This window comes from Bison bison, unplaced genomic scaffold (assembly GCF_000754665.1).
Source record: "Bison bison bison isolate TAMUID 2011002044 unplaced genomic scaffold, Bison_UMD1.0 scf7180017864376, whole genome shotgun sequence".
Taxonomy (NCBI): domain Eukaryota; kingdom Metazoa; phylum Chordata; class Mammalia; order Artiodactyla; family Bovidae; genus Bison; species Bison bison.
The window spans coordinates 15,257,292-15,329,380 of record NW_011494948.1 but is presented as its reverse complement, the minus strand read 5'-3'; the positions used below and the strand labels follow the sequence as shown (position 1 = coordinate 15,329,380).

At 40.8% G+C, this 72,089-nt stretch overlaps 3 protein-coding genes and 1 pseudogene across 3 annotated transcripts; all 4 read left to right on the top strand.

Annotated features, from left to right (window-relative positions):
• Positions 1-3,707: 3,707 nt before the first annotated feature.
• LOC105000963 (interferon beta-2-like) lies at positions 3,708-4,382 on the top strand. The gene has a single exon (XM_010857087.1). It carries the CDS (start codon positions 3,708-3,710, stop codon positions 4,266-4,268), a length of 561 nt encoding a protein of 186 aa, XP_010855389.1. The 3' UTR covers positions 4,269-4,382.
• Positions 4,383-17,061: 12,679 nt separating this feature from the next.
• On the top strand, positions 17,062-22,950 carry LOC105000984 (annotated as a pseudogene).
• A 7,160-nt stretch (positions 22,951-30,110) lies between these two features.
• LOC105000962 (interferon beta-2) lies at positions 30,111-32,208 on the top strand. Its single transcript, XM_010857086.1, has one exon. The coding sequence runs from the start codon at positions 30,369-30,371 to the stop codon at positions 30,927-30,929; it is 561 nt and encodes a 186-aa protein (XP_010855388.1). The 5' UTR covers positions 30,111-30,368; the 3' UTR covers positions 30,930-32,208.
• A 21,102-nt stretch (positions 32,209-53,310) lies between these two features.
• On the top strand, positions 53,311-53,871 carry IFNB1 (interferon, beta 1, fibroblast). The gene has a single exon (XM_010857085.1). The coding sequence runs from the start codon at positions 53,311-53,313 to the stop codon at positions 53,869-53,871; it is 561 nt and encodes a 186-aa protein (XP_010855387.1).
• Positions 53,872-72,089: the final 18,218 nt, after the last annotated feature.

Below are 72,089 nucleotides of genomic sequence, written 5' to 3'. Positions count from 1 at the left end.
GAGAGGCCTTCAGCCAAGTACCTAGTTCCAGCTGCATTCTGAAGTGAGCTAGAAAAAAAGTGCACAATGAGTCTATCCAAGGCCTGTGACAAGATGTCCAGGGTGTGAGAAAAGGGAAGAAAGAAGACTGCAACCAGGGGCACTTAGATCTCTCTGCATATTGTCCCTCTCCACACCAGGTGGGAGGCCTGAGGAGCGGCTCTGGGCCCATCAGCTATTGGCTGTGAGCACAGGGCAACCCCAGCCTGGGCAGAGTCAGCCTCAGGTGCTGAGAGAGGGCGAGAGCGAGGCCGCAGCTGGAAGGTGGGAAGACACGCTCTTCCCTCAAGCTGGAGACAGACTCTCCATTGTGGTCCTGAAGCTTCACAGGAGCTCTCTAGGTTGCCAAGCAAAATGTCTCCAGTTAGGTTGGCCCATTTTTTAAATTTGTATACACTTATACAAATGGTTGGTTTTCTTTTGAGTTGAGTTTCTCTTACTCACTACTATGTTTGTGCATTTATTGTGCTTCTTACATCTTGTTATTAACAACCCTATTATAAGCCTAGACAACAACTTATTTGTTTACGCCATTTTAAGGGATTTTACGTCATTTCGTGTTTGGTACTGTTATCAATAATGCTGGTATAAGTATTCTTTACTTATATCCTGATGCATATGCACTTGATTTTTTTCCCAGGCTGATTGCTGCAGTTACTAGATCATAGGCTATGCATATTTCAACTATGCTACAAAATGTTTTTAATTTACAATTTAGACACCAAGTAGCAGTTGCTCTATATGAACATCACCCTTGACGTTTTCAATCCTTTAAAATTTTTATTTGCAGACAATATACATTTATTTAAAAATTTGAAAATCCAACCAAATACTTTTAGATATGGCATTTGTAAAGTTAGCCAGATTAAAAACCAAAATTATTTTGTTATGTGTTTGTGTGTGAAAATGCAAGGAAAACCCAGTCCATTAAAAAGTAGAAAATGTAATGAAAAAACTGTTTCTTTCATTCTTGCAACAACAGTAAATAATAAATATGTTGGGGAAAAAACTCAAAAAGAATGTGAAGAATATATAATCAAGCCAGTAGCAAAAGTTTATTGAGAGACATTGTAAAAATAGTTCAATAAATTGGCAGCATTTGCTTCTTTGGTTTATGAAGTAGTTCGGAACATTTGATAAATATTTGTCACTAAATGACAGTGTCAGTCTCAGTAGGAGGTGGCCTTGGCAGTCTCCTATTGTAGACTCTGTATTCCCTTCTCACTGATGCTGACCACCTCATCACATGCTTACATGTCTTTTGCTTTCTCAGAAGAAGAATTAGTTGGGCAAATTGCTTAATCCTTATGGATGATCAAGATGAAAAAAAGAGATAAGCTGAATGTAACAGAGAAAGCTTCTATTCTTCATTAGTTTCTGGCCATCTAGTTTGGATCAAATTTCAATTATAGACTTGTCCTTAGAGGCCAAAAGTGAAGGTAATTTGCCTGTCAATGCTACATTCAAAAGGATTAAAGTCTGGGACTTCCCTGGTGGGCCAGTGGTTAAGAATCCACCTGCCAATGCAGGGGACATGGGTTCCATCCCCGGCCAGGGAGGATTACCTGTGCTGTGAGGCAACTAAGCCTGTGCACCCCAACTACTGAGCCCGTGCCCTAGAGTCTGTGCTCTGCAGCAAGAGAAAGCTCCACAGTGAGAAGCCTGAGCACCTCAACTAGAGATCAGCCCACGCTTGCTCCAACTAGAGAAAGCCCACCTGCTGCAACAAAGAGCCAGTCCAGTCATAAATTAATTAATTAAAAATTACCTAGTCTACACTTTATTAAGAACTCCTTAATGCCTCTCCCCCATCCCCTACCCCCTCACACACACTCTGGTTGGAGCAACTTTTTATTTATTTTCTTATTTTTGGTTCTGAGATTTGTGGGATCTTAGTTCTCTGACCAGGGATTGAACTCGGGCCTCCTGCCCTGAAAGCATAGAGTCCCAACCACTAGATCTCCCGGGAATTCCCAGATCTCCTTCGTTTTTTTGCCTAATGTTCTTTTTCTGTTCTGGGATGTCATTTAGGATACCCCATTACCTTTAATTGCCACGTCTTCTTAGGCATCTCTGGCTATGACAGTTTCTCAGTAGTAGACATTTTATGTTATTGTCAATGGTATCATTTTTAAATGTCATTTTCCAACTTTAAGCTCATATAAAACGAAGTGGTTGATTTTTAATATTGATCTTGTTTTCCTACTGCTCCCTCCATCTTGAGCTGTGTTGGTCACCATGGAGCCGACAACCCCATGTGGCCAACTGAGCGCTTGCCTAGTCCAGCCTGAGCTGTACTGTGACTAACAGCATGCACTGTATTTTGAAGGCACTATGAAAAAGAAGAATGTAACTATCTCATTGCTAGTTTTGTATTGTTTTATGTTGAAATGATAACATTTAGATATATTGTTAAAGAAAATATACTGTTCAAATTAACTTTTTTCTTTTTACTCTCTTGATGTGGCCTCCAGAAAAATTTAAATTGCACCTTCATATAAAAAGAAGTAGTTTTTTAATTTCCTAGCTGCAGTCACCATCTGCACTGGTTTTGGAGCCCTAGCAAATAAAGTCTGTCACTGTTTCCATTGTTTCCCCATCTATTTACCATGAAGTGATAATGAGTTTGAACAAACTCCGGGAGGTACTGAAGGACAGGGAAGCCTGGTATTCTGCCTTCCATGGGGTCGCAAAAAGTCGGACCCGACCTAGCGACTGAAAAACAACAACAAGGTTGATAAAGTTATGTGATGTCTTGCTCCTTATGGCTAAGGCCTCCAAAAAAATTCAGGACAACTTAGTTTAACATCATTCTGTTTTGTTTTTTATATACATTATTTTTTCTTTTATGTAAATATATTTATTTTTAATTGAGTGATAATTGCTTTACAATATTGTGTTGGTTTCTGCCATATATCAACATGAATCAGCCACAGGTATACATACATCCCCTGCCTGTGGAACCTTCCTGCCCCTTCCCACCCCTCTAGGAACGTCACTCTATTTTAGATTGAAAAAAATAGGTGCCTTTTTAAAAATTATAAACTGCATATTTTTATTTTAAATCATACATATATCATGTATTTATTGTTCATCAACTTAGTTTAACATTATTCTCTTATAGATGTAAAAAATAGGTATCTTTTTTAAAATCATAAACTGCAAGTATTATTGTTTGGTAATAGCATATTTGAGAATTAAACCTAATTCTTATGAAAAAGAAACTCTTCCAAACAAGGCCCCCTGTCCACAAATCTCATAATATGAAAACAGAAAAAGAAAAATCTTTTCGAAATGAAAGAATCCTGTAATAATCTAGTTCAAAAGATTTGGCTTATATTTTTCTTTAACATTCAGCAATTCATTGAAACTTTAAAAAACATTAGAGATTCTCAGTTTCTATATCTTTTTTCCATGTGGTATATGTAAATTAAAATAGCAAGGAGCTTAAAGAAAAAGAGTTTTGGAGGCAACTAATAATTTAAATGACACAGGAAAACTGAAAGGGAGAACTGAAAGTGGGAAATTCCTCTCAAATAGAAAGAATGGAGGGCCATCCTGTATAAGTAGCCCACACTCAAGGATGAAGGACATTCACTTTGCAAACCCTTGAAGACTCAGCTTCAGCACCTAATAGCAGAACAGGTAGCCCTGTGCCTGATTTCACCATGACCCACCGGTGCCTCCTCCAGATGGTTCTCCTGCTGTGTTTCTCCACCACAGCTCTTTCCAGGAGCTACAGCTTGCTTCGATTCCAACAAAGGCAGAGCCTTGCCGTGTGTCAGAAACTCCTGTGGCAGTTACCTTCAACTCCTCAACATTGCCTCGAGGCCAGGATGGACTTCCAGATGCCTGAGGAGATGAAGCAAGCACAGCAGTTCCGGAAGGAAGATGCCATACTGGTCATGTATGAGATGCTCCAGCACATCTTCGGCATTCTCACCAGAGACTTCTCCAGCACTGGCTGGTCTGAGACCATCATTGAGGACCTCCTTGTGGAACTCTATGGGCAGATGAATCGTCTGGAGCCAGTCCAAAAGGAAATAATGCAGAAGCAAAATTTCACTATGGGAGACACGACTGTTCTTCACCTGAGGAAATGTTATTTCAACCTCGTGCAGTACCTGAAGTCCAAGGAGTACAACAGGTGTGCCTGGACAGTCGTGCGAGTGCAAATACTCATGAACTTTTCTTTCCTGATGAGACTAACAGATTACCTCCGTGACTGAACATCTCCCACCTGTGGCTCTGGGAAGGGACAATGTGACTTTGAGGTGAGACTCTTCAGCCAGCAGAGGCTCTTGAAGTAACTGACAATGCAATGCACTGGATTTCAATGGACAGTTAAAGACTAAGCTATTTTTAAATTAATTTGTGCATTATTTATTTATTTAAACTTTTGTATGAGAAATAAATTATTTATGAAACAAAAGTCAACGTGGCAGTTTCAATGTCAACTTGATTTATGTGACAACACATATTAAAAATTGCAGAGCACCTTGGAGACATTCATTGCGAAACAAGCCTGCAGAGTAGTAGAGTTTTTGGCCCCTGCCTTTGAGGCATTTAAAATACAAGGAAACCATGTGGAATGTCTAAGTTATATGCATGCTCTCCATGTATCCATACTGTTTACCTACTCTTGTCTTTTCACTTCTTTAAATGTACCAGACTGCTCATTTTGTAGGGCTTCTTGATATGATGTGGATTTTTTTTCTTATTATTAATTAGGGAGAAATGTACATCACCTTACATTTGAGAGTCTTACAAAGGAAGCCTTCTTGATGCCAATAAAATCAGGGAAATTCCATTTAGTTTACAAAATTCTTACTAAAGTAAATGAAAAATTCTGACCTTCTAAATGGCCTTAGTTGCTTGTGTACTCCAACCTTTATTTCCAACAATGTTGTCCTCAGAAAGAGATTTCAAGAATATGAGTTAAAAATTACTTAAAACTACCATCGGGTCACTAGAAATTGTCAAACATGGTAATTCTCTCAATTAAAAGTAAGTGAAAAGTAATCATGAAATTATTAACAAGTTTACATCCACTAAAAACAGAAATGTAAAAGTATATTAAAGACTTGTTTTAATACAAAGAAAATTTAGTTTAAATAATGTTTATTAAAATGCTATTGTTAAAATTATACTTTAAATACCTTATATATATTTATTATAAAACTGGAAACTTGAAATATTTCATTTAAAATAAGTATATTAATTAAATAGAAAATTAATTTAAAAATAAATTGCTGTGTTTTTAAAATATTCCTACTTTTTAGCTACTGAATACTTAACACCCCCAATTCACGGCTGAATCCTTGAAAGACACTCTGAAAGTTCCAGAGCATTCCAGGAGCTCACTCTTTCCTGGTCACTTGCCCAGGTGGTGGCCGCAGTCTGTCTCAGCCCTAGGAAGTCCCCTCAAACCGTCCCATGGTTATTTGTCCCCTGGCCACCGCTGAGTTCTCCTCTGTCTGCAACGCACTGCCAGGGTCCCATAGCCAGTCTCATCGCCTTGGCTGTTTCTCACGTTGTCCAAAATAGCTCTAAGCCTATAGTCTCACAGACTCCACCTGGCCTCTCTTTGTGCTCAAGGCCTTCCCATCGTCCCATCTCCCATAGTCTCACCCCCACCGCCGGGTTTAACTTTGTCCACACCGCGGTTCTATCGTCCCATCGCAATATTTTCACCGCCTCCGTTGTTTTACACGTGTCCGCGATGCCCTCTGACTTCCCAGGGCAAACATTGACAGTCTCATCGCCACCGCAGGTTCTCCTGTGCACGCATCGCCTTCGCGTGGTCCCATTCCCTATAGGCTCATCACCGCCGCCGGGTTTCATTTTTTTTCAATGCAGTCCCAGTCTTCCCACCGCCCAAGGTCTCATCCCACCGCCGTGTTTCACTTTCTGCACAATGCCTTCCCATTGCGCCTTAGCGAAGAGTCTCCTCGCCAGCGCCAGGTTCCCCTTTGTGCGCAACGCCCTTGCATCGTCCAGTAGCCAATTGTCTCATCGCTGCCACAGTTTCACACTGTGCGAAACACCCTCTCAGCGTCCCATAGACAAATGTCTCATCGCCGTGGCTGGCTTTCACTTTGTCCGCATCGCCATCCACGCTTCTCAAAGCCAAAAGTCTCAAAGCCACCGCCGATTACCCCTTGGTGTCCAGCTCCCGCCCACGGTCTCATCACCTATAGGCTCACGGCCGCCGCCGGTTTCCCCTTTGTGCACAACAACACTGTCCTGTCTTCCCATCGCCAATAATCCCATCTCCACCGTGGTGTTTCACTTTTCTTCAAAGCTGTCCCATACTCCCATCGCCCAAGGTCTCATCTCCACAGCCTGGTTTAACTTTGACCTCTACTCTGTCCCATTGTCCCATAGCAAATAGTCTCATCGCCACCGCAGGTCCTCCTGTGCCCGCATCCCCTCCGGTCGTCCCATAACCAATGGTCTCCTCGCTGATCCCCAGCCTCACTTTGTCCTCAACGCTGTCATAAGGTCACATCGGCTGTACTCCCATCGCCACTGCCGGGTATCGCCCTCCCATCGCCCGGTAGCAGATAGTATCATCGCGGCCACCATGTTCCATTTTGTGCTCAACGCCCTCCCACAGTCCCACAGCGAATAGTCTCATAGCAGCCACTGTGTTACACTTTGTTCTCCAAAAGCTCTCCCATCATCCCACAGCAAATCGTCTCCTAGCCACCGCGAGATTTGACCTGTGAGCAACACTCCAGCAGGGTGCCACAGTGAATAGTCTCTTAGCTGCTGCGCTCCATCTGCGCAACGCCCACCCCCCGCCCCCACCCCTCCCCATGGCAGCAGAGCCAGTAGTGTCATCACTGCCACTGTGTTTCTCTTGGTACACAACGCCCTCCCATTGTTCCACAGCCAATAGTCTCCTCACCACCACGGGACTCCACCGTGATTGCAACGCAAGCCGCCACCACCCCCCACCCCAAATCATTAGGGACAGCCAATATCTCATCGCCGCACAGCCAATAATCTCATGGCGGCTACATTGTTTCACTTTGTCAGCAACGCCCCCTACATAGCCCTGTAACCAATTGTCTTATGCCCACCCTGTAGAATGCAAAAGTAGGAAGTCAAGAGATAACTGGAATAACAGGCAAATTTAGACTTAAGTACAAAATGAAGCAGGGCAAAGGCTAACAGTTTTGCCAAGAGAATGCACTGGTCATACAAACACCCTTTGCCAACAACACAAGAGAAGACTCTACACATGGACATAACCAGATGGTCAATACTGAAATCAGTTTGATTATATTCTTTGTAGTCAAAGATGGAGAAGCTCTACACAGTCAGCAAAAATAAGACCAGGAGCAGACTGTGGCTCAGATCATGAACTCCTTATTGCCAAAGTGAAGTAAAGTGAAGTGAGGTCACCCAGTCCTTCCTGTTCGACTCTTTATGACCCGATATACTGTAGCCTACCAGGCTCCTCCATCCGTGGAATTTTCCAGGCAGGAGTACTGGAGTGGGTTGCCATTTCTTTCTCCAGGGGATCTTCCTGATCCAGGGATTGAACTCAGTCTCCCACATTGCAGGCAGACACTTTACCATCTGAGCCACCTGGGAAGCCCAAATTCACCCTTAAAATGAAGAAAGTAGGGAAAAACACTAGATCATTCTGTTATGACCTAAATCAAATCCCTTGTGATTACACAGTGGAAGTGACAAATAGATTCAAGGGATTAAATCTGATAGACAGAGTGCCTGAAGAACTATGGATGGAAGTTCATGACATTGTACAGGAGGCAGGGATCAAGACCATCCCCAAGAAAAAGAAATGCAAAAAGGCAAAATGGTTGTCTGAGGAGGCCTTACAAATAGCTGAGAAAAGAAGAGAAATGAAAGGCAAAGGAGAAAAGGAAAGATATACCCATTGAAATGCAGCATTCCAAAGGATAGCAAGGACAGAAAAGAAAGCCTTCCTCAGCGATCAATGCAAAGAAACAGAGGAAAACAGTAGAATGGGAAAGATTAGAGATCTCTTCAAGAATCTTTGTATCTTAGAGATACCAAGAGAATATTTAATGCAAAGACAGGCAACAAAAAATGGACAGAAATGGTATGGACCATTTTTCTAACAGAAACACAAGATATTAAGAAGAGATGGCAAGAATACACAGAAGAACTGTACAAAAAAGATCTTCACGACCCAGATAATCACGATGGTGTGATCACTCACCTAGAGCCAGACATTCTGAAATGCAAAGTCAAGTGGGCCTTAGGCAGCATCACTACGAACAAAGCTAGTGGAGGTGATGGAATTCCAGTTGAGCTATTTCAAATCCTAAAAGATGATGCTCTGAAAGTGCTGCATTCAATATGCCAGCATATTTGGAAAACTCAGCAGTGGCCACAGGACTGGAAAAGGTCAGTTTTCACTCCAGTCCCTAAGAAAGGCAATGCCAAAGAATGCTCAAAATACCGCACAATTGCACTCATCTCACACGCTAGTAAAGTAATGCTCAAAATTCTCCAAGTCAGGCTTCAGCAACACGTGAACCGTGAACTTCCAGATGTTCAAGCTGGTTTTAGAAAAGGCAGAGGAACCAGAGATCAAATGGCCAATATCTGTTGGATCATAGAAAAGCAAGAGAATTCCAGAAAAACATGTATTTCTGCTTTATTGATTAAGCCAAAGCCTTTGACTGTGAAGATCACAACAAACTGTGGAATATTCTTGAAGGGTTGGGAATATCAGACCACCTGACCTGTCTCCTGAGAAACCTGTATACAGGTCAAGAAGAAACAGTTAGAACCGGACATGGAACAACGGGCTGGCTCCAAACTGGGAAAAGAAGTATAGCAAGGCTGTATATTGTCACCCTGCTTATTTAACTTATATGCAGAGTACATCATGCAAAATGCTAGGCTGTATGAAGCACAAGCTGGAATCAAGAATGCCAGGAGAAATATCAATAACCTTAGATATGCAGGTGATACCACCCTTATGCAGAAAGTGAAGAAGAACTAAAGAGCCTCTTGATGAAAGTGAAAGAAGAGAGTGAAAAAGCTGGCTTAAAACTCAACATTCAAAAACTAAGATCATGGCATCTCGTTCTACCACTTCATGGAAAATAGATAGCGAACAATGGAAACAGTGACAGACTTTATTATCTTGGGCTCCAAAATCACTGCAGATGGTGAGTGCAGCCATGAAATTAAAAGACACTTTCTCCTTGGAAGAAATGCTATGACCAACCTAGACAGCATATTAAAAAGCAAAGACATTACTTTGCCAACAAAGGTCTGTCTAGTCAAAGCAATGGTTTTTTTAGTAGTCATGTGTGGATGTGAGATTTGGACTATAAAGAAAGCTGAGTGCCGAAGAATTGATGCTTTTGAACTGTGGTGTTGGAGACGAACTTTGCGAGCCCCTTGGACTGCACCAAGATCAAACCAGTCCATCCTAGAGGAAATCAGTCCTGAATATTAATTGGAAGGACTGATGCTGAAGCTGAAAAGCCAGTAATTTGGCCACCCGATGTGAAGAACTGACTCACTGGTAAAGACCCTGATGCTGGGAAAGATTGAAGGCAGGAGGAGAAGGGGTGACAGAAGATGAGATGGTTGTATGGCATCACTGACTCGATGGACATGAGTTTGAGCAAGCTGTGGGAGTTGGTGATGGACCAAGGGAAGCCAGGGGTGCTGCAGTCCATGGGGTTGCAAAAAGTCGGACATGACTGACCAACTGAAATGAATGAATGATTCGGGGACACAGGTACCTTTTGTTCAGTGGCTTTTTCCATCATCAGCTCATGTGACTCCAAATTGAATGTGGTACTTGAATTACTACACTCGCCAGTAAAGGGATGAAGTCTGGTGGTTCACAGGGGATGTTTCCAAACACCAGGACTACACAGGGCAAGAGCACTTCCTCTCACATTCCATGGCCTGGATTTATCCTCATGTGAATCTCACTGCAATCAAGTTGTGAAATTATTGGGTGAGGAATGCATGAAAAAATAAGTTCAGGGTGCTGACTTTCAAAAATGCACAACATGAAAGTTGAAAGTTTTTGAGGGGGCAAAAAGAGGACTGTAGCCCAGGAGACAGCACATCAGATAGCTCTGAGAAGCTGTTCCAAAAAGGCACAGAGGGATATATGTGATTTTGGTGAAGGGAGAGTACATGTAATCATGTGCCTATTTTTTGTAGAAGTTTTCCGCCAGTGCCGTGAAGGTTTCTTGGAGTCACAAGAAGCAGTCATCACCATGAAGGATGTTCCTGCTTTCTAGATATGAGGAGATAGAAGAATCAGGTTCATAAAATGGGCTCCTGAAAACATCTAACCTTCTGAAGACTTGTTCTGCCAGTTTTCCCTGCTCACAGCATGCCTCACTTCTGCTTTCCACCCTGAATTCCTTTCCAGGGGTGTTAAAAATCAGCAGCTGCAAGAGCACATGATTAAATCCTTGTAGGTAGATGGCAAGTGCCGATGGCACGTGCTAGTTTGTACTTGACAGGGCATGAGACCACGTTCACGTTTGCACTATTTGTCCAAATGAAGTTCTGGGTAGGGGTCGAGGGGAACAAGTAATGTTCTTGCTTGCACACACTTTGTTAAAATACAATCTGACCCAAATGCTTTTTCTCCAAGTTCAGCTTTGGGGAGAACGACAAGAATGCCAGTCATAGTTCACAGTATAATCGACTGTTTGAAAGAAACGTCCAAGCTGATCCCCAAAGGCACTGCCTACAGGAAAATATCCACAGTGTAGACAGGTTACTTGCTGTTTCCTTACTACCCAAAGGAGACAAGAAAAGAAGAATCAGGCAATTCCTTGCAAGTACTTGAGGATGACTGAAGAAAAACTGATGAGTGAGTCCTCCATTTGGGTCCACAATCGCGAGTCTCATTCTGATCTAAATATAGGAAATGGAAAGTTGAACTCAGTCTTCCTGAAAATGATCTTCAAAAAATATCACACACGTGCTGTGGGCAAGGACCAAAGAAGACTAAAACAAAATTTTTGTAGCAATGAAGAGTTAACCGTTAAAACTAATTGCAACTTGTGAAACACTATATAAAATATTTGACAGATTATTACGCTTAGTCTATTAATTACCACTGCTGCTGCTGCTGCTAAGTCGCTTCAGTCGTGTCCGACTCTGTGCGACCCCATAGACAGCAGCCCATCAGGCTCCCCCGTCCCTGAGATTCTCCAGACGAGAACACTGGAGTGGGTTGCCATTTCTGTCTCCAATGCATGAAAGTGAAAAGTGAAAGTGAAGTCCCTCAGTCGTGTCCGACTCTTAGCGACCCCATGAACTGCAGCCCAGTAGGCTCCTCCGTCCATGGGATTTTCCAGGCAAGAGTACTGGAGTGGGGTGCCATTGCCTTCTCTGATTAATTACCACTAACAGTCATTTGCCTGGAGAATCCCAGGGATCGGGGAGCCTGGTGGGCTGCCGTCTATGGGTTGCACTTCAGTCGGAAACGACTGAAGTGACTTAGCAGCAGCAACAGCCACTTAATTAGTTTTCCTGTTACCCTGCTGATGAGATAGCATTTATGTTGCAGGAAGGTAAATAATACAGGATAAGATAACAATTCAAGTAAACATCTGTTTTCCACCCTTTTATGTTAAAGTGGCAACACACATGTGTATACTTATTTAATATAAATTGTATATGTGTGTGTATATATATACACACATATTGTTCAGTTGCTAAGTTGTATCCAAGTCTTTGTGACACCATGAACTGCAGTAAGCCAGGCTTCCCTGTCCTTCACCATCTACTGGAGCTTGCTCAAACTCATGTCCATTGAGTCAGTGATGCCAAGCAACCATCTCATCCTCTGTTACCCCCTTCTCCTTCTGCCCTCAGTCTTTCCCAGCAACAGGGTCTTTTTCAATGAGTTGTTTTCTTCTCAGCAGGTGGCCAAAGTATTAAAGCTTCAGCACCAGTCCTTCCGATGATTATTCAGGGTTGATTTCCTTTAGGATTGACTGAATTAATCTCCTTGCTGTCCAAGAGACTCTCAAGAGTGTTCTCCAGCACCACAGTTCGAAAGCACCAATTCTTCAGCACTCACCTTCTTTTTTTTTTTTTTTTTATCATTTACCTCCCCTTTCTTTTTCTTTTTTAAATTTTATTTTATTTTTAAACTTTATAATATTGTATTGGTTTTGCCAAATATCGAAATGAATCCGCCACAGGTATACATGTGTTCCCCATCCTGAACCCTCCTCCCTCCTGCCTCCCCATACCATCCCTCTGGGTCGTCCCAGTGCACCAGCCCCAAGCATCCAGTATTGTGCATCGAACCTGGACTGGCGACTCGTTCCATATGTGATATTATACGTATTTCAATGCCATTCTCCCAAATCATCCCACCCTCTCCCTCTCCCACAGAGTCCAAAAGACTGTTTTATACATCAGTGTCTCTTTTGCTGTCTTGTATACAGCGTTATTGTTACCATCTTTCTAAATTCCATATATATGCATTAGTATACTGTATTGGTGCTTTTCTTTCTGGCTTACTTCACTCTGTATAATAGGCCTTCTTTCTGGTCCAACTCTCACATCCCTACAACTACTGGAAAAACCATAGCTTTGACTACATGGACCTTATGGCAAAGTGATGTCTCTGCTTAACACGCTGTCTAGGTTAGTCATAGCTTTTCTTTCCAGGAGCAAGCATCTTTTGATCTGTGGCTGCAGTCACCCTCTGTAGTGATTTTGGACTCCAAGATAATGAAATCTGACAGTTTCCACTTTTTCCTCATCTATTTTCCATAAAGTAATGGGACTGGATGCCATGATCTTCAATTTTTGAATGTTGATACACCTATACACGAATAGGTAGATAGATAGATATGGGGGGGGGGTCTGTTTTAGCTATGCCTCATATTGGTTCTCTAAAAAGGTGGTTACTTCAGAGCAGGGAAAAAAAAATAGATCTTATATGTCATTTACTTGATGGCTGAAGATTTCAAATTTGAATTTTGAAATTAATATTATAATGGAAAATGTGTTCATTGAGATTGGCATATTCATTCCAAAAATCCTTCTCTCTGTTTTGTTTTCCATGCAAACAATCTAAATTATGATAACACAGAATGAAATATTCTAAATGCAAAAGAGATGTTTCAAAGATTAGAACATTTAAAAAGAATTTGAAACTACAACATTTCCATGTTTAATCCTGATGCTTCTCTATGTTAAAACTAATTAAACTCTATTTGAACTTACAATATAACAGATGAGGTGGCACTACTGGTACAGAATATGCCTGTAAATGCAGAAGATACAAGAGATGTGGGTTCCATCCCTGGCTTGGGAAGATCCTCTGGAGAAGGAAATGACAACCACTTCAGTATTCTTGCCTGAACTATCCTTTGGACAGAGGAGCCTGGCATACTACAGTCTATGGGGTCACAAAGAGTCAGACATGACATAGCGACTAAACAACAATAATCATGCAGAAAGCTATACAACCAGAGAAACAAAAAAGGAAAGTTTGTGTTTGATTTTAGATGTGATTATGTTTCACATAAGAAAACAATTCACGTCTTGGAGTTCACAGATATCACTGGAAGTCCCAATGCTGGAATGGTTCTATATTTAGTTAAAATCTGAGGACAAAAGGTCTTATTTGTGTAATAAAATTTAAAAAACTTATAACCCTGATAGGAAACCATGTCAGATCTGAAATACTATCAAGAACATAAGAAAAGTACTTTACCTTATTTTTTAAATTACATACCATTTGTAGCTCATCATGAACAAATATATCAGCGTCAAGTATGTTTCATCAAGAAAAATAGTAAAACAATAGAAAAATAATTAATTCACTTTATGGAAGTGAAAAAATAGATAGGTTTAATGTATGAAATTGATACACTGGAAAACATGATATTGACACGAAAATGTCCATGGCTAAGAGTATAAAAATAGAGGAAAAATGGCAAATGCATGTAATAATGAAAATCCATTTTTTTCCTTTATTGAAAAAGATGAATATGTGTATCTAAAAGACATATATTTCACATTATAGAATCACTACGGTGAATGATCATTTATTTTACTTCACTTCTGTATTTGTTACTTTGTGTTTAAATTGGTAGGACAGCAAAATGTTCTTTGATTTCCAATTTTCTGTCTTCTTTCCAGCTGGAGTTCAGAGACCAATATAGCCAGTCTCTAAGCCAGTGTTTGATGGCAGCGTAACTCCAGTTCATGTATCATTTGTTTCGACTGCATCATTCACTAGTCAAGAAAGACTCCAAAGCTGAGGACCTGGAACACAGAAAAGGAAGGCTGCCTCAGATCTTCATTCTCTCAGTGCTTTAGCTTGCTCCTTGCTCCAGTCCAACGCTGGATAACAGATCCCTGAAGAAAGATCATGAGGGACTTCCAGGAACACATGGAGAGCCTGGTGTGATGAAGTAACCCCTGCTGCTTAAATTCTCCTCTCAGACCTAACCTGGGTCAGCTGCTTTCTTGGTTAAAGCTCCTGGGGTAGCCAACAAAGTGGAAGAATCCATGTGACACTCAACACAGATTTTCCCGTTGTTTCCTTAGTTGTATATGTACCTAGATATAGTTTCAACATGTCTTGAAAAATAGGTCAGGAGACATGATGTCTAATGATGGCAACAGCATCATCATCATTCAAAAAGATTTTGACCCCCAGGATGAGAACTGTCTTCAGAACAAGTTTACAAGCTAGATAAGAATACGAAACTCATTGCTATATCCTCATATGCTTCACCTTAAAATGAGAATTGTTTAATTCAAGTTGATTAGGGCCTTATTGACCACAAGACTCCAAAAATTTTCCAGTTATCACATTTGGAATACATGGCACTCATTTTGCAAGCTGCATCCAACTTACCATCATTCTCAGTGCATTCAAAATTAACATTTTTATTTTCTTGAATAAGGAGTCAATTTATTTTCATTTAACTTTTGGATATTCCCCTCTGTTTATACCTGAACAGAACTTCACAAGCATTTCTATTGGTATCATATGTCTTGTGAACCTTTACTATGTTGACTAAAAGCAAAAGTCCTAGTAAGAACTAGAAGTGAATAGTCACATCAGTGGAAGTTACTTTGTAAAGTTTATTATTATTTTTGGCTGTGACAGCCACATGGCTTATGAGACCTTTGTTCCCTGACGGGATTGAACCCAGACCCACGGCAGTGAAAGTACTGAATCCTAACCACTGAATGGCCAAGGAAGTCTCAAATCAAATTTCGCAGTTTTAGTTTTTCAGTTTTTCACTCAAGTATCCAGAGAAACTGAGAGAGTCAGTTCCTAGGCAGGTTGATAGGGAGTCTAGGGGTCCCCAAGGAGAGAGGGGTCTGGAATTCTCCAGGAGGAAGAAAGGACAAACTTTTTTTCTTTCTCTGCATTCCTTAGGATTATATAATAATAATGTATCCTGCCTGAGGACAGTCTTTGGATTAAACCTTCTGGCTAATTCTGTTATCTTAAAATGTAAATTATGGGAGTGGGTCTGATGAGGTCTTTACAACCTCCAGACATTCTTCGGATTATATAACCTCATTGTTAACACTAGCAAGCGGGTACTCTTTCTGCCCCCTTCTGATGCCTATGTCAGAAGCTTTCTCTATCTCCTTTATACTTTAATAGAACTTTATTACACAAAAGCTCTGAGCGATCAAGCCTCATCTCTGGCCCTGGATTGAATTCTTCTCCTACGGGGGCCAAGAATCCTGGTGTCTTCGCGTGATTCAACAACAACCTTTCAAAACTCTAAATTGCTTTAACATTATATATTTACTAAAATAAATGACTGTTGGAGAACTGAAGGGAATATGATAAGGGTCACGAAACATGTAAATGTCACGTTAAAAGTAACGCATCAATCCAATACGTTTGAGACCCAAACTGATAAAGGTTAAAATAATAAATATTAATAGAATCCACTTAAACTGTTGATTTATTTAAAACACAAACTCCACTTTAACTTGCAAGAGGAAAAAAACCTAAAGTCAAATAATACCAAATACTTAATACCAAAACAAGGACAACACAGAGGCAGGCCAAAACAGAGCAAGAAAATATAATGAAGGAAATAATTAGAGGTAGCAATTTAATATAAACGAGATCTTTTTCATTAATATAATATTGATATCCTTGAGAGTTAAAATACGTTAAATTTGAGAAAGTAGGTCAATATATATAAGAAACAAATGGAATTTACAATTAAATATAAAAACGCTTGAGCTAAATTTCAAATAGTATAAACACTGAGTAAAGAAGGTAACGTTATGTAGTAACGTGAACAGAAACTCGGTGGCACTGAAGTTTTACCTCAATGCTGTGCTTGAGCTGAGTCGCTTCAGTCGTGCCTGACTCTCTGTGAGTCTGTGGACCACAGGCTGCCAGGCTCTTCTGTCCACGGGATTCTCCAGGCAAGAATACTGGAGTGGGTTGCCATGCCCTCCTCCAGGGGATCTTCCTGACCCAGGGATCAAACTGGTGTCTGCTCTGTCTCCTGAATTGGCAGGCAGGTTCTCTACCATTAGTTCCACCTGGGAAGCCCAGCACAATGCTATTAGTCTGTAAAAAACCATATAGAAAAGTAATAAAGAGAAGATTTCAAAATATGATTTAGAAGAGGAAATTAGTGATCAACATGCTTGAGCCCTTAACCTAGAATAGGAAATATAATTTGTTACAAATATTTATAAATCATTCATGAAAATTATCATACATTAGACTTACACTGAAAATATCCATAAAGATGGAAGGCTAACTCCTCAAAATAACCATTTTGTCCTGACCTGGATGTCAGATTCTTTTATGGATCAGAGACTGGGGGGAGGTGAGGAAACAAAGTAAAGTGAGAGTGAAGTCGCTCAGTCGTGTCCGACTCTGTGACCCGTGGACTGTTGTCCACAAAGCTCCTCCGTCCATGGGATTCTCCAGGCAAGAATACTGGAGTGGGTTGCCATTTCCTTCTCCAAAGGACCTTTTAATTCCTGTAAATATCTCCCAGAATGTCTAGTAAGCCTCAGGTAGGGGCATGTGTTAATTGCACTTCCTTACAATCATTTCATGGGTGCTGTGAAATGGAATATCTCATGTCACGTCAACAAACCAAGATGTCACATCTATCTGTGATTCTGGCCTTCCCAAATGTGAATTTCTGTTCCACCTGGTAAGTAGCCAAGTAGGGCATCTGTGCCATTGCCACACAAAGAATCACAGTCCTTCACAGGTAGGTGGGGTCAGGTTATCCCCTGAGGCAGGCCATTATGGTTGTTTCAGTTTAGTTCAGTTCAGTTGCTCAGTCGTGTCTGTCTCTTTGCGACCACATGGACCGCAGCACGCCAGGCCTCCCTGTCTATCACCAACTCCTGGAGCTTACTCAAACTCATGTGCATTGAGTTGGTGATGCCATCCAACCATCTCATCCTCTGTCATCCCCTTCTCCTCCTGCCCTCAGTCTTTCCCAGCATCAGGGTCTTTTCAAATGAGTCAGTTCTTTGTATCAGGTGTCCAAAGTATTGGAGTTTCAGCTTCAACATAAGTCATTCCAATGAACACTTAGGACTGATCTCCTTTTAGGGTGGACTGGTTGGATCTCCTTGCAGTCCAAGGGACTCTCAAGGGTCTTCTCCAATAACACAAAGAGTTAAAGTCATAGAAGCAGATCCAGTGGAAATTCAAAATTAACCCTTCCCGGTTACAAGCTCAGACTACACCAGGTGATTCATTTCACTTCAGTTCAGTTCAGTTACTCAGTCATGTCCAACTCTCTGCAACCCCATGGACTGCAGCACCCCAGGCCGCCCTGTTCATCACCAACTCCAGGAGTTTATTCAAACTCATGTCCATTGAGTCAGTGATGCCATCCAGCCATTTCATCCTCTGTCACCCCCTTCTCCTCCCACTTTCAATCTTTCCCAGCATCAGGGTCTTTTCCAATGACTCAGTTCTTTGCATCAGGTGTCCAAAGTATTGGAGTTTCAGCTTAGGCATCAGTCCTTTCAATGAATATTCAGGACTGATTTCCTTTAGGACGGATTGGTTGGATCTCCTTGCTGTCCAAGGGACTTTCAGGAGTCTTCTCCAACACCACAGTTCAAAAGCATCAATTCTTTGGTGCTCAGCTTTCTTTATAGTCCAAATCTCACATCCATACATTAATATTGGGAAAAGCATAGCTTTGACTAGATGGACCTGTGTTGGCAAAGTAATGTCTCTGCTTTTTAATAAGCTGTCTAGGTTGGTCATAACTTTTCTTCCAAGGAGCAAGCATCTTTTAATTTCATGGCTGCAGTGACCATCTGCAGTGATTTTGGAGCCTCTAAAAATAAAGTCTGTCACTGTTTCCCCATCACTTTTCCATGAAGTGATGGGACCAGATGCCATGATCTTAGTTTTCTGAATGTTGAGTTTTAAGCCAATGTTTTCACTCTCCTCTTTCAGATGATTGATCCTCCAAAATTCACTTTCAAGAAAATAAAGTGTAACCACTGCTCCCTCCAAGTGTTCAGGTGTTTAGAATGTGTCTTTGCTGCTTTTCAGCAGTGTAAGGCGAGTGCAGAGAAAAAGAAAGTGAGTTGGGCAGTCAGGCAAGAAAAGGGAAATTTACTAGAGGGAAAAGAGAGGGTGACTGGCCCTTAAGGAGAACCAGCTTCCTCCCTTTCTGACAGGGTCCTACTTATACCCCACCAGTGAAAAATTTTCTGAAGGGTTGGTTAATTTTTAGCCTGTAGTTGAGTCCTGTGGTCACATAGCTGGAGGTCTAGAATCTGGTGGTCTTGTAGCTTTGAGAAGATAGGCACCAGTGAGAAAGCAGAATGCCATTTGGGCAATTTGGTCAGTCTCATAGATCACTATAATTTTATTCTCTGTTTGCAAGGTCGACATAATGAGTCATAGTATCAGTGAGACCCCGTGTGGGTCCTATCAGGCAGCCTCTCTGTATTAGTCCAGGTAATTGTCCTTGCTATGTCTAAGCAACCCAGTTTTCTTTCCTACTTTTGTATAATTTTCATATTGTTACCTCTTCTTTGTTATTTGTATTTCACTTGGTAAAAGCTGTCCTGATGCTTCTGCAGTCTTTTCTATTTCAATTTTGAGGTTTGTTGCAAAAATAAAGGAAGGGAAAATGTAAGTGAAAAGAAGAGGAAATGTATTTCTTATGTGATTTTTCAAGATATCAAAATTTTCCACTCTCATTGAACATTCCTAGAAAGTAAAAGTGAGCAGTGAATGAAAAAGTGACACACAAAGGTAAAGAGAAACAATGTAATTGAAAAAAAAAAAACTACAGTGACATTTTCTCTGTTCAAATGACAAAATGTCACTTAACTACACAAATGGGGATGAAGAGCTCTACAGAGTGACAGATTTCAGACCACCCCATGTGAGACTGTTTAGCTGCAGACAGAGCTGGAGGAGGGTAGCAGGCTCTTAGGCGGAGTGTTACCTAAGAGGCAAGTTGTCAGCTTTGCTAACTCCCAGTATCTATTTACTTATTTTTATTTGTCTGTTTACATTACTCACTCTTCATGGACGTTATCTGATTCTGAGGATATAGACCTATTAACTCACCATGAAAGAGACTGGGTCACAGATTGGACAGCCATTTTATTCACGTCTGAGAGGTCAGCTGTTACCTGGAAGCTACTAGGTATAAGTGATTTGGACAGGACGTCATGTTCACATAAGAGATGAGACTAGATGTAATAATGTTGACCACTGAGCTGAGGATTAAAGGAAGGGAAGCAGGTCATCTCAGGGAAATTCGATACAGTTCCCATAGTTAGATGTGTGAATTTTCCCCCTCGTGGGAATGGCTAGTATATACTGAATGCTTCTATGTCTTGTCCAGGCATGGTCGGAAGCATGCTATGTCATTCAATCTTCCCAACAATCCAGGGAAACAAATATGATTATCATTTCCATACAAGAGGAAAACCAGGGTGCTGAAGGTCACATAGCCAGTATAGGATGGAGCTGGGACATCAACCTAGGCAAACTTGCCCCCATGTCCAGTGTCTCAAGCACTGGACTGAGCTATCTCCTCTGACAAAGTGCTTCCTATTTCAGAGGAACTTAGTAAGTTCTTCCTCTCCAATTCCTATTCTTCTTTGTCACAAATGTGTCATTTGTTCATTCCAGGAACATTACAATCATTACATTACAATTAAAGAGGATACAGTTCCCATTGCCCTTGCTAACTTCCAGTCCTATATTTCAAGTGGTGTTTTGTTGATATCTACAGAGTAGCCTGGCAGACTATGGGCCATAGTTTCAAAAAGAGTTGGACACAGCTGAAACAACTTAGCAACAACTGAACTTTGAGAGTCCCTGTTTACATCTGAGAAAATATTTTGAGAAATTATCCAGAAAGTTTAAAAATCCATTTAAATTTACTCTTACTATCTTTGTTTTCAGAAGATTATAATTTTCTGAAACAGTCTTCAAATACTAGGTTTGAGTAGTCAAACTTTGGTGTGTATAGTTCTCTTAGAACTGGCTCTAAAAAAAAAAAAAAAAAAGACCTGGCTCTGTGGCCCACTCACTGGAAAAGACCGTGATGCTGGGAAAGACTGAGGGCAGGATGAGAAGGGGACAACAGAGGATGAGATGACGGGATCGCATCACCAACTCAATGGATATGAACTTGAGCAAATCTGACCAATAGAGAAGGACAGGGAAGCCTGGTGTGCTGTAGTCCATGGGGTAAAAGAGAGTGGACATGCCTTAGTGACCAACAACAATGGGACAGAGACCCCTCTGTGCACTTCCTCTGGGACAGACACCTTCCTGAATTCCCCACATGTGCCATTACTGCCTTTAGGGATTTTACAATCTATCAGGGCAGTCAAATGTTACATAATTAGATGGATTACTTAATTACAACTGCATGTAGTGCAGCTAAAGGAGAATGCTTAAGGTTAATGAGGAATAACATGGAGGCAGAATAGTTTAGTGGTCAAGTACCACTTATGCAGTTAATCCTGACTAATCTCTCTGAGTTTTCAGTTTCCTTATTTGCAAACATGTCAATAATTATAGTAATTATCTCATAAGGAAGCTGTGAAGATTACTGTCATGTTCATTAAAAACACTTTGCTGAGAGGCTGCATGTAAAAATTTCTGTCATTAATATAATTACAAATTATCTGTACCTTACAGAATTGGTAAAGACATGCCATTACAAGGGTTGAATGTAATTGCAACCTCAGTATCCCTGAGTGTATGGTAGATTATCACCATAGTGGCAACGGCGCCCCACTCCAGTACTCTTGCCTGGAAAATCCCATGGACAGAGGAGCCTGGTAGGCTGAAGTCCATGGGGTCGTTAAGTTGGACAGGACTGAGTAACTTCACTTTCACTTTTCACTTTCATGCATTGGAGAAGGAAATGGCAACCTACTCCAGTGTTCTTGCTTGGAGAATCCCAGGGACGGGGGAGCCTGGGGGGCTGCAGTCCATGGGGTCGCACAGAGTTGGACACGACTGGAGCGACTTAGCAGTAGCAGCAGCAGAGGTATAAAGAGAAATAAACACAGGCAAAATTGAATTTTTTAGGACAACTAGCCGGAGAAGGCAATGGCAACCCACTCCAGTACTCTTGCCTGGAGAATCCCAGGGACAGAGAAGCCTGGTGGGCTGCTGTCTATGGGGTCACACAGAGTTGGACACGACTGGAGCATTTTAGCAGCAGCAGCAGCAGGACAACTAGCACCTAAAAAAGTGCCTTGTGGATTACAGTTGCAACATAATTCATTTTTAACAAATGATATCAGTGATATTGTTCCCTATCATGTCTCCAGTGAGCTTAAGGCCTACTCAGATATTGTAAAGGTACACACACAACTGAATTTTTTGAAGAAGGGAAAAAGGGTAAATAAGGAAAAAATGAGAAAAATCAAAAGCTTCTCTTATAAGCTCTTTTTATATTGAATATTTCTTGGTGACCTGGAAAAGTCACCATTTTGCATGAATTTTTCTCCCTTCTCTGACTTTGATCAGACTCTTCTCCCCAGGAACAACTAAGGAGGTGTGAGAAGCATGCTATACAGCTGTGTAGCTATGAACCACAGTGGCATGCATGATTTGATGTCCCCCACATAGGAACTCATTGCAAAAATTAGCACTTGTATAGATTTCATTACAAAGAGTAGAAAAAGAAAGGAAAGGGCAAACTGGAAAAACCCAGAAAATGAAAGTTTCTCTACTCACTCTTTAAGAGCCACCCATCACCCCAAGCCCTCAGAATTTGCCTACACCTCCCCTGCATGCAGTCCTGCGAGCCCCCAGTGTCCCAGTGGCTCTCCCCGTCACTGTGCTGCTGGCCCTTGGTGATGCTCTGCTCTAGCCCCACGTGCTCCCTGGGCTGTGAGCTGCCTGCGAGCCACGGCAATCTGGAAAGCTTCACATGTTGGAGTCAGATGGAGAGACTGCCCATTGTGTCCTGTCTGAGGGACAGGACTGACTTCAGATTTCCTCAGACCCTGGTGCACGGGACCAGGCTTGAGAAGACACAAGCCACAGCTGTTGTGCACGAGTTGCTCCAGCAGACCTTCCAGCTCTTCAGCACCACGGGCTCTTCTGCAGGTCGGGACGAGAGCCTCCTGGACAGATTCCTCATGGGACTTGATCAGCAGTTGGAGGACCTGGACACGTGTCTGAGGGAGGGAAGGACACGGGAACAATCACCTCTAGGGAATGAGAACTCCAGATTGGCTGTGAAGCGTTACTTCCAGTGAATCAGTGTGTATCTCAAAGAGAAAGAATACAGCCGCTGTGCCTGGGAGGTTGTTAGCGTGGAAATCAGAAGGTGCTTGGTCTTTGCCAGCAAGCTCATCAGAAAACTCAGGAAATAAAAAAGACATTGAATGTGAAAACAGTTCATCTGGTCAACTAAATGGCTATTTTCTAAGATTCAAAGTGCAACCTTTAACTCTAGTTTTGTGTCAGATGACATATAAGTAATAGCTAATATATGGGATTATTCAAATGTATGTTAAATGTTTTGTTACCATAACTGTTTAAAACAGATTTAAGAATCCATTTTCCATATCTTAAAAACCTATAATATTTATTTATTTATTAAAATTATCAGAAATATTTAGGCTATTTATAGCATTTAAATATTTATTATTCATAAGATAGTTGTTTTGTATTATATTTTGTAGAAGACTACTATTTGTATTTAAGTAGTGGAAAGAAAAGTAGTTTTAAAAAAGCAAGCTGGCTTGCACACACCTTTGAACAAAATCTAACCCAAAGCCTGATCCTACAAGATAAACCTATACTGAAGTCACCTGAAGAAAGAGGGAACGGGGTTATCCACCCTGAGTCATAGAAGGAACAAGGGACAATATGAGGAGGGAATGAATGGGATTCTTGAGACATAGATTAGAGGTGGGAGGGAGATAAGTGAAGAAAAGCCCAGATCATGCACACAGTTGCCTGCTTGGGGCCTGTAAGAACTGGAGCGCCTTCAAGGATTAGTGGAGAACCACATACATCGTGGGAGGTCAATCGCATATATGGGATCTAGGATCCTGGAGTAGGATGAATAAGGGAGAGCAAGTTTCCTACACTTGGCCACTCCTGAGAAAAGAGTCTTCCTAAATTGTTCAAATGGAGGCAAGAAGAACAAGGCGGGCTGGGGATTGCAGAGACAGCAAAGAGATGTGAGAATCAGTAGCTGCCATGATAAATGTGACTCTAAAGAAGTAAAGAGGGTTTCTTAAGCTTATTTATATATATTAAACACACATGTCATTGCTAAACTTTTAAATAACTCATACAAAGGAATGCCTACCCTTGACCTCTAGGAGGATATACCCTAATCCTATACTGTTAACAATTTAATGGGTATCCTTCTAGACATTTTCATATGTAGTTAATAAATCTATACATAGGGACATATTAATGTATATCACATAAATATCCATTTTTCATATAATTTAGTTTCTCATTTATTTATATTTCCTTGCAAATAGATGTTTGAGATATTTCTTCATTAGTACATAAAAAAGGATTGCCTAGTTATAAATTGCTGCATTATGTCTTAACTGCAAAATTAAGATAATCATAAAAGCTTACCTTGAAAGTGTGGCAAGATTAATTGCCTTAATTTATAGCACATGCTCAGAATGGTACCAGACACTTCCCAAGTGCTCCTTACGTTAAGTCTTCTATTTGAATCTGTTTAGCAGATTATTTCCTCATGTTCTGGGTCTGTGGTCAGGAAGATGAGGCAGTTCCCAGAGTGCTGTTCAGAGACAGATTCCTGCAGCTCACCCACTGCACAGCAAGAGGAGAAATAGCCATTCACTGGGATGACATTCAGAGAAGGCGATGGCACCCCACTCCAGTATTCTTGCCTGGAAAATCCCATGGACGGAGGAGCCTGGTAGGCTGCAGTCCATGGGGTCGAGAAGAGTCAGACACGACTGAGTGAGTTCACTTTCACTTTCCACTTTAATGCATTGGAGAAGGAAATGGCAACCCACTCCTTTGTTCTTGCTTGGAGAATCCCAGGGACGGGGGAGCCTGATGGGCTGCCGTCCATGGAGTCGCACAGAGTCGGACACGACTGAAGCGACTTAGCAGCAGCAGCAGGGATGACATTGCCAAGCCTATTGCAACAATTACTCAGAGTTCTAGACAGAAACAGGAAACATTCCTATGTGGCACAGAGGCCAGCTGTCTACAAGACACACCCCCACCCTCACTGGATTCTTTGTTTTCCCTGGACTTTAGGAGCCCAGAGTTTCAGCCAGGAAGCCACAGGCGTCTGGCAGGCAGTCAGGAGGATCCTCTGCTCTGTGCACTCAACTCAGCCAGGAGGCCAGGCCAGAGGGGATTCCCAGGCTGGATCCTGAAATTCCTTTTGGCAGCTTGTATTTAGTTTCCTTTTCACTTGTTGCATCAACTTCATTGCCATTTTTGCCTTCTGGGGTTCATTACGCAATCTCTGATGATGTAACAAAATTCAAGTCACTTGTCGGTTTTGAGTATGTAGACGGCTTTGCTTTGGGCTGTTTCACTTTAAAGATTCAGAAACTGCCTCAGAGACAGGAAACTCACCCAGAACCTACACAGTGCGACCTGCCCTCATGTCAGCAGGGTGGGGCAAGGGGGCCCCCGGAGGCTTGTTCAGCAGCTGCAGCCAATGTGTTGTCCTTTTAACCCTCTTCTCAACCTTAGGTTGGCCCGACTCAATGCAGCCCTGATAGTTATTCTGAGAATTCAGAGTCCAGCTCAGAGAACAACCTGGGATCTGAAGGGAAAAGTAAATACAGGCTTGATGCAGACGGGCATGTTCTGAAAGGACCAGTCTGAGTGTCCAGCAGCAGTGGGTCCTGGCAGCAAACAGTGAAAACAAAGCCTGGGCTGCTCCTGCCTGTTCCTGGGCCATCGACCCTCTGATGGGAGAATTCTGAGAGTGACAGGGATGAAGAGTGTAGGATCCTCTGGTTGGGTACATTCTGGAGGAGTTAGGAGAGTTAGCCAAGGCCCTGACCAGAATACCGAGTCCCAGCTGCATCTGAAGTGAGCAGGAGAAACACGGCAATGATTATTGTCCATGGCCTGTGAATGATGTCCTTAGTGTGAGTAAAGGGAAGAGAGAAGAGGCTGCAACCAGAGGCACTTAGATCTCTCTGCATATTGTCCCTTTTCACACCAGGGGGGAGGCCTGAGGAGGGGGTCTGGGCCCCCTGGCTGTGAGCACAGGGCAACCCCAGCCTGGGCAGAGTCAGCCTCAGGTGCTGAGAGAGGGCGAGAGCGAGGCCGCAGCTGGAAGGTGGGAAGACACGCTCTTCTCTCACGCTGGAGACGGACTTTCCATCGTGGTCCTGAAGTTTACAGGAACTCTCTTTGTCACCAAGCAAAATGTCTCCAGTCTACTCTGGCCTATTTTTAAATTTATATAATAGTATACATTTTCTTCTGAGGTGAGTGTCTTTCAATGACTGCCATATTTGTGCCTTTAGTTGTGGTTCTTTTTATTGTTATTAATAACCCTATTATCAGGATAGATAAAGTATTTATGCAATTTTAATGGGTATTTGGGCTGTTTCTAGTTTGGGACTCTTATGAATATTGCTGATCTGAATATTCTTTACTTCTATACTGATGCATATTTACATGATTCTCTCCCAGGGTAATTGCTAAGAGTGGACTTACTGGGTCATGTTGTTGTTCAGTCGCTCAGTCATGTCAGATTCTTTGTGACCCCAATGGACTGCAACAAGACTTCCCAGTCCTTCACCGTCTCCCAGAGCTTGCTCAAACTCATATCCATTGAATCAGAGATGTCATCCAACCATCGTGTCCTCTGTCATCCCACTCTCCTGCCTTCAGTCTTTCCCAGCATCAGGGACTTTTCTAATGAGTCAGCTCATTAAAGGATTGCAGTTTCAGTTTCAGCATCAGTCCTTCTAACGAAGTTCAGGATTGATTTCCTTTAGGATTGACTGGTTTAATCTCCCTGCAGTTCAAGGGACTCTCAAGAGTCTTCTCCAATACCACAGTTCAAAAGCATCAATTCGTTAGTGTTCAGCCTTCATTATGGTCCAGCTCTTACATCCACATATTACTGGGTCATAGACCACAGGCTATGCATATTTTCAGCTTTGCTAGATAATGTTTTTGAAAGTAGTTGTACAAATATACACAACAAACATTAGTTGCTCCATATGGTCATCACATTTGCTATTTTCAGATCTTAATTTTTTATTTGCAGGCAATGTATTTATCTAAAAACTTGAAAAATCAACCAAACTTTTATATAGTGTTTGTAAAGCTTATCAGAGAAAAATAACAAAATTAGTTATTGTCATAAGCATATATATATGAAAATTCAAGGAAAACTTAGTTCATTAAAAATTAGCAAATGTCATGAAAAAATTTCATTCATACTTGCAACAATAAGAAAGCATAAATATATTGGAATGAACCTCAGAAAGAATGTGCAAGACACATAATCAAGCCAGCAGCAAAAATTTATTGAGAGATAGTTTTAAAATAGTTCAAGAAAATGGCAATATTTGTTTTACTTTATGACGTGGTTAGGACATGTTTGCTAAGTAAATGTTTGTTCACTAAAAGACCGTGTTTCTCAGGAGGAGGTGGCCTTGACAGTCTCCTATTGCACACTCAGATTTCCCTTCTCACTGAGGCTTACTACCTCATCACGTGCTTACATGTCCCTTGCTCACTTACAAAGAGAGAAGTTGCTTAACCTCATTAATGATCAAGATTTAAAACCTACTGTCTCAATGTTAGAGAAAAAAATTGTTATTTTTTCTGGCCATCTGAGTCAAAAATGCAATTATAGACTTGTACTTAGAGGTCAAAGGTAAAGACAAATTGTCCTGTCAAAGCTATTTTTAAAAAAACACTTAAATCTACACTTTATTCAAATCTCCTTATTCCTGTACCCACCCACCCAGCCCCGCTGGTTGCAGGAATTTCATTTTTATTTATTTATGGCTGTGAGACTTGTGACATCTTATTAAATAGTTCCCCAACCAGGGATCCAAGCAGGATCCTGCAGTGAAAGCATGGAGTCCCAATCAGTGAAACTCAAGGGAATTCCCAGATCTCCTTAGTTTTTACCCAAAGTTGTTTTTCTGTCCTGGGATGCCATTTAGAATGGCACAGTACCTTTAATTTCCATGTTTCCTTAGGCACCTCAAGGCTGTGACAATTTCTCAGTAGTAGACTTTTTATGTTCTTATCAGTGGTATTATTTTGAAATGTCAATTTCCAATTTTTATTACTAATGTCAAAAGATGTGATTGATTTTAATATTGATCTTTTTTTCAGTGACCTTGTTAAATTTATTTTAAAATTTCAATAGTTTATATGTCCTTTTGTATTTTGTATGTACACAATTACATCATCTTTAGATAGAAAAAAAATTATCTGAGACAGCAAGGGATTTGAACAGATCTCTTACAAAGAAAATATCTAAATTGTCAATAAGCATATGAAAATGTGCTGAACCTTATTAATAACTAGCAATATGAATTAAAACTCTAATAAGATATCACTCTGATTCACTAGAATGGCTAAAATTAAGAAGACTGGCAATACCAAGTGTTGAAAAGAAAGTAATGCAACTGACATCCCATACTCTTGATAGTGAGAATATAAATTGGTGTAAACTTTGAAAAATGTTTGTCATTATCTACTGAATCTGAACATATGCACATTCTATGAGCCAATTACTTCATCCTAGGCATATATCCAACAGAAGGCTACATAAATGTGCACCAAAAGATGCAAACAAGGATTTTCATAGCCAAAATGAATTATGCCGACATAAAGTCCGTGAAGGCAATCGAAAGAGACCTATTAGGAAGCACCTCATGAACACAATAGCAGGAAGTGGGAGGAGGACAAAGAGAAGAAAGCAGAAGGAGTTCTTGTTTGCAATTCTGCACCCATCCCCTTCTTCCGGTTCCTCACTCTGGTCTTTCTTTCCAGTCTCTACAGCCATGAGAGCGCCTGGGCAGGACTTTTCCCTGCTTTAGTTCCCAATAACATTTGGGCCCATTCTTCTGTCCAGGGCACAACTTAGTGCCCTCTCTGCCTGAAGACTTCTCGAATGAAGTACAAAGCCACACTCTGGCATTCAAAAGCATCCCGAATATATCTTGAGCTGATTTTCCCACCATTGATCCCCTTGGTTCTTCACTCATAACTCATCCACAATTTGAAGCTCCTTCTACGTGGTCCCTGCAAACTCAGCAATTCTCCTGGCTCTGTGTAAGCTGCTCTCTCCATCTTGAGCTGTGCTCACCACCATGAACCATCACCACAGGAGGCCAAGTGAGCACTTGACTAGCCCAATCTTAGCTGTACTATGACTGCAAAAGTATGCACAGTATTTTGAAGGAACTATGAAAAAGAGGAATGTAACTATCTCATTATTAATTTATATTGGTATATGTTGGAATGATAACATTTGGATATTTTGTGTTCAATAAAACACACTGTTAAAATTAACTTCACTTGTTTCTTTTTAATCTTTTGACGTGGCTACTAGAAAAATTTAAATTGCCTGTATGGCTCCCATGATATTTCTTCTGAGCAGTGCTGAATACATTCTCTGGTAGCATATCGGAAAATCACAGAAAGAACAAATAATGTTTAGTTGCACAAATTAAATATAATTGCTATTAAATGTTAGTATATTTCCTTTAGTATATTTTTTTTCTATATACTTTTACATAGTGGCATTGTATCTACAATTTTATGCCCTGCTTTTGAATATAACTAGGTGCTTTTTATTTTCTAATGATACCAAAAAATATATTCCTTATAGAAAAAATTTTAATGTGAGAAAAGAAAGGGTAAAAATTTAGTAACATTTAAAAAATTCTTTGAAACTAGATTATGAAAATACCTAAGAATCCTATCTCACAGATATTCTTTCATTATGGAGAAATTTTCATGTACAAACAGTTCTAAAGGAACAAAATGAAGAGGAAAGAATTTTCCTACTTGCTGCATCCTTACCTTAATATGCAAAATCAGATATTTAGATTATTCAAAGTATGTACAAAATAAATATACATTGCCCCTCAGTTATGGTCAAAAGGCATCCTACAAGAGAAATCATGAACTTTTATGTGTGGCCTGTATAACATTCATTTGCCTGCACAGAGATAAGACTTAATCTTTACTTTGGTATATTCTGGATAATTTGAGATTGCCAAATAAAGCAATAAATTAAAGTTGATAAAGATATGCAATATCTTGCTGCTTATGGTTAAGACCTAAAAAAAACTCACGCAAACTTACCTTATACAAAAAAAACTCATGCAAACTTACCTTATACAAAAAATACAAAAATTATTTTCTACAATTGTTAAACTCTTAGAAATAAAGACCCTTTCACAAAATCTAAGAATATGAAAAAAGAACAAGAAAGATCTTTTCCCAGTGAAAGAACCCTGTAATAATTCAGTTCAAATTGATTAGGCATTTTTTTTTTTTTTTAGCATTTAGCAATTCACTGAAAATTTACAAAAACATTAGAAATTCTCCCAGACTGTATATCTTTTCCCCTAATACATATAAAATCAAAAAGCAAGGAGCTAAAAAGAAAAAGAGTTTTAGAGGTAACTAATCAACACAGGAGAACTAAAAAGGAAACTGGAAAGTGGGAAATTCCTCTCCAATAGAAAGAATGGAGGGCCATGCTGTATAAGTAGCCCACACTCAAGAAGGAAGGCCATTCACTCTGCAAACCCTTGAAGACTCAGCTTCAGCACCTACTAGCAGAACAGGCAGCCCTGTGCCTGATTTCATCATGACCCACCGGTGCCTCCTCCAGATGGTTCTCCTGCTGTGTTTCTCCACCACAGCTCTTTCCAGGAGCTACAGCTTGCTTCGATTCCAACAAAGGCGGAGCCTTGCGGTATGTCAGAAACTCCTGTGGCAGTTACCTTCAACTCCTCAACATTGCCTCGAGGCCAGGATGGACTTCCAGATGCCTGAGGAAATGAAGCAAGCACAGCAGTTCCGGAAGGAAGATGCCATATTGGTCATCTATGAGATGCTCCAGCAGATCTTCAATATTCTCACCAGAGACTTCTCCAGCACTGGCTGGTCTGAGACCATCATTGAGGACCTCCTTGAGGAACTCTATGAGCAGGTGAATCGTCTGGAGCCAATCCAGAAGGAAATAATGCAGAAGCAAAACTCCACTATGGGAGACACAACCGTTCTTCACCTGAGGAAATATTACTTCAACCTCGTGCAGTACCTGAAGTTCAAGGAGTACAACAGGTGTGCCTGGACAGTCGTACGAGTGCAAATACTCAGGAATTTTTCTTTCCTGACGAGACTAACAGGTTACCTCCATGACTGAACATCTCCCACCTGTGGCTCTGGGTATGGACAATGTGACTTTGAGGTGATACTCTTCACCCAGCAGAGGCTCTTGAAGTAACTGACAATGCAATGCACTGGATTTCAATGGATAGTTAAAGACTGTAAGCTATTTTTAAATTGATTTATGCATTATTTATTTATTTAAACTTTTATATGGGAAATAAATTATTTATGAAACAAAATTGAACATGGCAGTTTTAATGTCAACTTGATTGATGTGACAACATATATTAAAAATTGGCGAGCACCCTGGAGACATTTATTGCAAAACAAGCCTGCAGAATAGTAGTTTCCAGCCCCTGCCTTTGAGGAATTTAAAATAGAAGACATGTGGAATGTCCAAGTTACAGGCATATTCTCCATGGATCGGTACAGTTTACCTGCTCTTGTCTCCTTCACTTCTTTAAATGTATCAGACAGCTCATGCTGTAGGGTCCCGCAATATGATGTGGGGTTCTTTTGTCTTTTTTTCAACTGGGGGAAAATGTACACCACCTTACATTTGAGGATCTTACAAAGTAAGCCTTCTTGATGCCAATAAATCTGGGGCAAATTCCATTCAGTTTATAAAATTCTTAACTACAGAAAATGAAAAATTCTGACCTTCTAAATGTCCTTAGTTTCTTGTACACTTCAACCCTTATTTCTAACAATGTAGTCCTGGGAAAGAGGTTTCAGGAACATGAGTTAAAAATTACTTAAGACGGTCACGGGGTCATTAAAAACTGTCAGATATGGTAATCCCTCAATTAAAAATTAGTGAAAAGTAATTTTGAGGGTTAGCCCTCCCATCGCCCCATAGCGGACAGTGTCATCGCGGCCACTGGGTTCCACTTTGTACCCAACGCCCTCCTATAGTCCCACAGCGAATAGTCTCTGAGCCACCGCGGGATTCGACCGTGTTCGCAACGCCCCTCACCTCCCCACCCCCATCCCCACATCGTGGTAAAGTCAATAGTCTCATCACGGACACTGTGTTCCACTATGCTCCAACTTGTGCGGAACACTCTCCCATCTACTCACTGCAAATTGTCTCCTAGCCGCCGCGGGATTCGACATGTGAGCAACTCCCCAGCAGGTTCCCACAGAGAATAATCTCTTAGCCGCCGCGCTCCTCCTGCGCAACGCCCACCCGCCCCCACCACAGAACCAAAACTGTCATCGCTGCCGCTGTGTTTCACTTTGTGCACAACGTCCTCCCACCGTTTCACAGCGATAGTTTACTAGCCCGCGGGATTCAGCGTGTCCGCAGCGCCCGCCGCTCCCCACCTCCCATGATGGTGGTACAGCCAATAGTGTCATCGCAGTTACCTTGTTTCACTTTGTCAGCAACGCCCCCACAGCGTCGGGTAACCAATCGTTTCATGCCCACCTTCTAGTTTCACTTTGGGCACAACGCTGTCCATCCTCGCGTCGCCAATAATCCCATCACCGCTGCCCGGTCCCTTTCTCTGAGCTGTGGGTTCCCTCGCGTCGGAAGTGAGCGCCAGTCTGTAAAATCAGCCTCATCTCGCTCAGAAGCCCCGCCTTGGGGGTTCTTTTCCTCAAACATGGCTTGGTTGTTTGACATGTGGAAAGAAAGCCCACTACTCAGGCGGTCGTTCCGGAAATGCAATATTCTGGCTCCCTACTCAGGACAGCGGAAAACCAGCGCTTTTCCATAAAAGGGCTAATGATATGCGCACCCTTGGATCAGTGCTCCTATAAAAAGCTCTGTGAAAACTTGACGTCCTGTCTCTCCAGCGCATGTGAGTCAACTGCCAACTCCCCCAAGACCGCGATTCGAAAGCAGAAGCGATCGAACCACAGCGTGCGCGCTCTCGCGGTCGCCCGGAGAAGCAGGCGGTCTGCGGTTCCATCTCAGCGCTTTGTTTCGCGGTGCTCGCGCGTCCCCTCCCGGCCGTCTACAGAATCACTGACATTCTCTATGGCCCACATCCGCTGGCTGGTGGAAGGGGTGATGCTCTGCAGCATCCCTGTTTGCTCTCTTCGCTGGAACGTGCCTGGGATCCACTGCCAGAAAAACAAGGAAATCTTCAAACACTTGAAACAGATGCAAAGGATCCGCTCTCAGTCGCGCCTAAAGGACAGAGCCACTTCAGATTTCCTTGGAAAAGAGAGAAGATAACTCCAATGCAGATGACTCAGGGCCCCAGCAACCACTATCTGATGCTCCTGCAGAGCTTCCAACTCTTCACCACGGAGGACAGCCGTGCTACTTGGAACAACTCTCTGCTGGATAAACTCCTCTCCAGCCCGGATCAGAGCATGAAACAATTGGAGCAGATGGAAGAAGACAATCTGTGCTGTTCTCATTTGGGATTCCCTGCCCAGGAGTATTTCCATGGCATCCATCTCTACCTCGGGGAACAGGAATACAGCCATTTTCCCTGAGAAGCTCTCACAGTGGAAATTAAAAGTGCCTTTCCCTCATATAAGAATCCTCAAGAAACCTCCACAAATAAAGATGTTTATATTTGTAACTCTCGCTAGTGTATTACATTATTTTTTGCTTCTTGCTCCAGAGCAATTGTACTCATAATTCTTCAGGCATTGAAAAATGTCTGAAATGAAAATCATGATTTTCCAGAAACAGGTGTGGACAGCAGAACAGAATGTCTTTTCTTGTATAAAGATCTTTTGATCATCATTGAAAAGATCTCTATATGTCTGAGGGGCTGTATTTTCTATACTCAACGTTCAGAGTTTCTTTCTCATGGACAAGTTTTCAGGATCCTCTGTTCTTAAAGATCTTTTTCAGTTAATTCTATGTGCTATAGAGGTAAAGAATAAACTGAGGATTTTCATCATAATAGAAACTTATCTTTCCTTCTCTGAAGCTTGTCTTGTTCACTTCTTTAAATGCACCAGATAGCTCATGCCAGAGGGCCCCTCTATATGATGTGGGGTTTTTTTCCTCTCTTTTTTTTTTTTTTTCAATTCGGGGACAATGTACATCACCTTACATTTGAGAGTCTTACAAAGTAAGCCTTCTTTATGCCAATTAACATGAACTGGAGTTACACTTCCATCTATGGACTGTAGTCAAATACTGGCTTCAGTTCAGTTCAGTTCAGTCTCGCTCTGCTCAGTCGTATCTGACTCTTTGCGACCCCATGGACTGCAGCATGCCAGGCTTCCCTGTCCATCACCAAATCCCGGAGTTTACACAAACTCATGTCCATTGAGTCAGTGATGCCATCCAACCATCTCATCCTCTGTTGACCCCTTCTCCTCCTACCCTCAATCTTTCCCAGTATCAGGGTCATTTTCAATGGGTTGGTTTCTTCTCAGCAGGTGGTCAAAGTATTAGAGCTTCAGCTTCAGCACCTGTCCTTTCAATGCATATTCAGGGTTGATTTCCTTTAGGATTGACTGGTTTGATCTCATTGCTGGCCAAGGGACTCTCAAAGAGTGTTCTCCAGCACCACAGTTAGAAAGAATCAATTCTTCAGCACTCAGCCTTCTTTATGGTGCTTCTTTATGGTCCTTCTTTATGGTCTCACATCCATACACGACTACTGGAATAACCATAGCTTTGACTACATGGACCTTTATCAGCAACATGATATCTTTGTTTTTTAACACACTGTCTAGGTTTGTCATAAATTTTCTTCCAGGGAGAAAGCATCTTTTAATTTAGTAGCTGCAGTCACCATCCATAGTGATTTCAGACCCCAAGAAAATGAAATCTCACACTGTTTCTACTTTTTCCCCATCTATTTTCCATGAAGTAATGGGACTGGATGCCATGATCTTCATTTTTAGAATGTTGATACATGTATATATATATTTATTTGGGAGGGTCTGGTTTAGCCATGCCTCAAATTAGTTCTCTAAAAAGGTGGTTACTTTCAACCAGGGAAACAATAGATGTTATAGAGAATCTATTTTATATGATGGATGAAGATTTTAAAAATTTGAATTTTTGAAATTAATATTATAATGGAAAATTTATTTATTGAAATTGGTATATTCATTCCAGAAAATCCTTCTCTCTGCTTTGCTTTCCATGCATACAATCTAAATTGTGATAACACAGAATGAAACATTGTAAAAGCAAAAGAAATATTTCAACAATTAGAGCATTTAAATAGAATTTGTGACTACAACATTTCCATGTTAAATCCTGATGCTTTTCTAAGTTAAAATTAATTAAACTCTCTGTGAGCTTTCAATTTAACAGATGAGATGGCACTAGTGGTAAAGAATCTGCCTGCCAATGCAGGAGACAAGAGATGCGGGTTCCATCCGTAGGTTGGGAAGATGCCCTCTATAAGGAATTGACAACTCACTCCAGTATTCTTGTCTGGAGAATTCCATGGACAGAGGAGCCTGGGGGCCTACTGTCCATGGGGTCATAAAAGGACAGAAATGACTTATGGACTAAACAACAACCATGCTGAAAGCTATAAAACTAAAGAAACAAAAAAGGAAAGTTTGTGTGTGATTTTATATGTTATTATGTTTCACATAAGAAAACAATTCACCTCTTGGAGTTCACAAGACATCCCAATGCTGGAATGTTTCTACATTTACTTAAACTATAACAATAAAAATGAATCTGTGTCTTATTTGTGTAATAAAACTTAAAAAGTTTATAATCCCACTTGGAAACCATGTTAGATATGAAATACTATCAAGAACATAAGAAGAGTACTTTACCTTATTTTTTTAATTATACACCATTTGTAGCTCATCATGAACAAATATATCGGAGTCAAGTGTGTTTCATTGAGAAAAATAATAAAACAACAGAAAATTAATTCACTTTATGGAAGTGAAAAAATGGATAGGTTTAATGTATGAAATTGATAAATTGGAAAAAAATGATATTGTCATTAAAATGTCCATGGCTAAGGATATAAAAATAGAGGAAAATGGCAAATGTATGCAATAATGAACAATCCATTTTTTCCATTATTGAAAACAAAGGTGAATATGTGGATCTAAGAACATACATTTCACATGACTAGACTCGCTACCTATGAATGAGAATTTGTTTTCTCTTCACTTCTGTATTTGTTACTTTGTATTTAAATTTCAAATTTCCTGCCTTCTTCCCAGGCCAATCTCTAGCCAGTATTTGACTACAGCCCATAGATGGCAGTGTAACTCCAGTTCATGTATCATTTGTTTCGACTGCATCACTCACTAGTCAAGAAAGACTTCAAAGCTGAGGACCTGGAACACAGAGAAGGAAGGTTGCCTCTGATCTTCATTCTCTCAGTACTTTAGCTTGGTCCTTGCTCCAGTCCATCACTAGGTAACAGATCCCTGAAGCAAGGCCGTGAAAGAATTCCAGGAACACAGGGAGAATCTGGTGTGATGAAGTAACCCCTGCCGCTTAAACTCTGTCCCCTCAGGCCTAACTTGAGTCACCTGCTTTCTTGGTTAAAGCTTCTAGGGTAGCCAACAAAGTAGAAGCATCTAAGTGACACTCAAATAGATTTCTCCATGGTTTCCTTAGTTGTACATGTACTTGGATGCAGTCTCGATAGAAGTCTTGAAGAACAGGTCAGGAGACATGATGTCTAATGACGGCAACAGTATCATCATCATTCAAAAATATTTTGACTCCCAGGGTGAGAACTGTCTTCCTAGCAAGTTGACAAGCTAGATAAGAATACGAAACTCATTGCTATATTCTCATATGCTTCACCTTAAAGTGAGAATTGTTTCATTCAAGTTGATTAGGGCCTTATTGATCACAGGACTCCAAAAAATTTGCAATCATCACATTTGGAATACATGGCACTTGTTTTGCAAACTGCATCCAACTTTCCATCATTCTCAGTGCTTTCAAAATTAATGTATTTTTATTTTCTTAAATAAATAATTTATTTTCATTTAACTTTTAGACATTTCCCTTTGTTTATACTTGAACATAGCTTCACATGCGTTTCTATTCCTATCAAATCTCTTGTGAACATTTACTGTGTTGATTAAAGCAACAGTCCTAGTAAGAACTAGAAGTGAATAGTTACATCAGTGGAAGTTGCTTTAAAAAGTTTATTATTATTTTGGCTGTGCCACATGGCTTATGAGACCTTAGTTCCCTGACTGGGGATTGAACCCAGGCCCACAGCAGTCAAAGTGCTGAGTCCTAACCACTGAATGGCCAAGGAAGTCTCAAATTACTTTAAATTTTGCAGTTTTAGTTGTTCAGTTTTTCATTCAAGGATTCAGAGAAACTCTAAATTGCTTTAACATTATATATTTGCTTTAAATAAATGACTATTGGAGAACTGAAGGGAGAATGACAAGGGTCAAAAAACATGTAAAAGTTACGTTAAAGGTAAAGCATAAATCCAGTACATTTGAGACCTAACCTCATAAAGGTTAAAATAATAAATATTAATAGAGTCTGTGAAACTTAAAAGAATCTGTTGATTGATTAAAGCACAAACTTCACTATTACTTTGAAGAGGAAAAAAAACTTAAAATCAAATAATACTAAATAATACCAAAACAAGGACAACACAGAGGCAGGCCAAAACAGCAAGAAAATGCAATACAGGAAATAATTAGAGGTGGCAGTGTTAATGTCACCGAGATCTTTGTCATTAATATCAATATTGATATACTTGAGAATTACAGAAATAAAGACGTTAAATTTGAGAAAGAAGCTCAATATACATAAGAAACACATTGAACTTATAATTAAATATAAAAACGCTTGAGCTAAATTTCAAATGGTATAAACACTGAGTAAAGAATGTAACGTTATGTAGCAACGTGAACAGAAACACCGTAGCACTGAAGTTTCACCTCAATTCTGTGCTTGCGCTGAGTCGCTTCAGTCGTGTCTGACTCTTTGTGACCCCATGGAGCATAGGCTGCCTGGCTCTTCTGTCCATGGGATTCTCCAGGAAAGAATACTGGAGTGGGTTGGCATGCCCTCCTCCAGGGGATTTTCCTGACTGGGGATCAAACTGGTCTCTCCTCTTGTCTCCTGAATTGGCAGGCAAGTTCTCTACCATTAGCTCTACCTGGGAAGCCCAGTACAATGTTACTAGTCTGTAAAAAGCCATATAGAAAATTAATAAAGAGAAGAAGAATTGAAAGTATGATTAAAAGAGGAAGTTCATGATTAAAACTCTTGAGTCCTTAACTTAAAATAGGAAATATAACTTGCTTCAAATATTTATAAACCATTCATGAAAATTATCATACCTTAGACTTCACAGAGAATATCCATAATTCTTCCAGGGCAAAAATATTTGTATAAGTTGTGTGCTCAGATCACAATGCCTGCAATTAATTTTAAAATTATTTTAGAGCATCATTTAGAGATTTAACATCATGCCGATAAATTATATCAGGTCAAAATTAAAACATAAAATAAGACATTTAGTAAGTTATGCAAATTAAATCATTATTCCTCAAACTTCCAGAAGCAAAGTTGCACACCGAGATCAATTCATATCCTGGAAACATGAATTGAAAATAGATTGATGGAAGCAACCTAGATGTCCATCAGCAGATGAATGGTTAAGAAAGCTGTGGTACATATACACAATGGAGTATTACTCGGCCATTAAAAAGAATACATTTGAATCAGTTCTAATGAGGTGGATGAAACTGGAGCCTAAAATACCAATACAGTATACTAATGCATATATATGGAATTTAGAAAGATGGTAACAATAATCCTGTATACGAGACAGCAAAAGAGACACTGATGTATAGAACAGTCTTTTGGACTCTGTGGGAGAGGGAGAGGGTGGGATGACTTGGGAGAATGGCATTGAAACATGTATAATATCATACATGAAACGAGTCGCCAGTCCAGGTTCGATGCATGATACTGGATGCTTGGGGCTGGTGCACTGGGACGACCCGGGGGATGGTACGGGGAGGGAGGAGGGAGGAGGGTTCAGGATGGGGAACATGTGTATACCTGTGGTGGATTCATGTTGATATATGGCAAAACCAATACAATATTGTAAAGTTAAAAAAAAAAGAAAATAGATTGGCCTCATTCATTAATTCAACATGAATATTTAAATACCATTAATAGAAATAGTATAAGAAAATATCTGTCAAATGCCCACCTGTGAATAACCATAATCTGACTATCTGTCATTCTCTAGCGTAAAACTAGGTGTTATAAAGAGAGTGGCTAGTTTAGCTCATAACTCAAATAGTCATCATCCATGTTCTTCCCCTCAGAACAATCACTGTGCCTGCAGCAGAGGTGCTTGTCACATAGCATATTACAGAGACTACAAAGACTACAACAGAGAATATTTTAAAAATGTATACTCCAAAGTTCAGACTTCATAAAATTCATCATCTTGCTGTTTCACTAAGGATCTTCTTAAGTGAAACTGTCCTTTTTTAAAATTTCAAGTATATTCTGGGTAAAAATATGACAATTACTAGGACACTGAGGTGCCACTACTTTGATCGACACGAAGCCTCCAGCAATATTGCTCTAATATAGAATGCATTATTGCTCTATATTAGAGCAATATTGCATAGGAACCTGGAATGTAAGGTCCATGAATCAAGGCAAATTGGAAGTGGTCAAACAGGAGACGGCAAGAGTGAACATCAACATTTTAGGAATCAGCGAACTAAAATGGACTGGAATAGGTGAGTTTAGCTCAGATGACCATTATATCTACTATTGTGGGCAAGAATCCCTTAGAAGAAATGAAGTAGCCATCATCGTCAACAAGAGTCCAAAATGCAGTACTTGGATGCAATCTCAAAAATGACAGAATGATCTCTGTTTGTTTCCAAAACAAATCATTCAATATCATGGTAATTCAAGTCTATGCCTCAACCAGTAATGCTGAAGAAGCTGAAGTTGAACGGTTCTACGAAGACCTACAAGAACTTTTAGAAGTAACACCCACAAAATATGTCCTTTTTATTATAGGGGACTGGAATGCAAAAGTAGGCGATCAAGAAACACCTAGAGTAACAGGCAAATTTGGCCTTGGAGTACATAACGAAGCAGGGTAAAGGCTAATAGAGTTTTGCCAAGAGAACGCACTGGTCATAGCAAACACCCTCTTCCAACAACACAAGAAAAGACTCTACACATGGACATCACCAGATGGCCAACACCAAAATCAGACTGGTTATATTCTTTGCAGCCAGAGATGGAGAAGATCTATACAGTCAGCAAATTCAAGACTGGGAGCAGATTGTGGCTCAGATCATGAATTCCTTATTGCCAAATTCAGACTTCAATTGAAGAAAGCAGGGAAAACCACTAGACCATTCAGGTATGACCTAAATCAAATCCTTTATGATTATATAGTGGAAGTAAGAAATAGATTTAAGGGACTGGATCTGATAGACAGAGTGCCTGAAGTACTAGGGACAGAGATTTGTGACATTGTACGGGAGACAGGGAGTAAGACCAGCTCCAAGAAAAAGAAATGCAAAAAAGCAAAATGGCTGTCTGAGGATGCCTTACAAATAGCTGTGAAAAGAAAAGAAGCCAAAAGCAAAGGAGAAAAGGAAAGATATACCCATCTGAATGCAGAGTTCCAAAGGATAGCAAGGCGAGATAGAAAAGCCTTCCTCAGTGATCAGTGCAAAGAAATAGAGGAAAACAATAGAATGGGAACAGCTAGAGATCTCTTCAAGAAAATTAGACATGCCAAGGGAACATTTCATGCAAAGATGGGCTCAAAAGTGGACAGAAATTGTATGATCCTAACAGAAGCAGAAGAGGTGTCAAGAATACACTGAAAAGAAAGAAAGAACGTGAAGTCACTCAGTCGTGTCCGACTCCTTGCGATCCTGTGGACTGTAGCCTACCAGGCTCCTCCATCCATGGGATTCTCCAGGCGAGAATACTGGAGTGGGTTGCCATTTCCTATTCCAGGGAATCTTCCTGACCCAGGGATTGAACCTGGGTCTCCTACCTTGCAGGTAGATGCTTTAATCTCTGAGCCACCAGGGAAGCAGAACTATACAAAAAAGATCTTCATGACCCAGATTAATCACGATGGTGTGATCACTCACCTAGAGCCAGATGTCCTGGAATGTGATGAAGTCAAGTGGGCTTGGAAAGCATCACTATGAACAAAGCTGGTGGAGATGATGGCATTCCAGTTGAGCTATTTCAAATCCTGAAAGATGATGCTTTAAAAGAGCTGCACTCAATATGCCAGCAAATTTGGAAAACTCAGCAGTGGCCACAGGACTGGAAAAGGTCATTTTTCATTCCAATCCCAAAGGAAGGCAATGCCAAAGAATGCTCAAAATACCGCACAATTGCACTCATCTCACACGCCAGTAAAGTAATGCTCAAAATTCTCCAAGCCAGGCTTTAGCAATCAATACATAAAGTCTGAACTTCCAGATGTTCAAGCTGGTTTTAGAAAAGGCAGAGGAACCAGTGATCAAATTGCCAACATCCGCTGGATCATCGAAAAAGCAAGAGAGTTCCAGAAAAACATCTACTTCTGCTTTATTGACTATGCCAAGGCCTTTGACTCTGTGGATCACAATAAACTGTGGAAAATTCTGAAAGAGATGGGAATACTAGACCACTTGACCTGCCTCTTGAGAAACCTGTATGCAGGTGAGGAAACAACAGTTAGAACTGGACATGGAACAACAGACTGGTTCCAAATAGGAAAAGGAGTATGTCAAGGCTGTATATTGTCACCCTGCTTATTTAACTTATATGCAGAGTACATCATGAGAAACACTGGGCTGGAGGAAGCACAAGATGGAATCAAGATTGCATATCAATAAACTTCAGATATGCAGATGACATGACACCACCCTTATGGCAGAAAGTGAAGAGCTAAAGAGCCTCTTGATGATAGTGAAAGAGGAGAGTGAAAATGTTGGCTTAAAGCTCAACATTCAGAAATCTAAGATCATGGCATCCAGTCCCATTACTTCATGGCAAATAAATGGGGAAACAGTGGAAACAGTGGCTGACTTTATTTTTGGGGGCTCAAAAATCACTGCAGATGGTGACTGCAGCCATTAAATTAAAAGATGCTTACTTCTTGGAAGGAAAATTATAAGCAACCCAGATAGCATATTAATGCAGAGACATTACACTACCAAAAAGGTCTGTCTAGTCAAAGCTATGGTTTTTCCAGTAGTCATGTAAGGATGTTAGATTTGGACTGTAAAGAATTGATGATTTTGAACTGTGGTGTTGGAGAAGACTCTTTAGAGTCCCTTGGCCTGCAAGGAGATCAAACCGGTCCATCCTGGGTGTTCATTGGAAGGACTGATGTTGAAGCTGAAACTCCAGTACTTTGGCCACATGATGCAAAGAGCCGACTCATTTGAAAAGACCCTGATTCTGGGAAAGATTGAGGGCAGGAAGAGAAGGGCACAACAGAGGATGAGATGCTTGGATGGCATCACTGACTCAATGGACATGAGTTTGGGTAAACTCTCGGAGTTGCTGATGGACAGGGAGGCTTGACATGCTGCAGTCCATGGGGTCCCAAAGAGTCGGACATGACTGAGCGACTGAACTGAACTGAAGCCTCCTGAATAAAGAGGGAATGGGGTTACCCACTCTGGGTCATAGAATAAACAAGGGACAGTTTCGGGAGGGATTGAATGTGATTCTTGAGACACAGATTAGAGGAGGAAGGGAGATGAGTGGAGAAAAGCCCAGGTCATGAACACAGTTGCCTGCTTGGGGCCTAATAAGAACTGGAGCGCTTTCAAGGATTAGTGGAGAACCACATACATCATGGGAGGTCAATCTGCATATGTGGAATCCAGGATCCTGGAGTAGGATGTTGAAAGGAGAGTAAGTTTCTACATTTGGCCACTTTTGCGAAAAGAGCTTTCTGAACTGTTCAAAATGAGGCAAAAATAGCAAGGCAGGCTGGGGATTGCAGAGACAGCTAAGAGATGTGAGAACCAGTAGCTGCCATGATAAATGTGACTCTAAAAAAGTAAAGAGGGCTTCTTAAGCTCATTTGTATTTATAAAACACACGTGTCATTGCTAAACTTTTAAATAACTCATACAAAGGAATGCCTACCCTTGACCTCTAGGAGGATGCACCCTAATCCTATACTGTTAACAATTTAATGGGTATCCTTCTAGACATTTTCATATGTAGTTAATAAATCTATACATATGGACATATTAAAATATATCACAAAAATATCATCTTTTATAGACTTTAGTTTCTCATTTATATTTTCCCGCTAATAGATCTTTGAGATTTTTCTTCATTAGTACTTAAAATTAGATTGCCTAGTTATAAATTCCTGCATTGTGTCTTAACTGCAATAACTAACTACAATAACTGTCTTACTAAGATAATCATAAAAGCTCCTCTTGAAAGTGTGGCAAGATTAATTGCTTTAATTTATAGAACATGCTCAGAATGGTACCAGACACTTCCCAAGTGCTCCTTACATATTAACTCTTTGGGTTTGAATCTGGTTAGAAGATTATTTCCTGATGTTCTGGGTCTGTGCTCAGGAAGATGAGGCAGTTCGCAGAGAGCTGTTCAGAGACAGATTCCTGCAGCTCACCCACCACTCAGTGAGAGGGAAAATAGCCATTCACTGGGATGACGAGGCCAAGCCTGTTGCAACAATACCCAGAGTTCTAGACGGAAACATTCCTACCTGGCACACAGGCCAGCTGTCTACAAGGACTCACCCCCACCCTCACTGGATTCTTTGTTTTCCCTGGACTTTAGGAGCCCAGAGTTTCAGCCAGGAAGACACAGGCATCTGGCAGGCAGTCAGGAGGATCCTCTGCTCTGTGCACTCAACTCAGCCAGGAGGCCAGGCCAGAGGGGATTCCCAGGCTGGATCCTGAAATTCCTTTTGGCAGCTTGTATTTAGTTTCCTTTTCACTTGTTGCATCAACTTCATTGCCATTTTTGCCTTCTGGGGTTCATTACGCAATCTCTGATGATGTAACAAAACTCAAGTCACTTGTCGGTTTTGAGTATGTAGATGGCTTTTCTTTGGGCTGTTTCACTTTAAGGAAGATTCAGAAACTGCCTCAGAGACAGGAAACTAACCCAGAACCCACACAGTGGGACTTGCTGAAGTGTCAACTGAGGGGGGGCCTCTGAGGCTTGTTCAGCAGCTGCAGCCAATGTGTTGTAATTTTAACGGTTTTCTCAACCTTGGGTTAGCCTGTCTCACTGCACCCCTGATAGTGATTCTGAGGATTAAAGTCCAGCTCAGAGAACGGCCTGGGATCTGAAGTCAACGAAGGCTTGATGCAGATGAGCATGTTCTGAAAGGGCAGGTCTGAGTGTCCAGCAGCAGCGGGTCCTGGCAGCAAACAGTGACAACAAGGCCTGGGCTGCTCCTGCCTGTTCCTGGGCCATCGACCCTCTGATGGGCGCATTCTGAGAGTGACAGGGGAGCACAGTGTGGGATCCTCTGGTTGGATATATTCTGGAGGAGTTAGGAGAGCTAGGCAGAGAGGCCTTCAGCCGAGTACCTAGTTCCAGCTGCATCCTGAAGTGAGCTAGGAAAAAAGTGCACAATGAGTCTATCCAAGGCCTGTGGCAAGATGTCCAGGGTGTGAGAAAGGAGAATAGAGAAGACTGCAACCAGGGGCACTTAGATCTCTCTGCATATTGTCCCTCTCCACACCAGGTGGGAGGCCTGAGCAGGGGCTCTGGGCCTACCACCAGTTGTTGGCTGTGAGCACAGGGCAACCCCAGCCTGGGCAGAGTCAGCCTCAGGTGCTGAGAGAGGGCGAGAGCGAGGCCGCAGCTGGAAGGTGGGAAGACACGCTCTTCCCTCAAGCTGGAGACAGAAATTGTGGTCCTGAAGCTTCACAGGAACGCTCTAGGTTGCTGAGCAAAATGTCTCCTGTCTAGTCAGGCCTATTTTTAAGTTTTGTATACGTTTATATAAATGGTCTATGTTTTCTTTTGAGTTGAGTTTCTCTTACTACTATGTTTGTGTGTTTATTGTGTTTCGTACATCTTGTTATTAACAACCCTATTATAAGCATAGGTAACAACTTATTTATTTATGCCATTTTAAAGAATAGTTAGGTCATTTTGTGTTTGGTACTATTATCAATAGTGCTGGTATAAATATTCTTTACTTATATCCTGATGTATATTCACTTGATTTTTTTCCAGGGTAATTGCTGGACTTACTAGGTCATAGGCTATGCATATTTCAGCTTCGCTACAAAATAGTTTTTAAAGTACAATTTCATACACCAAATAGCGGTTGCTCTATACGATCATCACACTTAACATCTTCAGTCCTTTAAAATTTTTATTTGCAGACAATATATTTGTTTATTTAAAAATTTGAAAATCCAACCAAATACTTTCAGATATAGCATTTGTAAAGTTAGCCAGATTAAAAACCAAAATTATTTTGATATGTGTTTGTGTATGAAAATGCAAGGAAAACCTAGTCCATTAAATGGTAGAAAAATTTAATGAAAAAAGTGTTTCATTCATTCTTGCAACAACAATAAATAACAAATATGTTGGGAAAAAACCTCAGAAAGAATGTAAAAAATACATAATCAAGCCAGTAGCAAAAGTTTATTGAGAGATATTTTAAAAATAGTCCAATAAATTAGCAGTGTTTGCTTCTTTGGTTTATGAAGTGGTTAAGAAACATTTGCTAAATATTTGTCACTAAATGACAGTGTGAGTCTCAGTAGGAGGTGGCCTTGGCAGTCCCCTATCATAGACTCTGGATTCCCTTCTCACTGATGCTGACCACCTCATCACATGCTTACATGTCTTTTGCTCACTCAGAAGAAGAATTAGTTGGACAAGTTGCTTAATCTTTATTGATCATCAAGATGAAAAAAAAAAAAGGACAATCTCAATGTAACAGAGAAAGCTTCTATTTTTCATTAGTTTCTGGCCATCTAATTTGAATCAAATTTCAATTATAGACTTGTACTTAGAGGACAAAAGTGAAGGTAATTGGGCCTGTCAATGCTACATTCAAAAGGATTAAAGTCTGGGACTTCCCTGGTGGGCCAGTGGTTAAGAATCCACCTGCCAATGCAGGGGACATGGGTTCCACCCCCGGCCAGGGAGGATTACATGTGCTGTGAGGCAACTAAGCCTGTGCACCCCAACTACTGAGCCTGTGCCCTAGAGTCTGTGCTCTGCAGCAAGAGAAAGCTCCACAGTGAGAAGCCTGAGCACCTCAACTAGAGATCAGCCCACACTTGCTCCAACTAGAGAAAGCCCACCTGCTGCAACAAAGAGCCAGTCCAGTCATAAATTAATTAATTAAGAATCACCTAGTCTACACTTTATTAAGAACTCCTTAGTGCCTCCCCCTCTCACACACACTCTGGTTGCAGCAACTTTTTATTTATTTTCTTATTTTTGGTTCTGAGATTTGTGGGATCTTAGTTCTCTGACCAGGGATGGAACTCAGGCCTCCTGCCCTGAAAGCATAGAGTCCCAACTACTAGATCTCTAGGGAATTCCCAGATCTCCTTCGTTTTTAACCTAATGTTCTTTTTCTGTTCTGGGGTGTCATTTAAGATGCCCTATTACCTTTAACTGCCATATCTTCTTAGGCACCTCCAGCTATGACAGTTTCTCAGTAGTAGACTTTTTATATTATTGTCAATGGTATCATTTTTAAATGTAATTTTCCAACTTTTTATTGATCATATAAAAAGAAGTGGTTGATTTTTAATATTGATCTTGTCTTCCTATTGCTCCCTCCATCTTGAGTTGTGCTGGTCACCATGGAGTCAACAACGCCATGTGGCCAACTGAGCACTTGACTAGTCCATCTGAGCTGTACTATGACTGAAAGTATGTACTGTATTTTGAAGGCACTATGAAAAAGACGAATGTAACCATCTCATTAATAGTTTTGTATTGGTTTATGTTGAAATGATAACATTTAAATATATTGTGTTAAATAAAATATACTGTTAAAATTAACTTGTTTCTTTTTATTCTTTTGATGTGGCTACCAGAAAAATTGAAATTACACAGGTTTGGCTTGCATTATATTTATTCTGGTCATTGCTGATTTTGAATGAAATTAATAAACCCAAAAATGCCGCATTTATTAACCCAGATTACTTAATAATGAAAGAATACATTCACCGGTTGGAAAGTTGGAAACCTTGCAAGAAAAAAAGAAAAAAAAAAATCACCCTTTACTTTTACTAATCAAACATAATCCCTATTAAAATACTGGTATATTTCCTTTAATTAGTTTTTTTCTCTACATGCTTTTACATAGTTGCATTGTATATATAATTTTATGCCCTGATTTTGAATATAACTAAGTGCTTTTTATTTTGTAATCACACAACATGTGTTCATTATAGGAAAAAGTTTAAAAGTGAGAAAAGAAAGCTAAACATTTAGTAACATTTATTTTATTCTTTCCTGCAGATAAATTGCACTAAGTGATAAAAATGCCTGAGAATCCTATCTCCAAGATATTCTCTTTTTATGGGAAAAAAATCCATGTACAAACAGTTCTAAAGGCACAAAGTGAAAGAATTTTCCTTCTGTTGCATTCTTATTTAGGATATCTACTACCAATAGATGAGTGAAACTGCCCAGTGATAAAAAATTGCAGGCATATATCAGCATATATATGTGTATCTTTATTAATTTATAAAGTTAATAATAATATCATGTCCATTATTAAGTTCAGTTCAGTTGCTCAGTCGTGTCTGACTCTTTGGGACCCCATGGACCGCAGCACCCCTGGCTTCCCTGTCCAGCACAAACTCCCGGAGCTTGCTCAAACTCATGTCCATCGAGTCGGTGATGCCATCCAACCATCTCATCCTCTGTCACCCCCTTCTCCTCTGGCCTTCAATATTTCCCAGCATCAGGGTCTTTTCCAAGGAGTCTGTTCTTTGCATCACGTGGCCAAAGTATTGGAGTTCCAGCTTCAGTATCAGTCCTTCCAGTGAATATTCAGGACTGATTTCCTTTAGGATGGACTAGTTGGATCTCCTTGCAGCCCAAAGAATTCTCAAGAGTCTTCACCAACACCACAGTTCAAGAGCATCAATTCTTCAGCGCTCAGCTTTCTTTATAGTCCAACTCTCACATGCATACGTGAGTATTGGAAAAACCATGGCTTTGATGAGACAGACCTTTGTTGGCCGTAAAGTAATGTCTCTGCTTTTTAATATGCTGTCTAGATTGGTCATAACTTTTCTTCCAAGGACCAAGTGTCTTTTAATTTCCTGGCTGCAGTCACCATCTGCAGTGATTTTGGAGCCCACCAAAATGAAGCCTCTCAGTCTTTCCATTGTTTCCTCATCTATTTGCCATGAATTGATGGGGCTGGATGCCTTGATCTTCGTTTTTTGAAAGTTGAGTTTTAAGCCAGCTTTTTCACTTTCTTTCACTTTTATCAAGAGGCTCTTTAGTTCTTCACTTTCTGCCGTAAGTGTGGTGTCACCTACATATCTGAGGTTATTGATATTTCTCTCGGGAATCTTGATTCCAGCTTGTGCTTCATCCTGCCTAGCATTTCGTGTGATATTGCTCTTTTTATTAAATATTCTTGAATGTATGTCTATATATCACCTGACCTTCCTTTTAATGGCTATAAAGTATTTCATTTTGGTCTGTATGATAATATTACTTTGTCAATTCCCTACTGATCGATATTTAATTTGTCTTTTTCACTATGAATTGTATAATATAGACATTCTCAGTTTCCTAAAAGTAATCCCCCTTGATCAATATATGATATTTTTATATGCCGTTGATTTGTTTTATTTTTCCATATTAAAACTTTTCTCAATTAACAGATTTTTCAAAACTTATCTTGTGACTATGTCTTATTCAACAAAATTTAGTTTTTTCCTTTATTTCTAATGATTTCCTGTCTATATATTACTTCATTTCTGCATTTGTCTGATATTGTTTATGTTGTTTATGTAATTTTTAAATGTTTAAATACTTCTCTGGTAATGCTAATTTGGGAGAAGGCAATGGCACCCCACCCCAGTACTCTTGCCTGGAAAATCCCATGGACTGAGGAGCCTGGTAGGCTGCAGTCCATGGGGTCACTAAGTCAGACACGACTGAGCGACTTCACTTTCACTTTTCACTATCATGCATTGGAGAAGGAAATGGCAACCCACTCCAGTGTTCTTGCCTGGAGAATCCCAGGGGCGGGGGAGCCTGGTAGGCTGCCGTCTATGGGGTCCCACAGAGTGGGACACGACTGAAGAGACTTAGCAGCAGCAGCAGCAGCAGCAACGCTAATTCAATCTGTTTCATTTGCATGTATTCCTGGTATATTTTCATTATCTGTAGAGCTATTAGTCCGGCACCTTACTCTCTTTTTTCTAACAATAACCTGTATGAAATTTAATCTTAATACTACTATTCTGTTGCTTGATTTTACAAGTTTATGCTTCCTCATTTTCTACAATAGAAGTAGTTCAGGGTGACTTTTCTAGTTTGACAGAGCTCCCCCTTCTGCTGCTTCTGTAAAATGTTAAAAAATAAGCCTGCTTGCTTTCTGAGTTTCCCACCTCTCACCCTGGTCTGGTCTTCTCTTTTCTTGTCTCTCCTGTTTATATCCTGCTAAAATTTGATCCCATTGTTAGCACTTACTCCTCAGTGTAGATCCATTTCCAAAGCGGAGCTGTGCCTGGTTGATTTGAACCTTGCTGGTCTCCTAGACTATTTCACTACCTTTCAGAGCTTACCGAAGTATCATCACAACTCAAAAGCTATAACATTGAGCCAAATCCCTTCCGGTTTCAGCTGCTGTTTTCAGATTGGCCCGGATGGCTTTCCAGTAAATACCTCTTAGCTACTTTGGGGTTCTTAGGTCCATTGCTTTCCTCTGCTTTCTCCCATATGGATGCTCCTCTTAGGCTGGTCCTGTGGCAACTGGTGATTAGTCCTCATCTGCTTGCATTTTTGTGGCTCATATCCATGAGTTCCATGCTCAGTAGGATTTTTGTTTCTATCTGGTGGCAATGTCTGTTTCTTTGTGAGAACTCATAGAAATTTAAAATTATACCGCCGCCACTGTCATCTTCCCAGAATCATTTTTTGGATTGGTTGCTTTATTTTTTCCATTCTTAGTACTCTTCACTCATTTGAGGGAATGACACAGGCATCTTTCCCACTCACCCAGTTTAGAAGGAAGGATGAATTGCTTCCTCTCTACTCCACACTGCATCAGCACAGCTCAAGCACAAGTAGTTTCTTAGCAATACCTTGGACATCACCAATAGATAGTCCTCTCTGGGAGATTCGGGAGATATAGTTTGTTCAGCAAATTGTAAATATCAGAAGACAGGAGATCTATTGATGATGAGAAACCTGGAGGTCAGGATTATACATTTACCCAGATACTTCCAGCCTCTACTTCAGTTTGGTACAATAGAAGTAATGTTCCTTTACACTAAGTAGACATTAAAATTATAATAACCAATAGTACTGAGGTAACTGTAAAATGATGGAGAATTTCTTCAGCTTCTGGTCCTGTCAGGAAATGAGAGATTTCACAGAAATGAATTAATTCTTCTCTACCACTAGTGCCTAGGCCTACAATTAGGTAAATCTCCTAATTACTCTGCCTGCACTCATTCTGTTCTTTGTCCTTTACTTATTGCTTCCTGTAGAGAGATTATTTTTTTTCCCCTCAAATCTAATTAAGTTACCTAGCTCCACCAAAACCTTTCCTTAGCTTCTACTGTTCTAAGGATAAGGAAAAACTTCTTCCATGGTCTTACACCCTGTGTGCTGTCTGGCTCTTGCCTGCCTTCTGGCCTCATCTCAGATCATTCACTGACCACTTTCTGACTTAAAAGTCACAGTGGCCTTAAGTCCAGTCCTTTACCCTGACATGTGTCTCCCACCACAAGGCCTTAGCACATGCAGTCCCATCTGACCTTCCTTCTGATTTTAGCTCCAGTGTCCTTGCCTCAGGACAGTCTTCTTTGATTTCTTCCACTACATTATGTCCTTATATCACAGGTGCCCACAGTACTACATACCTCTCCTTTGTAACACTGGTTACCATTGCATTTCTGTGCTCTGCTCAGTTGCTCAGTCATGTCCAACTCTTTGCGACCCCATGAACTGTAGTGCACCAGTCTCCTCTGTCCACAGAATTTTCCAGGCAAGAATACTGGAGTGGGTTGTTCCTTCTGCAGGGGATCTTCCTGACCCAGGGATCAAACCTGCATCTCCTGTGTCTCCCTTACTAGATTCTTTACCTCTGAGCCACTGGGGAAGCTCATTGCATTTTTACTTTTGTGTATGTCTTTGATTAATGTTCTTCTCTCCTGCTTAAGTATATAACCCAGGAGAGTGAGGGTCACAGTCTGCATCGTCTCGTGCTACAGCTGCATATTGTGTAAATTTAGTAAATTCAGGTTGAAAGATAAGGCAAGTATTGCTAAAGACTGAAAATTATTAATTAAGTATTAAATAGCATACTTAGAAGAACTTAGTTTTATATTTAAATCTTTAAAAATGTACTGTACATCTCCCCATCTATATAAGCCAGACATGAAAATCATAATTTGATTTTTTTTTACTGATTCCTTTCTTATCAGCATCAGTACCTACACATAAACACAAAAATAGTCTTGGAAATATTGAACTAGAACCCCTTGTCTCAATCCCCTGATTGTTTAGTATTTTTTTCTTCCATTTTCCTTCTAGATGTCCTCTTAAAGGTGGTATGTATTTGCATGAGAATGGAAAATCAGACTAGATTGTTACAAGTATGTACAAAATAAAAATTCATTGACCCTCAATACTGGTCACAAAGGCCAACTACAAGAGGAACCATGGACTTTTATGCGTGGCCAGTGTAACATTTATTTAGTCTGCTTAGAAATATTACTTAGTCTTTAGTTTTCAGCTATTTTCTGGATAGTTGAGATAAAGCAATATTTTCCTGGGCTCTGAAATCACTGCAGATGGTGACTGCAGCCACGAAATTAAAAGACACTTGCTACTTGGAAGAAAACCTATGACAAACTTAAACAGCATATTAAAAAGCAGAGACATCACTTTGACAACAAAGGTCTGTCTAATCACATATGGATGTGAGAATTGGACCGTAAAAATGGCTGAGCACCAAAGAATTGATGCTTTCCAACTGTAGTGCTGGAGAAGACTCTTGAGAGTCCCTTGGACTGCAAGAAGATCAAACCAGTCCATCCTAAAGGAAATCAGTCCTGAATATTCATTGGAAGAACTGATACTGAAGCTGAAGCGCCAATGCTTTGACCAAATGATGCAAACAGCTGACTCATTATAAAACATCCTGATGCTGGGAAAGATTGAGGGCAAGAGGGAAAGGGGATGACAGAAGATGAGATGGTTGGAAGGCATCACTGACTCAATGGACATGAGTTTGAACAAACTCTGGGAGGTACTGAAGGACAGGGAAGCCTGGTGTGCTGCAGTCCATGGGGCCGCAAAAAGTCGAACCCGACTTAGTGACTGAAAAACAACAACAAGGTGGATAAAGTTATGTAATGTCTTGCTGCTTGTAGCTAAGGCCTCCAAAAAATTCAGATCATCTTAGTTTAACATCATCCTATTTTGTTTTTTATATGCATTATTTTTTCTTTTTATTTACATATATTTATTTTTAATTGAATGATAATTGCTTTACAATATTGTGTTGGTTTCTGCCATATATTGACATGAATCAGCCACAGGTATACATACATCCCCTGCCTGTGGAACCTTCCTGCCCCTTCCCACCCCTCTAGGAACGTCACTCTATTTTAGATTGAAAAAAATAGGTGCCTTTTTAAAAATTATAAACTGCATATTTTTATTTTAAATCATACATATATCATGTATTTATTGTTCATCAACTTAATTTAACATTATTCTCTTATAGGTAGAAAAAATAGGTGTCTCTTTTAAAATCATAAACTGCAAGTATTATTGTTTGGTAATAGCAGAATTGAGAATTAAACCTAATTTTTATGAAAAAGAAAACTCTCTTACAAACAAGGCCCTCTCTCCCCAAATCTCATAATATGAAAAGAGAAAAAGAAAAATCTTTTCCAAATAAAAGAATCTTATAATAATCTAGTTCAAAAGATTTGGCTTATAATTTTCTTTAACATTTAGCAATTCATTGAAACTTTAAAAAATATTAGAAATTCTCAGTTTCGATATCTTTTTTCCATGTGGTATATATAACTTAAAATAGCAAGGAGCTTAAAGAAAAAGAGTTTTAGAGGCAATTAATAATTTAAATGACACAGGAAAACTGAAAGGGAGAACTGAAAGTGGGAAATTCCTCTCAAATAGAAAGAATGGAGGGCCATCTGTATAAGTAGCCCACACTCAAGGAGGAAGGCCATTCACTCTGCAAACCCTTGAAGACTCAGCTTCAGCACCTACTAGCAGAACAGGTAGCCCTGTGCCTGATTTCACCATGACCCACCGGTGCCTCCTCCAGATGGTTCTCCTGCTGTGTTTCTCCACCACAGCTCTTTCCAGGAGCTACAGCTTGCTTCGATTCCAACAAAGGCGGAGCCTTGCAGTGTGTCAGAAACTCCTGTGGCAGTTACCTTCAACTCCTCAACATTGCCTCGAGGCCAGGATGGACTTCCAGATGCCTGAGGAGATGAAGCAAGCACAGCAGTTCCGGAAGGAAGATGCCATATTGGTCATCTATGAGATGCTCCAGCAGATCTTTGGCATTCTCACCAGAGACTTCTCCAGCACTGGCTGGTCTGAGACCATCATCGAGGACCTCCTTGAGGAACTCTATGGGCAGATGAATCGTCTGCAGCCAATCCAGAAGGAAATAATGCAGAAGCAAAACTCCACTATGGGAGACACGACTGTTCTTCACCTGAGGAAATATTACTTCAACCTCGTGCAGTACCTGAAGTCCAAGGAGTACAACAGGTGTGCCTGGACAGTCGTGCGAGTGCAAATACTCAGGAATTTTTCTTTCCTGACGAGACTAACAGGTTACCTCCGTGACTGAACATCTCCCACCTGTAGCTCTGGGTATGGACAATGTGACTGAGGTGAGACTCTTCAGCCAGCAGAAGCTTTAAATTAAAGTAACTAACAATGCAATGCACTGGATTTCAATGGACAGTTAAAGACTAAGCTATTTTTAAATTGATTTATGCTTTATTTATTTATTTAAACTTTTGTATGAGAAATAAATTATTTATGAAACGAAAGTCAACGTGGCAGTTTTAATGTCAACTTGATTTATGTGACAACACATTACTAAAATTGCAGAGCACGTAGGAGACATTCTTTATAGAATGAGCCTGCCGAGTTGTAGAGTTTGTGGCCCCTGCCCTCAATGAATTTAAAATGAAAGGAAGTCATGTGGAATATACAAGGTAAAAGATGGTAAGGGAAGTGATTTTAGGAGGAGAATTGTGGCCTGAGCCTCTACAGTATTAAAATGTAGATACAAGCAGATGACTGTGGCCTTAGAAGCAGGGGCGCCTACTTTCTGCACTCTGCCCCAGGTGCTTTGGCCCTCAATGTAGAATTTGCCTGGCTGTCAGGGTAACTGGAGGAATATTTCAACTCTTGTGTTTGCCCTTAATTCATCCCTATTCTCTGTGGGGTGTCCTGCTTTCCTTTCCACATCCCCCATCCATAGGGTTTTAAAACATTTATGTCCCTCCCCACCCCCCAGCCATGCCCACGGGTGAGAAGTTCCCTGGCACTTCCGTGAAACTGTTAAGTAGCAGTCCCTTTATTGCACTCTTCATGAAACAGCCAAAGTGTATGGTTGTCTTAGGAGAGCTGGGGTCTCTGTCTGCTTCCGGGGCATAGAGGCCAGAGGGAAAAAAGACTCTGCTTGATACCCCCGCCATCTAATTAGTTTTTTTTCCCTCATTTTTCCCCCCAGAAAAGCGAGTCTGCTCCTCGTGCCCCCTTCCTTGTTCATACAGGACTATCCTATCTGCTTTTCCTGCTGCTCTGCAACTCTGAAACCACATTCTCTCTAAAGCCAAATCCAAGACAGGTGTAACAGATGTAGTGGTTTCAGGCCAAAGGAAAAACCAGAAAGCAGGGAAGAAAGGGAAGTTCAGGAGGGAAGAGGGGGCGCTCACTTATCCTAGGGCTTACCCTGGGAAAATACAGTTTCCCTATGAGCTCCTGGGGCGCCTGGCCAGCATGGCTGGGACACTGTCTTTGTACTGAACCCTTCGAGAACCTGAATTGGTGACTGTTCCTGTCATTAGCTGCCTCCATCCATGCATTGTGCTGAGCATTTTCTTCTGGAGTAAATGCCTAGGAGTCTGCCTTGCTTTTAAGGGATTCAGCTTTGAAAAGAAATGTTAGGCAAGTTACTGTGCAGACAATGAACTCGGAGCTCCCCCTTCTGACGTAAGTTGGGTAAGACACCAGCTGTGGGACCAAGAAGCGCGTCTGTTGTTGGGGTCTATAAACTTTCCCTCCCCCTCCAGCTCCTCACAGTCTGCGACTCCACAGCTCAGCTCTGCCAAAAGCCCTTCTGCACCCATGTTTCCTTTCTTCTAGGAGTTAAAAACAAGTCCGGACCTCAAAATGCTGCGTGATAGGGCTGTCTAGAGCAGTCAAGAGGATGCCAAAGTTCTCCTGGGCCGAACGGCTAAATCGACTGAGAAAGCCAGAGGCTTGGGCAGCCTTGGAAAGGTCTGCTCTGGGTGTGTGCAGGGGACCAGCCGATAGAGGAGAGGCTTCTTCTGCAGAATTAACTGTGCCACAGCTGAGCATGCTGGTCCATCCAGAATATCGAGAGTATGTCCATGAGACTTCCCTGGTGCTCCATTGGTTAACAGTCTGCCTTCCAACCTACTGTATAGCACAGTGAACTCTGCTCAATGTTATGTGGTGGTCTGGATGGGAGGGGAGCTTGGGGGAAATGGATGCATATATATGTATGGCTGAGCCCCTTTGCTGTATACAGAAATTATCACAACATTCTTAATTGGCTATACCCCAATACAAAATAAAAAGTAAAAAAAAAGAATCTGCCTTCCAGTGCAGGGGACAGACTTTCTATCCTGGGTTGGGAAACTAAGATCCAGCATGTTGTGGGACAGCTGAGCCTGTGTGCTGCAATTACCGAGCCCAGGAGCTCTACAGCCTGTGCGCAGCAAGGAGAGAAGTCCTCTCCCCACAATGAAGAGACCGTGTGGAGCAACAAAGACCCAGTGCAGCCAAAAGAAGTTTTTTTTAACAGTATCTTTATCATCATAGAGGATAAATGATAAATTAATATTAATTCTAATAAGAATCAGGGAGGCTAACCCCAAACTGCATTTGTATTTGCCTATGCTAAACAGCTATGCCACATATAAGGCAGCATGTCTTCATAGACCGCTACATATTAGGAGGGAAGTAATTATTTTAGCTGGTACCAGAAAACCTCACTAGGAAAGTGTTGGTTCTTGGGAAAAAATACGAAATGGGCCTCTTGCAAAACAAAGTGGTGCCTATGGCAACACAAAAGATATTGCAATACATTGCATGTTTTGGGGCATCTGTTTTGAGGAGGAAAGAGAGAGAAATGCTTGGAGCTGTGATGCTCACTGGAATAAGCCAGCAGTGAAAAATTTCTAGCGAGGGTAAATAAAGTTGCCTCACAGGCAACCTGAAATCATGTGCGTTGATGTGATGAAATCATCACCTCCATCTTCTTCAGAACCTCAGTGGAGAAGTCTGCCCACACAAAGGCCTCACATGTTCAGGGGTAAAATCTTATGGCAAGCAAGCAGAGGGTGTCTAGACATCTGTACACAAACCAAATCAGTGGGGACAGAAGGCCGAGCCGCTTCCCACTCCCACTCCTCTACCTCCCAAGGAAATCATGCAGAAGACATGGATTAAGGGGTCAAGCAGTTAGGAGGCCCTGGCAAACATCTCAGTTAACGTAAGTACTTAAATATTGCCTAACCAAATGGACACGTAGATACGGGCGTAATATCAGTGTACATTTGTATGGTAGTTTTTGCACTTAACAAAGCTGGTGTTTAGGAATTTTGGGTGCCACTCCAGTGTTCTTGCCTGGAGAATCCCAGGGATGGGGGAGCCTGGTGGGCTGCCGTCTATGGGGTCGCACAGAGTCGGACACGACTGAAGCGACTTAGCAGCAGCAGCAGGCACTTTTAGGTCCCAGATGTATCTGATGCAGGGACTTGTTCATAAAGTGCTCTTAAGAAAATGAAAAGAGCATGCCGCAACCTGGGAGACAGTATTTACAAATCACATATCTGATGAAGGACTTGTATCCAAAATATATTTAAAATACTCTCACAACTCAACAATGAGAAAATAACCCAATAAAAATGGGTGATATATTTGAATGAATGCTACACCAAAGAGATAAATGAATAGCAAACAAGTACGAGGAAACATGAAAGCCTGCTTCATGCTGTGTGTGGGTGGTTTAGATCAGATAATGAGTGTGAAATGGTTTTTGATTACACAGGAACCCATTTGATTACATGAGGACCGACCGTAGCCACCACCCTTCCTGCGGAATTTCCACTAGCCATCCCGGTGCAGTTCTACAAGTGACATACTTGAGGTCTGTCCAGCCATAGGCAAGGCCCTCACTGCTTACGGACTTCTGTTTTGACTGGTCTGAGACATACACAGAGAGCCAGAAGCTGGTAGTGCAGCTGGGAGGTGGAGGGCACCCAGAATCAGGTCTTGCTAATTGCAAACATTTTCTCTAAATCTGTTGCACTGATGCTTATTGAGCTTGAAAAAGTAACAGTTTATGAATTTATCCGTTTTTCTTAACATAGATTGTTGCTTTATGAACCTCAGTTTAATTGTCTAAAATCTCTTAGACTAGTTAGTTTAAAATAATTAAACTTTGCCATTGGACTAGAATTGCCAGCACAGAAATATACTCTCTTAATTTAGCAGGGCCAAGTTAATCACTTACCTTGTTAATTGACTTGATGGATAATACTCCAGAAACTTGTTCCCATCAAACAATTATTAGTAAATTTGGCTTCAGTTGGCATTCTGTTTCAAAATTTCTGCTTTGGTTTATAATTCCCTGTGTAGCATGTTCTTAGGAAACTCAAACTTCATTATTAGCCTGGGAATAAGGAAAAATGGAGCTCCCTTCAAAAGTTTCCTTCCTTCTTAAGGAAATGAAAAGATCTATGACAGACTGGGGGACATATTTTTAAGACACATACATGGTAAAGGATTTTTCAGTGGATAAAGAACTCTCAAATTTCAGAAACAGTAAAACAACCCAATAAAGGATGGATAAAGACTTGAATACATGTCACCAAAGAAGATACTGGGTTGGCCAAAACGTTTGTTTGGGTTTTTCTATAACATCTTATGGAAAGACCCGAATGAACTTTTGGGTCAACCCAATAAGTTGGCTAATAGGACAGAAAAAGATGATCGATCTACATCATTAGTCATTAAGGAAATGCAAATTAAAGCCACAATGAAAAAAAAAAAGCCACAATGAGACATCACTGCACACTTATCAGAAGGCTAAAGTTAAAGACTGACTTTATCAATCATTGGCAAGGATATAGAAGAACTGGAACTCTCATCACACTGCTGGTAGAAGTAAAACATGGCAGAATCACTTTGGAAAACTATTCTATAGTTTCTTAAAAAGGTAAATATACACCTACTATATGACCCAGCCATTCCACTCAGTCATTTACCAAAGAGAAAGGAAAGCATCTTTCTATACATACACTTGTATATGAATGTTTGTAGGAACTTCACTTCTAATATCCCCAAATTAGAAACAACTCAAATGCCCATCACAAATGAATGATTAAAGAAATTACTGTAGTATATCCAGATAATACTCAGCAATAAAAAGGGATGTATCTTTGATACACACAATAGCATGCATAAATCTCAAAATTATGCTGAGTATAAGACAGACAAAGAATACATTCTGTATTGTCCCATTCATACAAAGTTCTAGAAAGGAAAGCTATAATGACAAAAAGCAGATCAGTGGTTACCTGAGGATGGGTGTGGTGGGACCATGGAACCAGATGGAGGTAGGAATAACAAACAGACATGAGGAAACTTGTGGAAGGATGTGAATATGTTCTCTGTGTTGGTGTTCATGATTTCAGGAGTATACATGTGCGTCAAAACCAAATGTTCACTTTAAATATGCAGTTTATTGGATATCAATTATGCTTCATTAAAGTTCTTAAAAACAGATAAGAAGGAAGAAATATAAAATGAAGCCACAGTATCTCATGTCCCTTTTTCAGAATCAGTATACATTGTTTGATGGCCTAATATCTCTTAATAAGATTCCAAGATAAGATTAAATCAATAGGCCCTTGTGATGTGTGTTTCATCACTAAGTCATATCCGGCTCCTTTGTGACTCTATGGACTGTAGCCTGCCAGGCTCGTCCGTCCATGGGATTTCCTAGGCAAGAATACTGGAGTGGGTTGCCATTTCCTTCGCCAAGGGATCTTCCCAACCCAGGGATTGAACACATATCTCCTCTATTGGCAGGTGGATTCTTTATCACTGAGCCTCCAGAGAAGCCCCAATAGGCCCTTACAGTCTAAGTTCAACATTGTCAGCAGTTAGATTGTAAGAGGTTTTTATGTCACATTGCAATAGTCTGTCATATTTTAAAAGGTTGCCCAAGAAGTTGATCCTCTCCTACCGAAACTCTGGAAAAAAGCCCAGAGCACTTTCTCCGTTACACACCTGCACCAACTGCATTTCAAGCTGCAGAAAACAAAGACCAAACTATTTTTTTCTTTTATTGTGGTACAATATACACAATATAAAATCTACCATTTTAACCATTTCTAAGTGTACAGTTTTATAGCACTAAACACATTTCCACTGTTGTGTAACCATCACCGCACAACTTCAGAGTTTTTTTTTATCTTTCCCAGCTGAGACTCTATACGCATGAAACACTAGTTCTCTATTTCCCCTCCTCCCAACCATGGCAATCACCACTTTGTTTTCTATCTCTATGAATTCAAATGGGGCTTCCCAGGTAGCTCGGTGGTAAACAATCCACCTGCAATGCAGGAGACGTGATTCAATCTCTGGGTTGGGATGATCCCCTGGAGAAGGAAACGGCAACTCACTCCAGTGTTCTTGCCTGGGAAATCCCTTGGCTAGAGGAGCCTGGCAGGTTACATTCCAAGGGATTGAAAAAGAACTGGACACGACCTAGCAACTAAATAACAACAATGAATTTGGACCCTCTAGGTACCCTATCTAAGTGGACTCGTAGTCTTTATTTCATTTGTGACTGACTTATTCACTTATAATGTCTTCAAGTTTCAGCTATGTTGTAGCATGTATCAAAATTTCCTTCATTTTAATGGATGAACAATATTCCATTGTAAGTATATATCTCATTTTGTTTATTCATTCCTTCACTGATGGACCTTTGAGTTGCTTCCAACTTTTGGTTATTTTGATTAATGATGCTATAAATGTGAGTGAGAAAATATCTATTTGAGCCTCAGGCACTTGTATTTTTTCTAAATCTTTGAGTATGATAACCTGAATTTATTGCATTAGTGATCTTTTAGACCTCAGTAGCTAAGTGGCTGGGGTAATTTACATAAAAACACAAGTTTAACCAGAAGTGGAATTGCTAGATCATATGGTAATTCCATATTCAATTTTTGAGGAATCATCAAGGTAACTATATTTATGTCTTTATAATATGTGAATATCTTCTATAATAGCATAACGCAAACACAGCAATAACAACTACATTTCTTAAGGACATTTGTTCTGCAAGGGACTCTGCTAAATGTGTTATAAATGTATACCATATTACTTAATGTTGCTGAGAACCATAGAGGAAAGTATTACTGTCTTCTTTCTGCATATAAGAAAACCAAGACTCAGTAAGATTAAGTAACTTACCTAAGTCTATAGTTGGTAAGAAGAGAGATATATTTGGGACCAGAAACCATGTTTTCAGCTCCCTGTAATCATCTGTGTGTGTGTGTGTGTGCTCAGTCACGTCCTTCTTTGCGACCCGATGGACTGTAGCCCACCAGTCTCCTTTGTCCATGGGATTTCCCAGGCAAGAATACTGGAGTGGGTTGCCATTTCCTCCTTCAGGAAATCTTCCCAACCCAGAGATCAAACCTGTGTCTTCTGCATTGGCAGGTAGATTCTTTTACCACTGAACCACCTGGGAGCTATCTGTCAAATTGGTCAAACTGTTAACGTTTATGCAACATCATAGCACTGATCTTGTGGTTTAAAGAGAGCACAAGGAGTTCTATGGTCCAGGGGCTCCAGCTCCTGGCTTTGCTCTAAGGGCTTATCAGGACCTTCTGCAGAAGGGCTGCTCCCTGCTCTCAAGAAGTTTGGCTCCCTTCCAGCCCCACCCATTCAGAAAAGGACTTTCTCTCCCTTGCTCTATGGAGATTAGCAGGAAATTCCCATCCGCTCTTCACCAGCGTCTACAGAGAATATTTTCTCTTGAGGTGTTTGGAGGCAGCTGTCTGAAGGGTGAGTCACAGTTTTCCTTGGTGAGGCTGCATTTCCTTCTCTCAACCACTATGGTTTAATTCTTGTTGTAGCAAGAAGGCTCCTCATGCAGTTTCCTTTTCAAGTCTCATACCAGTGGCTTTCGTTATCTCATAGGCATGTGTAAGAAAAATGGCCCGTGCCCTATTGTTTAATGGAAATACACAACAAAGTTTCTCTTTCCTTTTACCTTTTAACTTGGCTCCTTCTCTTTCTTCTTTTTTTTTTTTTTTTAAGGAAAACCCAGAGGTAAATAGTTTTCAAAGCAGAAAATGATTTACTAATCCAGAAAATAATGAAGTGGCAATCTGTGAATTTAAAAATCCAAATATTCAAAAAAAGCTTATTTTAGTGAAAAAAGCACAGGTTTTATAGACTTGAGAGCTAATGAGGGTTCTGATAATTTCTAGCTGTATCATCTTGGGCAAGTTATGCAAATAGGGGATAGTCATATCTCAAACTTTTGAGGAATAAATGTCCAGGATGTATGATTTAGTTTAGCACATGGCCTAGCCTGTGGAAGGTGCCCAGTGTTTAACTTAATTACACATGAATATAAATGGTAGAAATTTCCCTTTTGTAAAAGATTTTTTGGATGTGGGCCAATTTTAAAGTCTTTGCTGAATTTGCTACAATACTGCTTCTGCTTTATGTTTGGGCTGTTTGGCTGTGAGGCATTTGGGATCTTAGCTCCCCAACCAGGGATTGAGCCTGCACCCTCTGCTTAGAAGGTGAAGTCTTAACCTCTGGACTGCCAGGGAAGTCCCCCAGATTGTAGAAATTTCTCACATAAAATTAAGTGAGTTTAAGGAGCAGCCTTCCCCAAATCTCACACAAAAGGCAAGTCCTTTGGGATAATAAATGAATGTCATTTTTACCAAAGTCATATGTACAGATATTGGAAAAGAACATTCAGCATCTCTGATTACAAAGTATAAATAAGACACTCCTAAAATGGCTTTCAACATTCTGTAAGTGGCCTCTGCAAAGAGGTCTTAAGAAACAAGACATTGTTTTACAAATTTTGAAATGTCAAGAAAAGAGATGGGTAGAAGACTGTAGGAAAGGGTGAATAGGAAGAAGAGCCAGCCTTTGTCAATCTCCTGTGATGACCTGAACTGTGCTCAGCTATTACACTGGACATCTGTTATGGCCCACCTGGCATCCAGGACCACCACTGACAGGTGCGGGTAGGGGCCATGCCCAGCTGTGTGAATGGGCCTCTGACCCAGGCTGGGGCGCTGAGAGCACAGGCATCATCATGGCCACAGTGACTCAGGTGAGGAGGAGCTAAGTGACACAAGCTGAGGGCATGAGAGTGACAAGGAGAACTCCGGCTGGAATGCTGAGGAAGAAGGAGCCTCTGTCTATGGCAGCGGGTGCCTGGTTCAGTGTAAGCTTGGGACCAGGACTGCCACTTCTGGCTGCACAACTTACATTCTGCACAGCTTTAGATGGTGCCCTTCTCTGGTGAGTCTGACATGTCCCACATTGGAAGAAACGCTGAGGAAGAAAACCAACTCAGAGGAGAGCAGAAGGGAGAGATAGATGATGACACCTTCCTGAATATATTGTTTCAGCCACACCTGAAGCCAGGTGAACCTTCTTAAGTGTTTCTTATCTGAGCCTTGAAATAGGGGGCTGGAAAAGAAACCAGAAACCCACCCACTCCCTCATCAATCTCCCCTGCTTTTGGCAGTAACCCCATCTATACATTGCTTCACTCTAATTTTCATGAAGTTCTGCAGGCAGGTCTGCCCATCCTTAGAAGTGAGGAGAGGTGCTTACCTGGCTGACCTTTTCCTTGTGTGTCCGGTGTGAGCTGCTGTTTACACACTAATCAAGTCAGTGACTTAGAAGACTTCCGACAACCTCACCACAGCAGACACTGCTAAGCACTGGGCTTACATCCACAAACAAGGTACAGGCACTATCCTCAAGAAGCTCATTTTCAAGGAAAGAAACAGGTAATTATATGACTAAAAAGGATAGCACGATGATAAATGTCATTTTAACATAATGAACAGTTTCTTATAGAAGCCAAGATGTATTCTGTCTGACAGGACTTGAGCAGCATTCACAGAGAAACTGTTCAAACTTGGATTTGAAGACATGGTAGCATTTAAAAATAAAAAGGATGGGTGAGAGAACATTTCAGAAAAGAGCAACCTGAACAAAAGAAGGATCATGAAACAAGTGACCTGTTCAGGGAATGTCACGAAGGACAGGAATTGGGTAAGAGTGAGAAGGAACTGAAGCTGGAATTCAAATTGGTGTAGATGCTGAGGGCCTGGAGAGTCGAGTATTTAAGAGAGGAGTGACCTGGTCAGAACTTTTTATGAGAGGAGACTCTGGTCATGGCTGGAAGGGGTGGATTAGAGCAGGTTGGGGCTGGAAGCCAAGAGGCTACTGAGGGTCTCAGCATGGGGAGATGGTAGCTGAACTAGGACTGAGAAAGGGTCAGTTTATAGACACCTATGATGGAAATTTTTTTTTATAGAATCCTGTCAGCCTTAATATGCTCTTTTCATATTCACAACTTCACTCCAATGTTGCCAGCATCACAGGGATTAATCTTTGAAATGACTGAAATTATAATTCTCAATCAGACTGAGAAGCAACAGTTGGTGTTATTAATAAAACAACCCTGTAACCCTAGAATCACTTCCCTGATGGCTCAGACTGTAAAGCATCTGCCTACAATGTGGGAGACCTGAGTTCGATCCCTGGGTCAGGAATATCCCCTGGAGAAGGAAACAGCAACCCACTCCAGTACTCTTGCCTGGAAAATCCCATGGACGGAGGAGCCTGGTAGGCTACAGTCCACAGGGTCACAAAGGGTTGGACACGACTGACTGACTTCACTTTCACTTTTACTTTCATGACCCTAGAACCTCTTCTCAGCTCACCACAAAGTTAGTGAGGGATCTCTAAAGCCGGAACTGTGCATGACCGGCTAGACACAGGGAGCCACCTAAAGAGATCACCATCCTCTATATACGTACTGGGTATAAAGCTATCTCTATACAACACAGAGTAGGGACTTCCCTGGTGGTCCAGTGGCTAAGACTCCACACTTCTTATGCAAGAGGTGCAGGTTCAATCCTTGGTCAGGGAACTAAGGTCCCACATGCCGTGCAGTGCAGCCAAGAAAAAAAAAAAGTGTTGTTCCCGTCTGATTGCATTTCAACTGCTGTTCTTAGGAGCACTGAGAAGGCTTTCCTATTCACTGGAAGGTTTTGCCAAGCCTTCAGCTGATGGTATAGGACATGTTGTCTGCTCTTTAGCTCATCCAACAAGGCTATGATAGTTCTATTTAATGTCTCCTTTCTCACCTACAGATGACATTCTCTTAACCCTGGTGAAATTCAGAGTTTGGTGGCAGGTTGTATTCATTTGCTAAGGCTGCCATAACAAAGTACTGCACGTTGGGTAGCTTAGAATTACAGAAATATACTGTCTCAGTTTGAAGGCTTGAAGTTCAAAATCAAGGTGTTGGCTTAGGGCTGTTAAGGAGAATCTTAGCCCTGTGCCTCTCTCCTAACTTCTGGTGGTTTGTTGGAATCTCTGGCATTCCTGAGTTTCTGCTGCATCATCCTGATCTCTGCCTTTATCTCTCTCTGCTGTTCCCTCTGTGTGCATGTCTGTATTTAAATTTTCACTTTTTATAAGGACATCAGTCTTATTGGATTAGGGGTCCCACCCTAGTCTAGTAAATGACTTCATTTCAACTTAGCTATTTACATCCTCAATGACTCTATTTCCAAATAAGTTCACCTTCTCAGGTATTGAGGGTTAAGATTTCAACATTTAAATTTAGGGGAAAGTGAAAGTGCCAGTCACTCAGTTGTGTCTGACACTTTGCAAACCCATGTGCATTAGCCTGCCAGGTTCTTCTGTCCACGGAGTTCTCCAGGCAAGAGTACTGGTGGGTTGCCATTTCCTTCTCCAAGGGATCTTCCTGACCCAGGGATCAAACCTGGGTTTCCCGTATTGCAGGCAGATTCTTTACCATCTGAGCCACTAGGGATACATATCAACACATAATACAGAAGATAAAGTACCTCTGTGTCTTCTCCCCTACTCTCTTAGGTACTTCTTTGTGTGGGGCAGAAGGAAGTTTATCAATTTTTCTATTGGATCTTGCCTTTGAAAGAGGCGCCACCCACCTCAGCTTCCTCTAGCTGCAATAGACAGGGGCACAGACAACTTCAACTTTCCTTAAAATGCTGCTAGGAAGCCAAGAGGAAAAATGGTCAACTAAAATGCCATAAAAATCTTCAAAGGCTGTTAATATCATCCCTTCCATCATATATGCTGTAAACTTTATAATTTAAAAGACCAGAATATATTTGAGGAATGGGCCTCAGACCAATTGGGCTCTGTGTGAATCTTAGCAACTGTTGAGGAAGGGGAACCACACGTAGGGAGGGGGATAACATTCAATACTAGCTTCTTCACCTCGGTCTGCAACTTGAACCCTCCTAAAATCCAACATAGTTGAATCCCATGGATTGATTTCCTACTGTACACCCTACCCCTGAAATGATAAATGTGTCCTGCATGAAAGATATTTTCTATGTACTTAACTTTGTTCTTATTTCTTAGGGCTAATAACCCTGGATTTATTAAGCCAAGAGTAAGCTCAGCCTTTCTGAGCTACATTATAATATTTTCTGTGATGATCAACAAAGAAGTTTCCATTTTTAAGCTGCTTCATCTGATCACTTTGGTTTTACCCCAGGGTCAGTCCTGGGGAGGCAGGTGTGAAGTGGGTGTGGTGTACTATTGCATTCTGCATCACTATTTGTGTGGCACTTGTTAAGTACAAATAAGAGCTTAAAGATGGAAGATTTTTTTTTTCTTTACTGACTGTTACCATCTGTCTTCCCTTGCTGAAGCATGGGAGCCTTTATTACAAAGCACCACCACCTTTACGGCAAAATAGAATTTCATAAAATTTGCATAAAGTCCCAGATAGCTCAATTACTCTCTTCTATGTCAGTAAAATCAACAGCATGGTTGGTTGGCCACTAAGACAGAACTTAGTATGAAGCCATGACAATCTCAAATGTATTTTTAGAAAGAAAAATTGAGCTGGACTTGTTTTATTCTGACTCTCTGCCTTTCATCATACAATTTCACAGACATCGTTGCATGAACCCAGCCTCCCACTGGAAACTACTGTAGGTTTGGTGCCCCACATGGGACTTTCAGGCTGACTCTCACTCCCCATTCCCTGACAGCACAGCCAAATAAATGCCACAGTGAAAAAGATGACAGAGACAGCATTCCATTTTTAGATGTCGTGTCACAGGGAGCTGTTACCAGTTTCTAATGAGCCTCTCTTCCCTTTTCTGTCTTATTTCCCTCTCTGATCATCACCTGGGAATAGAAAAACACAGGCAGCCCACAGGCTGAGTGATTGGGAAACACCGTGCATGTGTGCGTGCTAAGTCGCTTCAGTTGTGTCCGACTGTTTGCAAGCCCATGGACTGTGGCCCGCCAGGCTCCTCTGTCCATGGAGATTCTCCAGGCAAGGATATGGAGTGGATTTTCATCCCCTCCTCCAGGGGATCTTGCCAACCCAGGGATCAAACCTGCATCTCTTACATCTCTTGCATTGGCAGATGGGTTCTTTTCCACTATTGCCAGCTGTGAAGCCCTAGGAAACACTGAGATGGAACCAAAAAGGCTTTTGAAGGTTCTGAGCAAGGATGATGGACTATTAAGCCATAATAACTTCCAAGGATACATCATCTCACTCATCAATGACACATTTTTCATCAACAAGTCTTAAGAACTCCTGACTTTTTGTTCTTATTCTTTTTTTCTTTTGATTGGCTGAAAGTGGTAAATGGTAACAACTCAGAGAAAACCATAGGGGAGGGAAGCAGTGGGAGAACAGTTTACAATTCTGATTTGTTGATCTTAATAAACTTGTCACTGATCAACTTGGAGAAGATATCCCCTATGGAACCCATTGTCCAAATGCACCTGGCTGTGACAGTAAGTAGTCACCTACCTGGCTGTGTGTGAAACACATCTTGCCTCCAGTAGAGAACAACCTATCAGAGATCTTGCCCACCATCAACAGCCAAAATAGGAGAAAAACATATTTTTATGGGCTTTTCCCCAGGTCTGATCATATAGTGACAAGGTTTGCAGGGGCTCTAAAATATACTGTGATCCTTAACTAGTTGTAATACTGTTTCCCTCCTGGTCAAAATCATGTAATTCCAAAGCCCTTTGGATGTATCACATCTTTTTCAAAACAGCATTTTATAATAATTAAAAATATATATATAGGCTCAAAAAAGAGCAGATTAGGGATCTGAACACTCCAAACTTCAGTAGTTTAGTGGTGAATAAGTAGTAGCGGCAAGATTCAAAGACCTGCAAAACTTTAATGGGCTCAGACAATGGTATTATTCAGTAATTCTTCATTTCTTTTTTCAAATTTATTTTTATTTACTTATTGTTTAGGCTGTGCTGGGTCTTTGTTGTTGCTCAGGACTTTTTCTAGTTGTGGCGAGTGGGGGCTACTCTCCAGTTGTGGTGCAAACAGGCTTCTCCACCGCTCTTGTTGCAGAGCATGGGCTCTAGGGTGCATGGGTTTCTGTAGTCATGATGCACGGGCTTAGTTCCTCCACAGTATGTGGGATCTTCCAGGACCAGTGATCAAATTGGTGTCCCTTGAATTGCAAGGCAGATTCTTAATCACTGGGCCATCAAGAAAGCTCCAAATTCTTTATTTCCTAACAGGGAGATGGGACTGTATTTCTGTTCAGTTCAGTCACTCAGTCTTGTCCGACTCTTTTCGACCCCATGAACTGCAGCACGCCAGGCCTCCCTGTCCATCACCAACTCCCAGAGCTTACCCAAACCCATGTCCACTGAGTTGGTGATGCCATCCAACCATCTCATCCTCTGTCACCCCCTTCTTCTCCTGCCCTCAATCTTTCCCAGCATCAGGGTCTTTTCAAATGAGTCAGCTCTTTGCATCAGGTGGCCAAAGTATTGGAATTTCAGATTCAACATCAGTCCTTCCAATGAACACCCAGGACTGATCTCCTTTAGGGTGGACTGGTTGGATCTCCTTGCAGTCTAAGGGACTCTCAAGAGTCTTCTCCAACACCACAGTTCAAAAGCATCAATTCTTCAATGCTCAGCTTTCTTTATAGTCCAACTCTCACATCCATACATGACTACTGGAAAAACCATACTGGGAATACCAGACCACCTGACCTGTCTCTTGAGAAACGTGTATGCAGGTCAGGAAGCAACAGTTAGAACTGGACACTGAACAACAGACTGGGTCCAAATAGGAAAAGGAGTACGTCAAGGCTGTATACTGTCACCCTGCTTATTTAACTTATATGCAGAGTACATCATGAGAAACACTGGGCTGGAAGACGCACAAGCTGGAATCAAGATTGCCAGGAGAACTCTCAATAACCTCAGATACGCAGAGGACACCGCCCTTATGGCAGAAAGTGAAGAAGAACTAAAGAGCCTCTTGAAGAAAGTCAAAGAGGAGAGTGAAAAAGTTGGCTTAAAGCTCAACATTCAGAAAACTAAGATCATGGCATCTGGTCCCATCACTTCATGGCAAATAGATGGGGAAACAGTGGAAACAGTGGCTGACTTTATTTTGGGGGGCTCCAAAATCACTGCAGATGGTGACTGCAGTCATGACATTAAAAGACGCTTACCCCTTGGAAGGAAAGTTATGATGAACCTAGACAGCATATTAAAAAGCAGAGACATTACTTTGACAACAAAGGGACTGTATTTAGTACACATTTTTAGGGGGGATTCCCTGGTGGTTCAGCAGTAAAGAATCCATCTGCCAATGCAGGAGATGTGATTTGATCTCTGGGTTGCGAAGATCCCCTGAATAAGGAAATGGCAACCCACTCCAGTATTCTTGGCTGGGGAAATCCCATGGATAGAAGAGCCTGGCGGGCTATACTCCATGGGGTCACAAAAAAAAGCTGGACCCGACTTAGCAATGAAACAGCAACAACAACAATTGTAAATGTGTATTTGAAACAAAAGCATCACTTTATCCCTTCCTTCCTTCTTCCCCTTTCTTCCTCCCTCCCTCTCCCCTTCCTTCCTTCCTTAGTTTCTTTCTAGACATAGAATAATTTGTGAGGCTGAAAATTCAGAGATAGTGATTTTTAATCATATTTCTAATTGTGGTCTTTGGGGATCTACTAAGGTTCATCTTTATGGTGGAGGAGCCCAATTGAGTGACATGGCCATATCTCTCAAAGTGGTTGTGAGAGGCCCCAAATGTAAACAGAAAATCTTTACATTAAAAATATAAAATATCATCAGGATCCTAAGCTAAGCAATCCTAAATGCTTCATTCACAGTCAGCACCTGATTCATTCATGGTGAATGAAAGAGGAGCTTCCGTGTCTTTGTATTTTTACTGTCTGGCCTCCACATTATGTGGAACGTGTGCCTGCCTTTGCTTAACTAGCAGTGGAAAACCACTTCCCCTCTCTGTGGCCTTCAGAATGACAACCAGATGTTGTTCCAGTCTTTTCTCTCAGTTTTATTTTTCAGGTCTAAACTCATGATTGCCCTCTGGGTTTCCACGATGGTAAGGGAATGTTTTCAATTGAAACAAGAGTTCCTGCCAAAATGAAAGAACATGAAAACATGGTTCTTCATCACATATTTGGTAAATCCCCTGCTGTCCATTTGAAAATCAGAATTTGGGGGTTAAGTTACAAGAGCACTTTCAAGTGCTGCTTAAAAAAACAGCTGTCTATCTCAAATCACAGGCAATTTTTGTATGAGCCTAAGTATTAAAACTGTTTAGATGCGATTTATTGAGGAAGCCTTTTGCATGGAACCATTTATTTATCCAGTAAAGAATGTACTGAAATAAACACTGTAATTAAATCATTGTTTAACTACTATCATGAAATGAGTTGATTTCATTAGAGCATTCAAAGTTTTGGTTGCTGTTACATATTTTAAACCAAATTCTTCTGACTAATGATAAGAAAAGACAACTCTAACGTTCTTATGTGTTAAGAATTTCTTTGATGGTATCAGGAGATTCTAATTGAGAATCATTTCTCCTTTTTGCCATCAATTCCTTTATTCCTGCTTGCCATCAACATGAAAGTCAGTTTGTATTTAAAATAATGAAGACGTATGTGCTAATGAAAACTTCAGCTTTCCTCTTCTTAGTCTTATGTATTTTCTTACTACAGGGGCTTAATCTGTGTTTGAGTAGAGGTGAGTAGTTGATGTAGACAATGGTAACAGTAGTAATATTTGTCTAGCACTTCATATGTATGTATCATGAATTGTACCAGAGATTTAGCTAGAATGTCTCATATTTTAAATCTTAAGAGAGAGATCATTTCATTAGCCCATTTTTTAATTTATTTAATTGAAGCATACTTATTTACAATGTTGCGTTCATTTCTGGTATACAGCAAACTGATACAGTTATACATATATATATATATATACATATTCTTTTCATATTTTTTCCACCATGGTTTATTACAGAATGTTGACTATACCCCCCATGCTATAGAGTAGGACCTTGTTGTTTATCCATCTTATATATAGTAGTTTGTATCTGCTAATCCCAAACTGCTAATTTATCTCTCTCCCCCCTTTGCCCTTTGCTGACCACAAATTTTATTTTCTATGTCTGTGAGTCTGTTTCTATTTTGGAAATAAATTCATTTGTCTTATATTTTAGATTCCACATATAAGTGATATCATATCATTAGCCCATTTTTAAAGCAATGAAGCCAAACCTCAGAGAGATTAGGAAATTTGTCCAAAGTCACATAATTTTGACATAAATATAAGGATTTTTTAATAAATAAATATAAGGATTTAAATATTTGGATTTAATATAAGGAGTAAATATAAGGATAAATATAAATATAAGGATTTATAAATATAAGGACATAAATATAATCTGACATAAATATAAATATAAGGATTATTTTTAAATACAATATAAATATAAAGATTCTTATGTAGACATATCTACATAAGACATAAATATAAGGATTCTTATGTAGATATATATTAATCCAGACCTTTTGCTTTAAACCTATTTAAAAACTGCAGGAAAAGTCTTTTACATTCAATTATAATCTTAAAGAGAGGTGAATACCAGGTAAAATAGGAAATCTTTGAGTGATAGAACTGAAATTCATGGGCTCAAACTGCTTCTGTTTGCTTCACCAGATAGGGAATCTAGTCATGTGTGCCAAGGACTGTTCTCTATTCTCTGTACTTCCGCAACTCTCTCATACCTGTGTGACCGAGGCTACCATCCTGACTTCCGTCTTCTCCAATGAGATGGAACTCCCTGGGGGCAGGCACTGTGTCTTAAATGTCTTGCATATGACAAGCTGTAGAATTCACGAGTTTATGATGAATAGTGAATAGATGTGTGTGCAGTCAAGGCTTCTCAGTTGTCCCTCCTAGGTTGATGTTGCTATTATTTAGTCCCTAAGTCCTGTGCAACTCTTTTTTGACCCCATGGACTATAGCCTTCCAGGCTCCTCTGTCCATGGGATTTCCCCAGGCAAGAACACTGGAGTGTGTTGCCATTTCCTCCTCCAGGGGATCTTTCCAACCCAGGGATCAAACTCAGGTCTCCTGAGTTGGCAGGTGGATTCTTTATTGCTGAGCCACCAGGGAAGC

Bases quoted from the DNA above. Each gene is read 5' to 3' on its own strand.
- LOC105000963 (XM_010857087.1), top strand. From the start codon at position 3,708: ATGACCCACCGGTGCCTCCTCCAGATGGTTCTCCTGCTGTGTTTCTCC.
- LOC105000962 (XM_010857086.1), top strand. From the start codon at position 30,369: ATGACCCACCGGTGCCTCCTCCAGATGGTTCTCCTGCTGTGTTTCTCC.
- IFNB1 (XM_010857085.1), top strand. From the start codon at position 53,311: ATGACCCACCGGTGCCTCCTCCAGATGGTTCTCCTGCTGTGTTTCTCC.